Source organism: Neltuma alba, unplaced genomic scaffold (assembly GCF_004799145.2).
Source record: "Neltuma alba isolate B1F8T4 unplaced genomic scaffold, ASM479914v2 tig00002907_pilon, whole genome shotgun sequence".
Taxonomy (NCBI): domain Eukaryota; kingdom Viridiplantae; phylum Streptophyta; class Magnoliopsida; order Fabales; family Fabaceae; genus Neltuma; species Neltuma alba.
The window spans coordinates 777343-849431 of NW_021633066.1; the positions used below are offsets into that span (position 1 = coordinate 777343).

At 34.9% G+C, this 72089-nt stretch overlaps 4 protein-coding genes, 1 long non-coding RNA gene and 1 pseudogene across 5 annotated transcripts in view; 3 read left to right on the forward strand and 3 right to left on the reverse strand.

Annotated features, from left to right (window-relative positions):
• Positions 1-5482: 5482 nt before the first annotated feature.
• On the forward strand, positions 5483-7114 carry LOC114739763 (uncharacterized). The gene has a single exon (XM_028927842.1). It carries the CDS (start codon positions 5483-5485, stop codon positions 7112-7114), a length of 1632 nt encoding a protein of 543 aa, XP_028783675.1.
• Positions 7115-21509: 14395 nt separating this feature from the next.
• Positions 21510-38113, forward strand: LOC114739764 (uncharacterized). The gene is made up of 3 exons (XM_028927843.1): positions 21510-21514; positions 29477-29482; positions 37441-38113. Exons 2-3 carry the CDS (start codon positions 29478-29480, stop codon positions 38111-38113), a joined length of 678 nt encoding a protein of 225 aa, XP_028783676.1. The 5' UTR covers positions 21510-21514; position 29477.
• Positions 38114-45179: 7066 nt separating this feature from the next.
• Positions 45180-49043, reverse strand: LOC114739765 (pentatricopeptide repeat-containing protein At4g37170-like; annotated as a pseudogene).
• A 6254-nt stretch (positions 49044-55297) lies between these two features.
• The window catches only part of LOC114739771 (uncharacterized), an 18592-nt gene continuing 1800 nt past the window's right edge, over positions 55298-72089 (forward strand). The window contains exon 1 of the long non-coding RNA XR_003739637.1: positions 55298-55365. This is a non-coding gene — a long non-coding RNA (uncharacterized LOC114739771). The remainder of the gene's footprint in view (positions 55366-72089) is intronic.
• On the reverse strand, positions 62964-64133 carry LOC114739770 (glutathione S-transferase U10-like). The gene is made up of 2 exons (XM_028927846.1): positions 63813-64133; positions 62964-63355 (listed from the first exon to the last, which is right to left on the reverse strand). Exons 1-2 carry the CDS (start codon positions 64131-64133, stop codon positions 62993-62995), a joined length of 684 nt encoding a protein of 227 aa, XP_028783679.1. The 3' UTR covers positions 62964-62992.
• The window catches only part of LOC114739769 (LL-diaminopimelate aminotransferase, chloroplastic-like), an 8290-nt gene continuing 5122 nt past the window's right edge, over positions 68922-72089 (reverse strand). Inside the window, exons 9-11 of the mRNA XM_028927845.1 lie at positions 70882-71202; positions 70050-70256; positions 68922-69347 (exon numbers count right to left, since the gene is read on the reverse strand). Of these exons, the coding sequence (XP_028783678.1) occupies positions 69054-69347; positions 70050-70256; positions 70882-71202 (822 nt within the window). The 3' untranslated portion in view covers positions 68922-69053. The remainder of the gene's footprint in view (positions 69348-70049; positions 70257-70881; positions 71203-72089) is intronic.

Here is a 72089-nt window from a genome sequence, read left to right on the forward strand (position 1 = left end):
GTTTAACATTACGGAAAATTAGTATAAAAAAAATTCCTGTTTAAAAAATTAATTAGCTAAAAGAACTTAAATTTGAGTAAGTGTGACTATGATCTATGCGTATAATATATTTTCGAATGTGTGCAATATATCATCAATAATATGGAACAATTATTAATACGAAAGTCATTTGTATACAGTGGAAGATATGTCGTACCCCTAGATCATGTTTGTATGCCCTCAAATTCCTTGTATGACATCATTTTTTTTTCTTTCTACCATTTAGAGGATAAATATATCATAATCATTCCCAATATATACCACCCTATTTCTATTTATAAGTTATTTGTAATCCAAGTCCCAAACCTAAAAGTATATTAAATTGATACTTTTTTCACATTTGCCCTTATTAAAGAAAGGGTATTGAAAATATGTTTTATATTTTCTCTCACCTATTTACTTTATCTGTCTCTAAATTTATTAAGTCAACAGGAGTAAAATTGAAGAAAAAAACTTATTAATTACCCTACAAGTGACTTATGTTTAGGAACAATTTTTTTCTCTGCAAGTGATTTATAAATAGGAATAGAACAGTACATTATAGATGGACCATATGTAAATATGTGCCCATTGACAACCCCTCAAAAAGATATGCGTATGAGTAAGTTCACGATACATTTATTATTTAGTAAAAAGAACCACTTCCATGACCAAATATATATCCATGTTCGTTTTTGGTTTTGTGCCTAGGCTTTGTGTTTCCACGCTAATATATAAGACACACACAACGATTGACGTGGCATATAGTGTCGGAGTGTGATGAGTCATCTCCATTTGTGCTGTATCGAATGGGTCCGTAAAATGAAGGATGTGTGTGTGTACACATCCAGCCAATTTATGCGTGATACACGTTGTTTCAGTCTAATGGATTATATTCCTCCAGATGCGGCCTCCTCAATTTAAGGGGGGAAAAAACAAAGAGAGAAAGAAAACCAATGTTAGGGATAAACTGCCTTATCTTCACTTAGGGTTTTCGGGTTGTTAAAATAGAACTATGTAAGTGAATCTTTTCTTATTTTTTTAAGTTTTGGCTGAGTGTGATGAGCTGAGTTTTGCAGGTAAGCTGGAGTGAATAGCTACGATATTTCTAATTGGACTTTATCATAGTGGAAAAATCTCTTGATGTTTTTTAATTCTATGTTGGCAACAGAGTTGGGCTATAATAATAAGCCTAGAAGGTAATTTTAAGGCAAGTTGGGCCATGGTTTTATATTTAGGGTCAAGAAGCAAGACTTAAAGACAAATTCTGCTAGAGTCTCTTTATTTTATTTAAGTCACTAATTTTTCTATTTATTTTGTAATTTCCTTTTTTTTTTTTAACTAAGGTCATGATCAAAAAGTCATTAATATTTTTACAAGAGTCTTATGAGTTAAGAGTTCTAATAGAGTCAGTTTTTTTTTTTTGGTCAATAATAGAGTCAGTTTATTGGGTTATAATTACCCCTTCTATGTATGCTATTTTAGCAGATGAATTATGGAATTATAAGAATTTTCTATTGACAAGTATTTACTTGCTGGTTATGTATTCTTGATAGAATATTAGATGGCACAAGACAGTGATATGCTCTAGTGTTTGTTATATTTGGGTTCTTGAACCAGTGTTTCCTTTGGGTGCTGAGTTTCATACACCTAGTATTTTTTGGAACGTGTATTCATTAGGTTAATAGTTTCAAGATCACTTATCTCTTTCTTATTCTGATTATTTTATTTCTTAATTGCTTCCGTCACTCACTGCTCAATTTGTAACTTATGGGTTCTTCAGAACACGTTCCTACTGGGTTCACATCACCTTCTCTCTCTATTTATTTGTTATTAACTTTTTGAACCAATTAACTGACTGTATGGATATGATGGTGCTCTGATTCTAGTGAAGCGGTTCATTTTCTTAATTGAATTATCAATTATCACAAGGCAATTTTTAATGCATTTGATTGATTTATAGGAAAATTCAAATTAACTACACCCATATATCCTTGAATTTAATACATTAAGAAAATGGGTTCAGAGTTATAGAATTAAAGTGAAAAAGTCTTTTATTCATAATTGTTAATTTGCTCCGGGTGGAGTTAAGCAGGACGAAAAGAGAAGAGTTCCTGGAATTAAAAATTACGTTATAATGGATGAACTGATGCCGCCGTTGCATGAAAGTATAAATCCCGTAGCATCACTGTTAAGAGAAGCGTAACAATATAATATTGCTTAGTCCCAATATTATATATATATTATTGAAGATTTTATGTAATTGGGAGTCACCACAGTGATTTAATTTTAGAATTGATTTGATCATTAATAATTAAATTGGATTGAAGGAAGAGATGAGGATTATAAGCTTGAATAATTTTGCTAGAATAATTGCTGTACTATAAGTGAGTTTATCTTGTGTTTATGTGGGCCACCGCAAAGCTAATTAGAAGGACAGATTTGGGAAGAAAACTAAACATAATATCTTCGTCCCAGCGCCTTACAGTTCATCATCAATATATACATATAGACTTTTTTTTTGGGAAGCGTTTTAAGGGTTGGAACATGTTCAATTCAGCCTGTTATCAGTTGCATTATTAGAGAAAACGAAGCCAAAAATAATAAATGTGGAAACGACAACTCGAACCAGACCACATACAATTAGGCGTGGTCCTTCCATTTCTCAACGTCTCTATCGTACGTTTTGTCATGCATGCATGGGGAGTTTATCAGAATTTGATCGAAGAATTTTAAGTAGGAAAGAATTTTCTGTTGGGTTAACTGTAAAAGCAAGCTGTCTAATCAGTTTCTTTAATTTTTGCTCCTTTGGCTACCTCAATCTACTTTGTCTTTTATATTAATATTTTTTTTTGAAAATGATTTACTTAAAATCTAACATTACAAAGGTATTTTAGGGACATTCAGTTGTATTTGTTATAATTAACTGACTTTCTTAATCTATTTAATTGAGTTAGTTATGAATTTTCACATGCCATCTCTTTTTATTAGTCATGGACTGATGGTGATTATATGTCATTTTTTATTGTATTATTAATGTTGTACGCTGAGAACAAACTCTGAACCAACTCATAAGTTGGTTTAGATGGTAACATAATATTTTGGAATCATTTGAACTTATATAATTACTGAGTTCCTGGATAAATTGTGAATGAAGTGTATAAAAAAATTGGTAAAATATTAAAAAAAAATCAAATTCGCACTACCTAAATAAGATTTAGACAACTCAGATTTTATTATATTTAATTAATAACATTTTGTTTCAAATAATTATGTACAAGAAATTCCAATTAGGGAACACCCAGTTTTATCTCCTGGACTGAAAACACCAAACCCTAGTAGAGCTCTATGAGTTCTTCCCAAACCTCCTAAAAATTGCATTTGAAATAAACTTATGAAATCGGATTTCTGACGCATTTGCTATAGCGAACATCTAGCAAATGACACAGTTAACACACTGTGTTATTTGCTATAACAAACATCTAGCTAAAACAAAAATAAGAGATTCAACTTCAAAAATTCATAACTAAATCCAAGGATCTCCAAAATTTACAAATTAGGGCTCCTTGAAAAATTTGAGATGCCTATTTTTCAATGCAAAAAGGATCACTCAAAAGCAAGATGATTTGGCCCTTGAAAGCACCCAATTTTCAAAACTATTCAAGAAGATTTAGAATATAACCTCCAATCATCAATCTTAGTACTTCGAAGCCTCAACATCCCATTTCAGCTACTTAATACTTCAATTTTCTGAATAATCAAAGCTTAATTAACTCTAATTCTCATATTAAAATTTAGAGTGTTACATTTCATGTCATTGGACCAAATCATACTTCATATCATTCATCATGACGTAATTAATGGGAAGTGTGTTAAGATTCCATAGATGTTTGCTTACTAGATAGTTAACTCATGAGCTATCATTGGTGGTTAATTAGCTAGGTCGAGGGGAACAAGAACCTCAATTTCCTCTCCGTTAAAGCCACACAAAGGAGGGCAAGTTAGGAAATATCAACTACAAGTGTTGTTTTCAACCATGGAAGTTGACACCTATGATCAGCCAACATAACAAGTAATGAACGGGCAAGATTGCTTGGTCGCCCTCAACGGGTATCACGCATCAATTGGTTTTATGCTCAAGGTCTTAATTTTCTTTGTCTGTCACATTTATTATTAGTTTTTTAACTATCTTTATTGTTGTACACATAAAAAGGAATGATATATAGAAAAAATATTAATATACATTTTTTACAATAATTAATTTAACTAATTTTTAATATATTTGAATTGGTTGTCCAGTAAAAGCGTCATTTCCACGCTTGGAATTAGAAGATTTTGTTTTTATTTAGAGGTCCCCAAGAGAGGAAAAGGGTCCCCTCGATGTCCATGAAATCAACTTGATTTGCATATGTATGTAATGTGAAAACGACAGGCATTTTATCGTATACTATACGTGTGTCCGTCGAATAAGCTACTATATGTTGTCCAGTTCGATGAAGTCCACAAGGAGTGGTCCTTCAATTTCTCAATCTCTCTTATTTTGTCATGCACGCGGGGACCTTATCAAAATTTTATGAATCTAGTGCTCGGGAAATCATTTGAAAAGGGGGGGGGGGGGGAGAGAGAGAGAGAGATCTATCCAATTACTCATGAAGAATCTCCTAATTTCCTATATGTAGTGTGAAAGCGGGGATGAAAGCCTATAATTCAGCACAATTGTTGAGAAAATTATTAAGTGTACACAGTTAGATTTTAGGGAAAATCCTAATTAAATCCTGCTGAAATACTTAAATTTAAATTGAGGCCTACACTTTTAACAAATTCTTAATCAGGACATAAAACCTAAATAGGAATTGCTGAATATTGTTAAATAACTATAATGCCCCTCTTTAGTTAAAAATGAAAATTGATTATTTTATCCCTCTAAAGTGGTTCGTCATCTCTTATTATTAATATTTAGACAAAAAAATATAAATAATTTTTTAGTGTTTGAAATTTTGTAATATAACTAAAATCTTCAAAATATTTTCATAAAACATTTCAAATTATAATATAAGTAATCTTTAAATAAATATTTTTTTTAGGTTGTAAATATTTATTTTAAAATTTTAAAATATTTTAATTATAATAAAAATTTAATATTAAATCGCAATTATTTACATTTTCAGTTGGATCTAACATTGTTTAAATAAATAAAACTAACGTAAATTATAAAAACTGAAAATAAAAAAAAATTTATTTAAACTTTACTTATACTTGTAATTTAACATGTTTTATTAAAATATTTTTAATAGTGTAAGTTATATATATAAATTTCAAACATCGTAAAATTACTTATATGTTTTTTGGTCTAAAAAAAATCATAAGAGATGAGTAATTACTTAGAAGAGGTATATTAATCAATATTGATGCATAGGAGAAAATGATGGGAGTAATGGTGGACCAAAAATAAGCTAGGGAAAGAATGCGAGAGGCGGTGGTTTCGTCATCAGAGGAGGAGGACGCTTTAGCACGAAGTCGAAAGAAGGTTAGGACGGGACCAGACGTGGTGGCGAAGGGGAGACCGGTTGTTCCACGAGTTGAGGGTTGGATGGAAACAGTTGAGGTGATGGATGACGAGGTGGAGGAGGAGAAGCGGAAGACTTATAGGGATGCATGCATGAAGGAAAAGAGTTTGGAGGGTGTGGGAGCTCAGGTTATGGATGAGGAGAATGAGGATGAGTGGTGGATGAACGAGGAGGGCTGGCAATCATGGATTAAGGTGGAGCAGACATTGAAAGGACCGAATATTGTTCTACTTCCAGAGTTCAAGGCTACAATTGCTAAACGTTGGTGTCGATCCCTCATTGTCACGGTGTTAGGGAGAATGGTTCGGGAGGATGCTTTGAGGGCAAAGGCAAAGCAACTGTGGGGCAACGTCAAGGCTGTAGATATTGGTGCTGGATTCTTTCTGGTTACATGCGGTAATCAGGAAGTTTATGATCTTGCGCTAACGGGTGGTCCGTGGCTTATGTTTGATCACTATATCAGTGTCCAGCCATGGAAGGAAGACTTTGACCCCGACGACGAGGTGATAACTTCTGTAGCAGCTTGGGTCAGAATTTCGAAGCTACCTATGGATTATTATGATACTGGGATTCTTCATGTGGTGGGAAGCCAAATAGGGAAGGTACTAAAAATTGACAAAATTACCATAGGAAGAACAAAAGGGAGATTTGCCAGAATATGTGTCCATCTTGATCTTACGAAGCCACTTCAGCCATGTGTTCTATTCAATGGGAAGGAGAAAAAGGTTGAATATGAAGGGCTACACTGGATTTGTTTCAATTGCGGAAAATATGGTCATGACTCAAGTCACTGCTCGGAGGGAAGGCAGAGAAGAGAGGAGGAAGTTGTTGCCACGGTGGTGGACGAGGTAGGGAACTCAGGCAAGGAAAGCCCTCAGTACGGCGGCTGGATGGTGGCTCAAAGGCCGTGGAGGGGAAAACGGGCAGGGGGTTTGGATGGGAAGGGGAGAGTCCAACGGCATGAAGGACGCGACATCAAGAGCACTAACACGGGGTCACGATTTGCGGCGCTAGAGATGGTCCCAGTTGAGAAATATAAGGCGAAGTCACCGGTGAGTATTACTGATACAACTGTCACACCAGTTTTAAAGGAGAAAGTGAGAGGATCGAGGAAGGACTTAATTGTGCAGAAAAGTCATGAGCCATCTATGTTCAATAAGGAGATTGTTTTGGCCCCACCAAAAACAACGGTTGACCCCATGGAGGCGTATTTACGGGCTAAAGAGAAATTGGGTCTCAATAATCAAGTTACTAAAGATGAAGTGGGGCCCAGTAAGGCTTGTAATGTGATGGAGGTTGATTCAGAACCGCAAAGCAATGGGCTTCTTAGAGCTAAAACACCATCACATGGGCTTACGGAAGGGGAGCATATGGTGAAAGAGGACGATCTTTTGGATCCGGGTGCACTTGGGAATGATAGATTTTTGGTTAGATCTAATCCACTCTCAAATGTTGGGGTAGGTGTGGAGCACGGGATGCATATAGATAATCAAGGGGAGAGCATGGTGGGCCCCTCGTTGTGCCAATAAGTTCTCTATTTTTTTTAACGTTTTGTCATGATGATCAACATGTTAGTATGGAACTCCCGAGGGTCGGGAAAAAAATATTTTGCACAGTTAATTATGGAACTTTGTAGGAAGTATAAGCTACAATTTATTGCAATCTTGGAACCCAGGCAGAAAGGGGAAAAAGCAGTGACTCTCGCTCGACGGACTGGGTTTGATGAAGTGGCAATAGCAGAATTTGTGGGATTTAGTGGTGGGATTTGGTGTATGTGGAGGAAGGAGGTACAGTTTACGGTAAAGGTGAAACATGACCAGGTCTTGCATGGAGTCATGAATGAAGGAACTCGCGAGGAGTGGAGTTTGTCGATAGTGTACGGAAATTCGTTTGTCGCCAAAAGACGGAGTTTATGGGGCTATCTGGTTGATATAGCCGGTAGTGGCACTAATAAATGGTGTATTGCTGGGGACTTTAATGCAACGCTTCGGCAAGACGAGAGGGTGTCGGTAGCTAGACGACGTTCAGCTCCAGATAAGGATTTTCGTAACTGGTTTTTGAACAGTCATTTGGTTGACATTGATTTCTATGGACCCAAATTCACTTGGAGTAGGGGAGGAAGTTCTAGCAGAATTGATAGAGTTGTGGCATCAACAAGTTGGTTGGATGCTTTTAACCATGCAACTGTGACGCACCTTCCCTGGTTCCACTCAGATCATAACCCCCTTTTGATCAAAATGGAGAGAAGGAAGCAGTTCGATAACGCTAAGAAACCATTCAGATTCTTTGCCCCTTGGGTCTCTCATGATGATTTCTCTGAGTGTGTTCGAAACTCCTGGGTGACTTCACGTGGGTGGAATGAGAATGTTTGCTCATTTACAAAGAACGTGTCCCAGTGGAATAAGGAAGTTTTTGGAGACATAAATAAGAGAAAAAGTGTTTTGCTTAGAAGAATGGAGGAACTGGACAAGAAACTTTCCAAGAATGCAGCATCATGGCTTGAAATCGAGAGACAAAGAGTTTGGGATGAATTTGAGCAACTACTTGTGCAGGAGGAGGTGATGTGGTTGCAACTTTCTAGATGCTCATGGTACACAGATAGGGATCGTAACACTCGTTATTTTCATGCGATGACAAATACCAGGCGTCGGAGGAATTACATTGAAGCCATAAAGAAGGAGGACGGAGAATGGACGTATGATTTTGAGGAAATTATGCAAACAGGTACAACTTTCTTTAAAAGCTTGTATACTAAGGATGGCCACGATTGTGTGGATATCAACTTTGGTAGGACGTTCCCTAAGGTTGATGAGGAAATATTACAAAACCTTGCGAGCAATATTAGTATTTTTGAAGTGAAACAAGCTTTGTTTGCTATGGGACCTCTGAAGGCTCCGGGACCTGATGGCTTAAATCCTTTGTTTTTCCAAAGCCAGTGGAATATTGTTGGAAATATGGTCACAGATATGGTGCGTAAAATGTCAACTCAGACTTCAGAAATTAGGAGCGTGAATGGTACGAACATTATTCTAATCCCAAAAGTTGAACACCTAGAAACAATTCGGGATTTTCGTCCATTTAGTTTGTGCAATGTGATCTACAAAACCTTAACAAAGGTTATAGCTAACCGGTTTAGAGCTATTATGCCCCAAATAATTTCTCCAAACCAGTGCAGTTTTGTTTCGGGGAGACAGGGGGTGGATAATATTGTACTAGCCCAAGAAATCTTTCACTCAATGAAGAATAAAAAAGGGAAGAAAGGGTTCATGGCTATCAAAATAGATTTAGAAAAAGCATATGATCGTGTGAAATGGGCTTTTGTTTCCAAGTGTTTAATGGAGATTGGGATTCCACAAACGGTAAGAAATATTATTGAGGCCTGTTTAACTACTGCTGACATGAAGCTTCTTTGGAATGGGAGACATAAGACCAGTTTTAGTCCATCTAGAGGGCTACAACAGGGTGACCCCCTTTCCCCTTTTTTGTTTGTCTTGGTGATGGAGAAACTAGCCCATTTGATTCAAACTGAAGTGGAGAATGAGAGTTGGATGCCGTTCCGTTTACGTAAGCATGGCACACCAGTATCGCACTTATTTTTTGCTGATGATCTGTTCCTATTTGCAGAGGCTTCACTAGAACAAGCGGGGCTTATTAAAGCCTGTTTGGATGATTTTTGTGTTGCATCCAGAGAGAAGGTTAATAATCTCAAATCTTGAATTTTCTTCTCCACTAACGTAAACCATAATAGAGCTGCTGAAATTAGCGGTTTCTTGGGGTTTACACGATCGGCGGATCTGGGTAAATATTTAGGCGTCCCTATTCATCATAAAAGAGTTGCCAAATCCACGTACCAATATATTTTGGACAAAATGGACACTAGACTAAGCAGCTGGAAGTCAAAGTCCCTTTCGTTTGCAGCTCGGTCAACGCTAGTTTCTTCAGTTATGACCTCCATCCCAGCATATGCCATGCAGTCAGCTCCTCTTCCACAATCGATTTGTGGTGATATAGACAAAAGGTGCAGGAAGTTCCTATGGAGTGGTGTTACAACAGATAGAAAAGTGCATTTATTAGCATGGGACAAGGTTTGCTTAAAGAAAGAGGAGGGAGGCCTAGGCATAAGAAGTGCAAAGGAGCAGAACGATGCGTATATGATGAAACTGGGATGGGGGATGATTAAGAAGAGAGATTCTCTATGGGTTAAATTCATGAGAGAGAAGTATGGATGTGGGGGAGATGTCCTTCCCAAGTTTCTTTCCAGGAAGCCAGGGTCATGTGCTTGGCGAGGGATAAAGCGCTGTTGGGAATCTGTTTCTTCAGGTCTGAAGTGGTCATTGCGTGATGGTAAGAGTATAAAGTTTTGGCGAGATAACTGGTGTCCAGGTTTTGATCAACTATGTTCGGTTGATAAAGTGCCAATGTCTGAGAGTATGTTGGAAGTTACTGTGTCTGAGTTTTCAGACGGAAGTGGTCGTTGGGCTATGGATCGTCTATTGAGGTTTTTACCAGAGCATGTGGTGTCGACAATTATGTCTCTACCTATTGATACTGCCATGTCTGATATACCTTCATGGAAATGGTCGTCTTCTGGGGAGTTTACGACAAGGTCTGCGTACGATTGTATTCGTAAACGTGGTGACTCCTCGTTAAAGTGGTTATGGAAGAAGATTTGGAGGCTACAAGTACCCCAGAGATGCAGGTCATTCTTATGGTTAATGACTCAAGACAAAATCTTGACGAACGTTGAACGCCATCGAAGCGGAATGTCCTCTTCATTACTTTGTCCAATATGCAGCAGTACATTGGAAACTACACTACATGTAATTCGGGACTGTAATGAGGCATCGGAAGTTTGGCTGCAGATGCTACCCAGTAATTATTCTATGAGCTTCTATTCCTTTACAGATGTGAAGGGGTGGGTTCGCTGGAACTTGACTCAAAGGTTCGAGGTGCAAGGGTCGTGTTGGAACGTGGTGTTTGGGATTGTGTGTAGGTAAATCTGGCTGGTAAGAAATAAGAGGGTCTTTGAAAATGCGCTGGAGGCTCCTCGCTGTGTTATTGCAAAGGTGCAAGCTTTGGTCAGATGGGGATCCAAGCCTTTAATACCGACGAATGCAAGGATGGAGGCCATGAATTGTTGGGTGCCACCACCTTCTGGCGTGGTGAAGGTGAACGTTAACGACTTCTTTTTTTCTCTCAACCTCCTGCTTTTATCGTTGATATTGTGAGGAGGGACAGCTATCATCTGACGTGATAGGCTCATGTGGTTTTTTGACTCATAAAAAAAAAAGAGGTATATTAATCAAATTTTCTTTTTAATTGAAGAAGGGCATTCTAGTTATTTAACAACATTTAGAAATCCCTAATTAGATCTCATGGCCTAATTAGGAATTTGCTAAAAGTACAGGCCTAAATCTAAATTTAGGTATTTCGGCTGGATTTAATTGGGATTCTCCCTGGATTTTATACGGATGAGGAAAATAATGGATAATACCCTCTCAAATCGTAAAATGGGGAAGAATATCACCAAAGCTCTCTGCTTTTCTTGGCATTTATGGAATAATAGTTTTTCAGAGGTCTTAACTAATTATTCAAGCCTCTCTATCATCTTATAAGTTTCTCGCCTCAAAATTTGGGATATTACAATAAGGGCCTCATAATATTATTAATCCTTTCATAAAGAACAATATAAATAAGCCTTTATATAGGCAAACCATAAGCTAATAAATTAACCCCAGAATCTTTTCTACTTAAATCTAATCCTAGTATCTAAGATTGATTCTTTTAAGATATGATAATATATTTAAATATAATCTTAGATAATATCCTAATATCCTAATATAATTCTAGATGATTGAATGATTAATAAATGACTGATAAAAACACAATATTAATTAACAAATTCTAGCATATTTCCACACTTATTATATATATAATTTATAATTTCTTCCTCAACTTAATGTTTCTTCTATTTCTCCCACAATAATTATGGGAAATTTTCTTCAATTACTGTGTTATTGACCGGATCATTGATAGCCCAACAAACCAAACTGCAGTAGCATTGAAAAGTATGTTGGGAGAGAGAAAACTTAGTGTTAATTAAATACTTAAAGTATCATTCTATAAGTTAATAATTAATAAAGAAAATGCAGGATAATATCGACAATAAATATATATATTTATCTAAAAGGTGACACAAGAGTGTACAACTTGGGGTTTAAAGCTACCTTCGAGATTCAGTAATATAATCTTGCCGGTGCCAATGATGCAATGTGTATTATTTCAAGGAAAGACAAAAACTTCCTTCAGGTGGAAATGCTGGTTATCATGATGCATTCAATGACGTGTGTGTGTCTTTAAAAAATTATCTTATTTTATACCCAATAAAATTAATCTCCTAATATTCTAAAATTTATAGATAATTTACCCCTATTGGCTTTTAAATTAAATTTTATAAACCTTATGTTGGGGGGGGGGCGAGGGAAGGAACAAATTACTTAGAATCCCTTTAGAAAGCATGGAATCCAATTTGATTCCATCGTAATATTGGCATGAGTAAATAGTATCTATATCCCTTATAATTTTCCATGTTTTGAGTTGAAAGAAATATCTTGAATTGATTGGGTAAATGACTATAAATATTTAGTTCCATGCTCGATAAAGTGAGTATATTATGATGCTAATTCCATTATAATTTCTCATGTTTGAGCTAGGTAACTCGATGCGCGCACGCGCGCGCACGTGTGTGTGTGGGGTTCGACGCTTTGTAATCATGTCATTGCATCTATACATAAATCCAATACTCAGAAACTAGGGAAAAAAGAAGAAGAAGAAGAAGAAGAAGAAGAAAAGCCACTGTTCAAAAACAAAATAAAATATATCTTATTAAAGGGGAGTGAGTGAACAGAAATAAAAGATTGTATAATTAGTCACTAAATCTACTAATAAGTTGTTGGTTAAGATGGTAAGCAGTCTTACTCCTATAAAGAGAAGAACACAAATTCGAATCTTGGGAAATACACTTGTTAGGAATACAATCTTAACACTTCCAGCCCGACGAAGATTAGTTTAAAGCCCAAAATGACTTGGGAAGATTTACACAAAAAATAGATTAGTCACTAAATCTAATAAAGATGTTGCCAATAAAACATATTTGTAAACTATATTAGACAATGGCCTCTTGATTTTCTGTGTTTTTCTTAGCATGCTTTCTCCCTCTAACTCAACTCATTCTCACATATCAATATATTCTTCGATGCTATGCTTGCAGCAACACAGAAGCCTCCAAACAGCCTCAAAAGTCATCAATGTATGGAATGATTTTTTTTATATGAAAAGTTTGCAGAAGTTTGTGCATATACAATTTGCATTTCTTAAGCTTAACCTAAATCATACTCGAATTCCACATAAATATATGCAATTTTGTTCACATTAAACTTTTTACTAATTTTCCCTAATTGTAAGCTTTTAGCTGAAGAAAGCTTACCACGTAGCTATTCCACTTCCCATAGTACAAAAACCAACCTAGAAAGAAAAAACAGTGGCGTAAAGGTAAAAAACCTGAATTTCAGTGAGTACAACTATGATTTATGAGGACAATATGTTGTGCTTCCATGCTAATATATAAGACACACAACAATTATCGACCTTGACAAAGAACGTAACGTGGCATATAGTGTCAAGGTTTGATGAGTCATCTCCATTTGTGCTGTATCAAATTGATCCGTAAAATGAAGGATGTGTATGTTTACACATCCAGCTAATTTATGCGTGATGCAAGTTGGTTCAGTCTAGTGGATTATATTCCTCCAGATGCGGCCTCCTCAATTGAAAAAAACCAAAGAAAGAAAGAAAGAAAGAAAATCAATGTTATGGGTAAAATACCTTATCTTCAGCTAGGGTTTTCGGGTTGTTAAAATAGAGCCATCTAAGTGATTTTTTTTTTTTTTGAAGTTTTGGCTGACTGTGATGAGCTGAGTTTTGCCGGTAAGTTGGAGTGAGTAGCTATGAGATTTCTAATTGGATTTTATCATAGTGGAAGAATCTCTTGATGTTTTTTAATTCTATGTTGGGAATAGTGTTGAGCTATAATAATAAACCTACAGGGTAATTTTGAGGCAATTTGGGCCATGGTTTTATATTTAGGGTCAAGAAGCATGACTTGAAGACAAATTCAGCTAGAGTCTGTTATTTTATTTAAGTCATTAATTTTTCTATATATTTTGTAATTTTTGTTTTTTTTAATAGGGTCATGAGCTAAAAGTCACTAATTAGTGTTTAGATGTCATTAATCATTAATGGCAAAAAAAGACCCTGGAAGTTGAAAAATTGTATACAGAGATCAGTTGACAAAATTGTTATCAAAACTGATACTAATAGTGTAACGGGTCCCTATTGGTAATTTTTCTATTTTCAAGGTTTTTTTTGTGACTTTCCCTAGTTTAAAAGTCATAATATTATCCCCATATAAATTAGATTATCTTTCGTGATCTGATTCTGTCTCCCTTTAATCATATTATCTTTCATCATCTAGTTTACCCAATTTTAATATCTTTGTTAATCATTGAGCCTTATCCATTTATAAATTAGATTATTGTTAAATAATATAATATCCTTTCATAACATTAATAACTTCCTTAATTAATTTATTACCTATTAAACCCTTTCACACAAATTAGATTATCTAAATAATCTAATTAAAATATCCCCAATATTTTATAGGAAGTTGAATATATTTCCAAAATAACGTACCCCCTTTTAGTGTTAACGGCATAAATATCCTTACTTTAAGTTTAGAAGGTTTAATTAAGAAAGGTATTTTCTTAGATTAATATAAAACACGGGGAAATACAAACTTTCCAGGATTACGTTACTAGGCAAGTTACTCCTCGAGTTCATGGCAGGTTGGGCTTTCAACTTTCTTTGATAATCTATCCAGCTCTAAAAATAAAAGCTAATTGAGTATTTGTTTTAATCCTAAATATAATATCTCGATTTTTTTGTCTTTCTAATTTTTCACCCAAAACTCCTTTGTTGATTACCCACGTTAATTAATGTGTGAATTAACCAATAGAAGCTAGTTTCAAATATAAATAATTAAAAGGAACAATATTTTAAGAAAATCAAAAAAAGTCATTTACATATAACCTATTTATGCGGAAATTCTAATTCCCTTCCATGTTTTCCTCATGCCAAGTGACCTGCAAATTGAATTGCAAGCTAGATCTAACTCATTCATGCTTCTTTTCATATTTCATTGGACCAAATCATACTTCAAATCATTCATCATAGCGTAATGAATGGGAAGTGTGTTAAGACCCCACTGATGTTTGCTTACCAGATAGTTAACTCATGAGCTATCATTGGTGGTTAATAAGCTAGGTCGAGTGGAATAAGAAGCTCAATTTCCTCTGTTAAAGCCACAAAGGAGGACAAGTTGGGAAATATCAATTAGAAGTGTTGTTTTAAACCATGGAAGTAGACACCTAAGATCAGCCAACGAAATAAGTAATGAACGGCCAGGATTGCTTGGTTACCCTCAGCGGGTATTAGACATAAATTGGTTATGTTCAACGTCTTAATTCTTTTGTCTCTCACATTTATTATAGTTTTTTAAAACCATTTCCATTGATTGTACACATCAAATGGAATGATATATAAAGAAAATTAATATACTTTTTTTATAAATAATTAATTTAACTAAATTTTTAATATATTTGAATTGGTTGTCTTGTTCTTACATTTAAGACCGGAGTTAAAAAAAGTGTCATTTCCACGTGGGGAATTGGAAGATTTTGTTTTCATCTATTGGTCCCCAAGAGAGGAAAAGGATCCATACGATGTCCATGAAATCAACTTGTGAAAAAGACAGGCATTTATTATTTATCGTATCATATACATGTGTCAACAAGGAGTGGTCCTTCAATTTCTCCATCTCTTATTTATCATGCAAATGGGGAATTTGTCAAATATTATGAATCTAGTGCTCGGGAAATTTATCATTTTGTGGGGTGGGGTGGGGTGGGGTGGGGGGGGGGGGGGAGGGTGGGAGGTCTATCCAATAACTCTTGAAGAATCTCCTAATTTCCTATATATAGTGTGAAAGAGGGGATGACTGCCGATAATCAGAAAATTATTGAGAATTATTAAGTGTACACGGTGAGATTTTACACGTATGAGGAAAATAATTGATAATGTCCTCTTAAATCGTAAAATGGTGAAGAATTATCACCAAAGCTCTCTGCTTTCCTTGGACATTCCTACAATAAAGATATTTTCTGCAAAGCCTTGATCCGCCTCCAAAGCCTTCGCTGAACCGTAACTATTTAATCCAGTTTTACTTGAATGAATAAATGATGCTACCTCCCGGTCCAATGAAGATTTAATAAGAGCACATATTATTTTGATTTGGGAAGTCCCCACCCAACTATTGTTAGGATATCATCAAGTATTAGTATATAGACTTAGTTATAATGTGGGAAGCCCCATACCCTATGGAATTGAACTTAATAAGAAATATAACTGAAGCACAGTTGTTATCATTTAACTGATCTCATATAAATGTTGCACATAATTGAATAACTAAGCAGCTGCATAATTAATTAACTGATCTGTATAACTAGACAGTTACTAACTGATTATTGATCATATGCATAAGTCGATATCTACACTACTAGAAAAAAGACTTTTAACGTCGCAAAATAACGGCGGTTAAGCAGAAAAAACGACATGAAAAAAAAGGCGGTGGCATTTTTGTAAATAAAATGAAGAGGGGCTACACTTTCCACGGCGGTTTTTATTTCCCTTCCCCAGCGCTCGACTGCTTCACTTTCTTTCTTATTTCTTTAGTGCGCCGTGGTCCCCCTCTGCCCCACCACCGAAAAAATTGCCATTACCGGCCATTCCCGCCACTATCCCACCATTTAAACTCCTCCATTGAGCTTGTGGTGCCTTGCCGCCGTCCGCCGTGGTTCGAACGCCTCTCATTTCGCCTCAGTCTTGCTCAGCCGTGGTCCCCTCCGTCCCACCACCGAAAACCAGGTCATACCCCACACTATCCCACTGTTGAAACTTCTGCATTGAGCTTGTGGTGCGTCCGCCGCCGTCCGCCACCGTTCAAACGCCCTCACTTCGCGTTTGAATCTTCTCTGCTCTGTGAGTATCCTCTTCTTTCATTCTTTTCAATTTTTCTTGTTTATTGAATATTTTGGCCATGAAAATCTGTTATATATGAAATGGGTTTGTTAGTTTTACATTGTGATTGGCTTGTATTGTTCATTTTGCATTTTTTATGTGGTTGAACCGTTGATTGGTGTTGATTGGTGGGCATTGGATGTGAGAAAACCTTAATTCCTTCTTATATACTGTATTAGAAACATGTTTAAATGTTTGGAGTTGATTAGTTGTGAAGTTTTAAATTTTTTTATAATTTTTGATATTTATTTCGAATTTTTGGTAATTTTTTTGTAATAAATATAAGAATTTAGTAATAAATAATTGTTTGTTATTTTGTGTTTTTTTTCTTTTGTTATGAATTTTGATTGATAGTAAAGTGTTGTTTAAATAATCTGTAGAACAATGGATCGTAGTTGGATGAAAGCTAAGAGAATTAGCAAGGAATATGAGGATGGGGTTGAAAAGTTTCTTGAGTTTGCTCAGAGAAATGCCCCTAGTAAAAGAGATGGATTGTACTATTGTCCTTGTGTCAAATGTTTAAACAATAGTCGACGGAGTATTTCTGAGATAAAAGAGCATCTTATCTGTGATGGGATAAATTTGAGGTATACAAATTGGATATGGCATGGAGAAATTAGAAAGACTACACTGTCTGCAAATGAGAAGGTTGTGAATGAAGACTTTGGTGATAGAATTTCGGATATGTTTCGTGATATAAGGTCTGAATCCTCTACACAGTTCTCTTCCACCTTTGAAACTTTGTGTAGTGATGCAGAGACACCTTTATACCCGGGGTGCAAAGATGATTACACAAGATTGACAACCGTATTGAAACTGATGAATTTGAAGGCAAGAAATGGTTGGACCGATGCTAGTTTTACGGAATTGCTTGAATTGCTGAGTGATATTCTTCCTAAAGGAATTCACTTCCGAAACGAATGTATGAGGCAAAAAAGATTGTGTCCGATGGGTTTGGAATATGAGAAGATACATGCGTGTCCTAATGACTGCATATTATTCAGAAATGATTATGAAGGGTTGAATAAGTGCCCTAAATGTGGGACTTCAAGATACAAAATGAAGAAAGATGATGGTGATTATAATGAGATGACCAAAGGTTCTCCTTTGAAGGTTCTGTGGTATCTTCCAATAATACCACGATTTAAGCGTCTATTTGCTAATGCCACAGATGCAAAGAACTTGAGATGGCATTTCGATGAGAAAATATGTGATGAAAGCTTCGTCACCCGGCAGATTCTCCTCAATGGAAAACAATAGATCAAAAATTTCCTCAATTTGGTGGCGAGCCAAGAAACCTTCGGCTAGGGCTTTGTACGGATGGAATTAACCCATATGGTAATCTTAGTAGCACACACAGTGCTTGGCCAGTGCTCCTCGTAATTTACAACTTGCCTCCTTGGTTATGTATGAAAAGAAAGTATATCATGCTATCTTTGATGATCTCGGGGCCAAAACAACCGGGAAACGATATCGATGTGTATTTGGCACCTTTGATTGAGGATCTGAAGAAATTATGGGAGGAAGGTGTTGATGTGTTTGATGCATATAAACAAGAGACCTTCAATTTACGTGCCATGATCTTCACCACGATAAATGACTTTCCAGCATATGGAAATTTGTCAGGATACAGTGTTAAGGGGCATAAAGCATGCCCGATATGCGAAGAAGGCACCCACTATATGGCAGGAAGACAGTATACCTACCTTGGTCACAGAAGGTTTCTTAGTCGGTATCACCCTTACCGTAGATTGAAAAAGGCATTTAATGGCTCACAAGAATATGAAATGGCTCCAAGACCATTAACTGGAGAAGAAGTTTATCAGCGGGTGGAGGGAATTAATGTGGTCTTCGGTAAGAAGAAGAAGACTGCCGGTGAGAGAAATATATGGAAAAAAGATCTGTCTTTTTTGATCTTCCATATTGGCAAAGTCTTGATGTGAGGCATAGTCTAGATGTGATGCATGTGGAGAAGAATGTATGTGAGAGCCTTGTTGGTACACTTTTGCATATAAGTGGAAAGACTAAAGATGGAATCAATACAAGACGAGACTTAGTCGAAATTGGAATAAGAAATGTCCTTCACCCACAAGAAAGAGATGGTAAGAAGGCTTATTTACATCCAGCTGCGCACACATTATCAAAAGAAGAGAAAAGAAGTTTCTGTGGTTTTGTCAATAGTATTAAGGTGCCACAAGGTTATTCTTCTAATTTAAGCAAACTTGTTTCAATGCAAGATTTGAAGATAACGGGAATGAAGTCTCATGATTGTCATGTGTTGATGCAACAATTACTTCCACTTGCTATTCGAGGCATTATGAAAACCGATGTGAGAAATACTATTACAAGACTTTGTATGTTTTTTAGTGCCATTTGCAGCAAAGTCATTGATCCTGCTGAGTTGGATGAATTAGAAAATGAAGGTTATGTGATCCTCTCTCAATTGGAAATGCATTTTCCTCCATCATTTTTGATATTATGGTCCACTTGATAGCTCATCTTGTGCGAGAGATAAGACTTTGTGGCCCTGTGTGTTTAAGATGGATGTACCCTTTTGAGAGATACATGAAAATCCTAAAAGGGTACTCTAAGAATCCTTATCGGCCTGAGGCATCAATTGTTGAGATATGTAGCTGAGGAGGCAGTTGAGTTTTGTAACGCATATCTTGATAGGGTAAAGGCAGTTGGTCTTCCTCAATCTCGACATGATCAGGGGAGAAGAAGCAAGGGAACACGGGGTGTCATAGTGAGGTCTATGTCAAGAGAAGTTGTAATGCAGGCACATCTATACATTTTAAACAACACGGATGAAGTTTTGCCTTACTTAAATGCTCACAAGAATATGCTGAGGAACTTGAATCCAAGAAAGAGTGATATGCAACTAGCTAATGAACATAATAAGTCATTTGCAGAGTGGTTCAAGCGAGAAGTGTTAAAAGATGGCAATCCTTCTGAGACAATACAGAGGCTAGCTGCAGGGCCTTCTTTTGAGGTTTTGTGTTGGGGTGGATATGATATAAATGGTTATTCTTTTTACACAAAAACCCAAGACGATAAGAGTACTATGCAGAATAGTGGGGTGATGGTAGTAGCGGAAGCCATGCATTTTGCTAGTTCTAAAGACAGAAACCCAATGTTGGCGGCAATGTCCTATTATGGAATAATAGAAGAGATATGGGAGGTTAGTTATACCAAGTTTAAAGTTCCCGTCTTCAAATGTAAGTGGGTTAATAGTAATGCTGTGCAAGTGGATGAAGAATTTGGATTTGTTTCGGTCGATCTTGAGAGGTTTGGATATGGAGACGAGCCATTTATTTTGGCAAGTCAAGCAAAACAAGTGTTCTTCGTTCCCGATCTAGCAAAAAAGAAATTGTCTATCGTGCTTCAAGGTAAAAGGCAAGGAGTTGGTGGAGATGATGGTGACTTAGAGCTTAATCTTGATGAAACCCCGCCTTTCACAGCTACTCGACCTAAAGCAGTTGAATTAGATTTGGTAGATGATGACTATGCTGTTAGAGATGATCATTGTGAAGGAATTTGGGAGGATAATCGTTGTAAGCCTTAAATGAATTATTTGATTTTTTTTTTTGCTAAATATACTTAATAATATAATGTTTTATATTAACTTGATATTTCTTATTCTTACATTTATTAATTTGTTGTTCTTTAAACAGGAAATGGACGGATCCGGTCAACAGGGTTCTGGTGACGACAGCTCTTTTACTAGCCAGAGAAAGGGTAGAGGGCCAACCCATATGAGGCATTTAGCTTTACGTGATGAGACACACAGCCTATGAGGATTACAGTGGAGTTTGATGATGATCTGAAGCCTATAGGAAAGATTGGGGCTCAATTTACTAGTTATGTGGGTTATCTCGCACACAGTAAGATTAGCATTGACATTCTAACTGGAAGAAGGTGGACAAAGATTTGAAGAAAAACCTTTGGGAGGATATATTGGTATATTGTGCATTATTTTCTCTACTTGTTTCAATTATAGTTGCTTATTTACTTTATAACTCTATGCTATTATTGTATTGCAGCTGACATTTGATATTCCTGCCACTAAGCAAATGAGAGACCGTCTGTTGAAGCAACTTGATGAACGGTGGAGAGATTTTAAAGCCACGCTTATAAAACATTATATTCGTGGAAAAAGAAAGGGTGAGCATCCTAAGGGACGATATTCATTTATTAGTGAAGAGGTATGGGAGAGTTTTGTGAAGCAACGTGAAGACCCTGCATTTCAGGTTTGGTTTCTTCAAACTTAATTTTTAATCAGGTCATATTTTATTTAACTAAACTAATTTTGTCGATTTGGTTTCATTGTCATAGGCATTGAGTCAGAAGAACAAACAAATATCTAAGCAGAATGTGTACCCACATACCATGTCTCGTGCAGCGTATGGTGGGTTGGAAAGAAGTATGATGAAGGAACGACTGAAGAATGCACAGATGGCTGCTGCTTCAGATCCTACTGACTACATGCCACCTATTGAGCGTCCTCGCAAGAAAAATGAAAGGCGGCGAGGATTAAAAAGGGTCAATACATTACTCCACAATCTGCTACTGTTGCTGAGAGGATTGTAAGTAATATTTAAGAATTATGCTTCATTAATTGTTTTTTTCAATTATCTTAAATTGAATTTGTTGCTTTAATGATACAGGATACACTTGAGGAGCAATTATCTCAAGGTACATTCATCCCTCAAGGACGGATAGATATCTTGGCCACTGTTATTGGAAAGGCTGACCATCCCGGAAGAGTCAGAGGGACCCCTAAAGGGATTGGTATTAAAGAATTTTTTGGCTCTTCTTTACGAAGAAACACTAGATCATCCTCCGCTAACATGGCATCTAAAGAGAAGCTCGACCAACGACTACAGGAAGAAACAGAGAGAGTTCGAGCTGAACTAAGTCAACAACACATGGTAGAGATGCAAAAGATACGTGACGAATTCGATGCCAAGTTTCAACAGACTCTGATGATGATGGATACGAACGGATTCTAGATGCCCCGAGTATCTGAACTTTCCCAAGTAATAATTACACATCTTTTTAGATCTTCTAAAGATTCATTTGATCCATTTAAACTTATTTAATGTTTCTTAACTAATTTTATATTATGTTTCAGGGTTCACTTGTGATAAAAAGCGGAAAGGGCAGTAATAATCAGACACAGCCACTGACAGTGTTTGACCCTGACCCTAGCCCTGACCCTGTCGAAGACAATGGGATGCCGTGTTCTCTCTATGTGGATTATGAAAATTCACCTATTCATGTTGCTAGTGGTCGAGCATTCATGGGCACAACGATTCACGGCAACAAAATTCCGAGCAATCAAGCAAGGGTGACAGTGGAGAGAATTGTTCGTGGTCAGGGGGTACACCAGTGCCCAATCCTACTGATGAGGTTCGACTCTTGGCCCAAGCTAAAGGACATTTCATTTTGTGGCCAAAGAGACTTATTGCAAAGCCAATGGTGAAAAAAGCGACAGCCAAGAAGGCCACAACGAGCGCATCATCAGATCCTGTACTCTTGCCTCTTCCTGGTGATGTTACGCTTATGTATTCCAGTTTGGAGGTTCTTCATTCCATAGTGCCAAACATGGATAAGCCTGTGACTTTCAAGATGCCGTTGGGGGTTGTGGGTTCAGATATAACATACGACTTCACCATTGACAAGAGGGATCTCGTTCAGTTCCTCAACTTTGAAGAGCTTAATATAGCCTTCATGCAGCTCGCTATTTTGTAAGTTACAATATCATTTTCTTATTACATATTATACTTCATGCATGTCCTAATGTTTTTTACTTGAACAACAGGCACTTTAATCAAATTTGTCGAAACGGAGGACTTGAAGGAACATATGGCTTTATGTGTCCTCAAAGGGTGCAGAAAGAATTTAATACTGTGGAAGCAAGGTCAATCTACATTATGACCACAATGACTCAGACCAGAAAACTAATATTTTGCACCTTACGTGGAAGGGTAAGTGTATTATTATATTTGAGATATACAAGTTATATGTGTTGAGTTATAATTAACATGGTTTGCCTTTTGCAGTTATCATTAGACTCTAATTGTTTGTGCCCCTTTTGACAACAAAATTTACTGGTTCAATTCACTCTGTGGAAGTCCATCCGAAGAAACGAAAGATGTCATCGACACATTAGTTTTGATTTATATATTTATTACTTGTGAAGTTTATACAAGCATACTCTAATATTATTTTCTCTTATAATGTTGATAGGGTTTTTCATACTTTTAATGTTGTGGCGATTAAACAAAATAGATAAGCACCAACATGGATTCTTTCACAGGTATATGTAGTTTTGAACTAACTTTTAAACATTTTTGGATGAATTAAAGTTAATGTTTATAATCAATAGTGTCTAATATTCAATTTTATATCTTATTTTTTTAGTACCGTTGTCAACAAGAACATGTTGAGTGTGGATATTATGTCATCCGCTACATGAATGACATAATTGAGACAGGAACGACTGAGAAATGAGACGAGGTAAAGATGAGTTACGTTACATGACGTTCTTCAATTCATTTCACATTTTTGATTAAGTTTACTATGTTATTTTTTATTAACAGATATTTCAAAATACTGCGCCATATCTCATGGATGATATCAACTTGATAAGGGACACTTTGTCAACAACATTGGTAGAAACTATTGAAATTTAGCTTTCAAATAGATAGGTTATTTCTCAAAAAATTCATTGTTAGATGTTTTCTCTCGATTCCCTCTTATATGTACATGTTCATGATTTCCATTGTATAGAGAAGTAGTTACTTCTATTTCAGAATTATTGGACTTAGCCAATACGTGTTCTTTGGTCTTAATTAACCACTTAGTTCTATGTGATATATATTAACTAGCTAATTGATCTTGTTCTGCGTGATCTACACTGCCTACATTTATTTGGAACTATAAATTGCAGAGTGGTAAAAATGAAAATCAAGCAGAATTTAAAAAAAAAAAAAAATTTTTAACGGCGGTTATATATATAACCGCCGTTAAAAGTATATTCCACGGCGGCTTATAAAAAAACCGCCGTTGAAAGTATATTTTCCATGGCGGTTTTTGTATAAACCGCCGTGGAAAATCAATTTTCCACGGCGGTTTTGAACCGCCGTGTTTTCTTTACCTTTGAACGTCACCTTTATCAACTCCGCCTTCAAAACCGCCGTAAAAAGCCAATATTAACCGCCGTGAAAAGCCTTTTTTCTGGTAGTGCTAAGCTACCTTCCGTCTGCTCTCCTATGTCGGTACCGTGCTCCAAGTTATTTCTTGGTGTGTTGGGACACCAGTTGGATCCTATTATTACAAGTGTGTATATATATAGCGAGTTAAAACTATGGTTAACCCATAACTGACTAAATCTCTCTATAGCCCCCACTCAGGCACACTTCCCTCTCTTAATGTGGTTGGTCATCTCATACCAAAATTCCTGTATATTAATCTTCATATGTCTAAGGGTCTCTAAAGTCTCTCCTACATTCGCGTTGCCCTTAACTTCATAGTCCACTATAATTTAGTTTAGGGAATAAAATTCGGCTTAGTTACTAATCATCATTCAGATGCCCTTGGATCATAAATAGCAATATAGAACATTAGCTTGATATTTAGAGACATTTGCAAAGAATTTCAAATCAGTCCCTAAGCTTTAATTCATTCTTTATGCATTTCTTACACATGGATACTTACATCAACGGGGACACTTACATGTATTTGACTCATGTTCCTTTATCCACAAAAATTCCCACGCTCTTCTGCCTTAGCTCATAAGTCGTGAGGCCACACATATATTTAAATATGAAATTTCTGTATTTTCAAAAGTCATTTCCATCCCACAACTCTAAGTAGCACACATAAGAAACTAAATACACACACAAGTATGTACTTGTTTTCAGTTAACTAGATTAGCATTTCATCAATCCCAAGGGTTCCAATTCGAAGTTTAGCTTCAATTTTTCACTTTAACCATTATAAAACAGTTCCTAGCATTTAACGTTAGTGACAGGCAGAACAAGTCTATATCAATTGCAAGTACATAAGAATTATAAAGAAAATACATTAAAACTTCACAAACTGATAGATGGTTCAAAAATGCAGACTATAAGATAGATATCCTTACCAAATTGATGGATACTGACGAAAATTTTTTTAAGAGAAATCAGATAACTAATAACAGTAACTCTCCAACGAATCAATATAAAATAGTCACTTTAAACCCACCATAATTTCCAAAAGAAACCCTCATTTAACCTGCGATTGCAACTCTCTCTAAAATGTAAAAATAGCCAGAGTGGTCATCACCTTTGAAGGACAAAATTAATTAGATGTGAATCCAACGCTCTCCTCAAGCCACTGGCGGACATATTTCTCTTGCTCTGAAACCAACATAGTCTCTGATTAATACAATATGAATGGCATCAGTCTGGTTATTAATCGCACAAAATACTGTTTTTTTTTTTTTCAAAAAAAATATCATAGACTATATTAGAAGAGAAAAAGATGAATACAAGAAGACGAAGAGCAAGATGAACGAACATACGAAGCAGATTAAACCAAAATCCACAACTGATAACCATGGCCTCCTAATCAGACTCATGACTTCGCAGACCGAAAAAGAAGTCAAAATCATCAACAAAAAGAAATTATGCGAGCAATGTGATTCTAGTGGAATAGGCAAAATCAGAAAATTATGCGGACTTTGAAATTCAAAACTAGGAAGTTCCAAAGAAATTCCCCCCCCCCATCAGTCCGTATACAGAAATCCAAAGAAGCACAAATCAATTCATCTTCAAGCTTCATACTATTATCCACTATCTTCATTCAAAAAGGACCTCAATCACAGTAAATATTACCGTCCATCCAGAAACCACAAAAAAGAAGATGCTAAAAGTCGACACACTTGAAGAAATAAAATAAATAAATACAGGAGTGTAGCGGAACTTCCACCTAGGAGGTTCATCGAAGGCATTAGCGGACCTATTATCGGCGGAATAAGAGGAGGAGGCAGAGATCGGGGTCCAGCGGCGGAGGCGGAGCCGTTGGTGGAGTTAGAATGGGATCGGCGAGAGTTATGAGAGGAAACGGAGTATGGAGGGGGGAAACGTAACCCACTTCTTCCTTCTTCCAGTTGCGAACGGGGCCTAGTGAAGATAGTGAGTGCCGTGGCAGGAAGATATTCTGCCCAACCCAGAACCCGCCTCCATGTGTGGCGGTGAAGGGAGAGGAAGCGGAGAAGGGAGGTTTTGGCGAGGTTGACGCGAAGGCAATGGGAGGGGAAGTTGAAGTGAGAATAAGATGAGTGGATGCCAGCTAGGATTAAATTAAAAATGAGTTGGTCATTATCATTGGTCAGAACACAGATGACGCGGTGCACCCGGCGTATACAAGAATTTCTCCTGTTTTATGGGCTAGAGCATTGATAGCCCAACAAACCAAACTGGAGTAGCGTTGTAAAGTATGCTCCGAGAGAGAAAACTTAGTGTTAATTAAAGACTTGAAATATCATTATATAAGTTAATAACGAATGAAGAAAATGCAGGATAATATCAGCAAAATATATACTACCTCCGGTCCTTAATATAAAACCTTGTTTGACTTTTATTTTGGTCCTAAATATAAAACTTCAATCCACTTTGTCTCTCATATTTATGTATTTTTTTTCAAGATCGTCATTCTAACAATAATAGTTCTAGCCAATATACTTGATTAGTAAAGATATTTTAGGAAAGATAATATCTATTTATTACAAATAACTAATTTATCTTTTTTTAATCCTCTCAAATTAGTCAATTAGCTCTTATAAATTAGACCGGAGGCAGTATATACAAGCTGACACAAGAGTGTACGACTTGGGGTTTAAAACTACGTTCCAGATTCAGTAATATAAAAGATAAAAAGCTCTTTTACGCACAAAATTTCTTATATTAGATTTAGTTTTTAGTCTCATATTAGAGACATGAGGTAGTACTTACCTGACAAAATCACTTAAAAATAAACTAATCCAATCACCCTTTAAGAGTTTTAATTATTATCATCCGTCAAATAGAAATATATTAGTCCGGAGGGAAAGAGATCATGTTAGAGTGTCTCCTTTCAGACCATCAAGCTTAGTCTAAATTAGCCATATTTCCACCATGCAACCTTTATTCCTCAAAATGAAATAATGAAAAATTATTTATTATTATTATAAAAAAGGAAAATCCCATATATATCACAATTCACCTTTCTGCGTAATAAGTGGTAAATAAATTCCAAAACAAATTGATATTACTATCTCTGATCATCTGAAGAAATTCCCAGTATTACCACCATAACCAACTTGAAAACGCTCCACTTCTCTCAGTCTCACTTCTCTAGCTATATCTTCCCTGCTAGCAGACTCTGAATATCGTGCTTTTTTTCGCAATGGAATATCTTACCCTTCCAAACATATGGACGTCTACCGAAGGCATATTCGTCAAACCACATGGCTGCTAATTTCTTGGCCAAATAAAAAAAAAAAAAAAAGCACCTGGAAAATTTTTTTATTTTTTGAAAACACACCCACACATGTGGCAAGCTTCCACTTTATGGCCCTTCATGGAGGTAGCATTGCTTGTTTTTCCAAGGACGATTATATGGCGCCACTTTTGGCATTTATCACCGTCAATGCATGCCTACTACCCGCCCAAAACTTTGTCTATTAGATTAACATGAATATAAAGCTTAAATGACCGCGAACTTTCTTAGTGAAATACTCCTTCGGTCCTAAATATAAAACCCTTATACACACCAGCATAGGGTCTTATATTTAGGACCGTTGGAGTAATACCAACTACAAAGAAATTGCATATCAAGAGGATCCTAGAATGTTAGGAAAAGCACAATGAGCAATTTCTAACCTTCGACAAGGATATATTGAAATTCATGCATTTTTTTAACATAAAATCGTTTCTCTTCAACTCCAGCTATATTCTTCCTATAGATACCCGGATGAATATTAGTCACAACCGTCAAGTCGGCCAAGTTTCTTCCCTCCTTCAGAAAAAATGAAAATGATATTAAGATCACTGTCCGATGGCATCCAAGAAGACCAAAAGGCTTGTTTAAAATAATTTGTCAACAATGCAATTATTTGGTGGATAAAGCATAATAATATTGTGAGGCCTGTAATATCCAAAATTTTATGGATTTAAGTAAAGCATGATGAAGGAGAAAATTTTTAGAGATATTATAGAGATTAAGACCCTTAAAATATGGTCTAAATAATTATAAAAGTTGATTTCAGGAATTTAGGACCTATTTTCTTGGAATATTCAAGGAAAAATAGTTAGAGGATAATTTTTGAGCTGAGATTTTTAGGATAATTATTTTATGGACTAAAGAATCTAATGGAAGAAGAAAATTCATATAAAATATCCAGGTTTGATTTCTGGAATTATTTGATTATCTTAGAAAAATAGAGAAGGATCAGGTTGAAGGAAAATAAAGACCAAAGGGTATGATAGTCATTTCATGTCCCTTGTCCCTTTTGATCTGCCAAAAACACTTTTGCCCTTCTCATTTTCCTCTGCTAACGACTTGAATGAAAAGGAGAAGGAGCAAAGAGAGCTTGAAAGGGCGAGAGGAAGACGAGCCATCACGAGCTACTGGAAAAGAACCAGTGATGTTTTTCTTGCATGTAAGTGTGCTTTCTGACTAAGGTGAGTCCTTCAGTCCTTCGGTCCTTCGTCTATCCTTGTTTTCTTTGATTGGGACTATACGGGAGTGAAAAAAGCATATGAAAATCTAGCCCTAGGGAGAGAAATTCAAGAATTGCATGAAAGCTTTGATCAAAGCATAAATTGGGAGTTGTGTGAGTGTTCCTGCACTTGTATGATGCTATTTGTGCTGATTTTTCTCTGGTTCCTGATTGTCAAAACAAGGGATAGGTGATTCAGGGAGTTAGCTTCAGGCTCTTCCTTTCTTTGGGTGTAATGTTGAATGTTGATGGAATTGAAGAGAGCTTTGTGACCCACCTATATATGAAATTGCTTTTGGGTTGGTTCTATTTTAATGACAATTTTGAAGACGTTTTGAGCCCAATATCTCCATTCTTTTAAGTTGATAGCATGGGTTCCATATTCAAAAGGCGAATGAAAATTAAATAGTATGATTATGAAGATTAACTAATGCTACATGATATTTTGGAGTGAAGGCCGTGAGGTTTAATGGAAAAGGGAGTTGTTATTGTTTTGTTTTGGTTAAATGGTCTTAACTGCTGGATAGGAAATGGGCAAAATGAGTTTGAATTTTCGAATGCTACAGATTGGAAAGTGATTATTCTTTAAATCTGGAATTTTAATAGGAGGAGGAATTGTTGAGTTTGGGAACCAAAATTTGATTTGAAGTTTAATGTTTTGTGTTCTCAAATGCTGAATATTATTCTAGTTAGTGGACCAACCTTACGGTGAACGATGATTAAACTTTATTACAGTAAAATGAAAATCTTAGAGGGGCAAAAGATATGCATATATTGCGAAATGGAGGAAAGTGATAGTGGCTGTGATGTTAATGTTGGGATGTGGCAGCTGAAACTAAATCACTTGGCAATGATTTAATTATGTATAAATGGGGAAGTATTTTCGGTCAAGTAGGTCCAAGAGGAAATGTAATCTTAAACTAGGGGACATTAAAATAGGGGATAGGATGATGTTGGTGAAGCTGGAATTTTATAAAAGTATGAAAGAAATGTTGTTGGTATTACAAATTTTAAGGACCTTGAATATTCAAGGTTGCTGAATTATTTTTGAAGACTTGGAAAAAATGATCTAGATATATATATAAATATGAATCTGCCCTTGCCTATATAATTTATAGGATTTGATATTTGTTCGAATCCATTAAGAAAGGAGCCAAGAAGGAAACAAGTGGAAGGGAGTACCGAAAAGAAGAAGAAGCAAAAAGTAGTAACTCTTTTCCTTTAATGTACTTGTGCATTGATTGCCACATGCTTGGATGTACCTTTATGTTGATTGTGCATGAGAACATGTAAGTTGCCTTTGCATGATAATATTTGTCATGACAATATGTGCTGGTTTCCATTTATTTTGGAATGTAGACGTGATATATAGCAACTGGTTATATGAGTGTATGGTGTATGTGCATCATTGATTTTATTTAGATGCAAGGTGTTGTTCTCTTTGGCCTATGTAGCATGTTATTGTGATCTTGTATGATTACTTGAAGGAAATTTGTTACTACTAATATTCTCTAGAATCTCACCCCTTCTTTCATGTAATACAGCAAGAGCAAATACTCCTAAGGGTAGGGGAGTAGTGATTAGTGGAGCTTAAAGGTGTAGAAAGCTGAAGATCTTTAATATACGTATATATATATATATATATTGCTTGAAATGCATCCTTTTGGAGTGAAGATATAATGTATATCTATTTTGATATGTAAATATTTCTCCATAAGGAGGTGGCTAAGGCGGATAAACTATAACTGCTATTGAAGGAAATGATCAATATTTTGATATATATATCTATATAGTACTTATTTTGCCTAAAATTATGTGTGTCTGTATATGTATCCCGTTGTATGAGCCAATGGCCAAGATATTGAAGGTTAAACCCTACTGGCTATAGTTGACTTAATACAAGATTCAAATGGCTGGATGGAAAAAGCATGGGTTTGATGGTTGAATGTGAACCATCAGTCTTAAACAGTTTTTAATGTTTTTGTAAAAAGGTTAAATTGGATACTTGAACCACTAGATAGGTTACTTTGAAAGTGAGTTTTTGAAAAGTCTAAAACTTTTCAAAAAATCCCGTTCCTTGAACAAGATTAGACCTTGTGTTTGGGAATTATGAAAAAAAGAAAAAAAAATTGTTTTTCCCAAGATGGAAACCTGACTTTTAATGGTTCGAAATTAAATAAAATAACTCTACTGGTATACAAGGAATGAGTATTACAAGGTCTATGTGACCGACCCCATCGTCAAATAAAGCTTGTTGTTGTTGTAATTATTTAATCGAACTTTAATACTCAAGGGAAGTTGATGAATAAAAAAATCTTGATTCTGCTTCTTTAAAAATAAGAGGTAAACAGGAAATTCTAAAGTGTGTGTGATAACCTACAACACTGAAATCATCTCTATTTAAACAATTTGGACCAAAAAAAGAAAAACCTCTACTTCAACAATGAGTTACAATAAAACTGCTTACACCAGAGCTCACCTATCCATTTTAAAATTTAGCCAAAGACCAATTACAAGGTGCTGGCCCCACAGAGAACTGCTTTCTGTTTAGAGCAGTTTCTCTTGAAAGTATTAAACTGACATCCAGGCCCCTGATCTTAAGAGGAAACAGAACAAAAATGACACGGAAGGAAATGGGAACTAGAGGGTAATCACTTTGAACTGTAGTCTGAGATCATCAAAACTATCAAAAACCGCAGCAGCTTGGTCATTACCACTCTCATCATCTTCACCTTAACAAAAGGAACTGTTCAGTAGCCACAATTTCCTGCCTCAATTTCTCTTCAACAATGCAATACAGAAGGTTTAATGTAAGTTGTCTTCAATCCATTATTATAAGAATACTTTTAGTGTGAATGACAAACTCAATTATTTTTATATATTTTGATATCTTTTATATGGGTTTTGTCAACTTAATCAGTCTTTTTAGCCTTAATTGATTATTAATTGATTTAATATATTTTATTTTGAATAAATATTTTATAGGGGCAAAATTGTCATATTTTGGTTTAATTGTGACTATTTGGTTTTTGAGGACAATTAATGCTAGCTTATTCTTGAATTTTGTTTGCAGGTTTTTGGAAGATTTAAAAATAATAATAATAATGAAAATGAAAATTAAAAAAAAAAGAAAAAATATAATAATAAAATAATTTTTAAAAAAAGGGAGCAAAACGTTGCGTTTTGCTCCCCCCACTAATAACCTATTATTATCATCTAAAGAGGGCGGAAGACGCAACATGGAGGAAGCACTATTCATCAACTTCAAGTGGCGCCGTTGCCGAGGAGCCAAGAAATTGGTTCCCTAGTAATTAAGTGTCAAGTAGCCTTGATTGGGGTTCATTTGTTGAGCCTTTTTAGTTTTTATTTTTGTTAGTTTTTGCATTTTCTTTAGTAGTTTGCATTTGTTTCTTTTGATTTTTCATAGCATTTCTTTCCTTTGCATAGAAAATTTCTCAAAAACACAACTAAATATCTTGATTTTTCATTCATTGCATTTTTCATTCTCATACACATACACTTGCATTGCATTGCATTCATCTGTTTTCTTTTGCTTAATTGCTTCTGGTTGATTGATTGTTTATGCCAAGAAAGGGTAGGTCTAAAACCCTAGTTCCTTCCAATCTTGAGCTTCAAAGTTCTTTAAGGGAAGTTAGACAAGACCAAAGGGTAGAAAGGACTAGTAAGGTTGAACTAGACAATTTAACTGATCTAGATTTGGTGGTTGAACTAGGTGACATAATTGAAACAGTTAATAATCCTAATGGTAACAACAATGGTGGTAATGACAGAGGGGGCAATGGACATAATGGGGAACATGATAGAGTAGGAGAGAATAATGGAGGTAACCCTAGAAGAAGAACCATTAGGGAAACCACTACTTCTGATGCAAATTATGATCCTTTTAATGTTGCATGCCCTAATGTTGATGTCAATTTTGAGATTAAAGGTCCACTGCTTAATTCTTTGCCTAAATTCTATGGTTTGACAGGTGAGGACCCGTAGAATCATCTGAAATCTCCCTCTATGGTATGTGCTAGCATGAAGCCGGTTGGAGCTAATCTGGATGAGGTTCTTTGGAAGGTATTCCACTTGTCTCTGGAGGGCAAAGTGCGAGAATGGTACATGAGCTTGCCTAAGCATATGGCAGATGCCTACCATAATTGGAACAACCTCAGAAAAGCATTCTTGGAGAAGTATTTCCCTGCTTCCTGGACTTCCACATTGAGAAAAGAGATCTACTCTGCGAAGCAAGACTATGATGAGTCACTTTATGACTATTGGAACCGTTTTCAGGACTTGCTTTCTAGATGTCCACACCATCAGATTCCAGATGAGCAGTTAGTCCAATACTTTTATGATGAACTTAAGACCCAAGATAAGGGGATGTTGGATGCTGCTTCTGGGGGTTCTCTCATTGATTTAACTGTTGAGGAGGCATGGGAACTTATCAAGAAAATGGCATTGAACCATCAACAGTATAGCATCAGGGAGTCTAAAAATATCAATGCAATGCATGCTAATCCTTCTTCAGTCCACATTCCTCAATTGGACACATTCACTTCTCAAATTGCTGCGTTGACTGCACAGTTGAATAAGCTTGCATCTCATACTCCCCCTACTGACACTTGGAATCCTAATTCCATGGAGATGACTGCACCTAGTTGTGAGCATTGTAACTCTGTTATGCATATCTCTACTGCTTGCCCTCATAGATATGAGGAAGTTTCCGCCATGTATCAAGGAAGGGCCAATCAATCTAAGCAATGGAACCCATACTCAAACACATATAATGAAGGATGGAAAGCTCATCCAAATTTCCGATGGGGAGGAGGTGACAATAGGCAAGTTCAAGAGGGGTTTCAAGGGAATATGGTTCCTCAAGGGCAATCTTACTATGGAGGGTTACAAGGAGAATCTTCTAGAGCCATGTCTACCCCACAGCAATCACAATCTAAGGATGATGAGCAGTTCTCTCGAATACTCAGGGGCATTGAGGCAATGACTGAGCACATATCTAAGTCTGAAGCTAAATCTAAAGCTAGATTTGCAACCCTAGAGAATAGGATGGAGCAATGGGAAACTAGAATCTCTAATTTGACTTCTTATGTCACTAAGTTGTCAAATGGTGTGAGTGAACAGCAAGCTAAGGCTAGTGGTTCAATGCCTTCCAACACGGTGATAAATCCTAAATCTTTGAATGCAATTACATTGAGAAACGGTAAGGAAATTGGTGCTAAGACAGTGCAATTCAAAGATGATGAAGAGGGTGAAGAACCGGTTGACGAAGAGATAGAAGTTGAGTCTCCTCCTTCTAAAACCACTCAAGACATTCCCAAGGCCACTCAAGAGACCTCTATTCAATCCAAAGAGCCAATAGAGAAAGGATCACCTCCCAAAGGTGATGAGGTAAACATTTCTGACTTGCCTTTTCCTCATTCATATCTCATGAGTAAGAAAGTTGTTGAAAAGAAAGATAATGATGAGCTTTTTGAAATGTTTAGCAAACTTGAGGTTAATGTGCCATTACTTGATTTGATTAAAAAGATGCCTAAGTGTGCTAAGTTTCTGAAAGATCTATGTACAAACAAGAGGAAGTATAAGCATAGTGAGAGAATCCAACTGGGGTCTAGTGTTAGTGCTATCTTCAAGCCACAGCTACCTATTAAGTGTAAAGACCCGGGTTCCTACACTATTCCCTGTACCATAGGCAAAACAAACATTTCACATGCCTTACTAGACTTAGGTGCAGCCATAAATGTTATGCCTACCTCTATCTATGAGAGTTTGGGTATTTATGCCTTGAAAGACACCAGTGTTGTGCTAGGTCTAGCTGATAGGACTGTGAGACATCCTAAGGGCTTTCTTGAGGACGTTCTTGTACAAGTGAAGGGTCTTGTGTTCCCAGCTAATTTTTATGTGTTAGATATGACTGATGAGATTAAAGCTGATAGCACTTTGATTCTAGGAAGACCTTTTCTTAGAACAGCCCAAACCATAATTAATGTGAAAGACGGGGTCATTACCATGGGCTTTGGGGACCAACAGATTACCTTCAATATTTCTGATGTTATGAGTCAAGGTTATGCATATTGCTCTTACTTGGGTGTTAATTTGATTGATTGTGCTGTTAATGATGTTGATGATTTGCATGAATCTGAGATGCATGAACATGACTGGTATGGTGAGATTGTTAAGCATGATGATGCATTTACTTGTTTATCTACCCCTCATTCTTCTTCTTTTTGCTCATGTTATGGTGACGTGGTGTGTGTTAACTGTTTAGAAGTTGATCACCTCCTTTCCATCTCTCATGATTTTGATGCATCATCTTGTCTTAACTGTGATTCTGCCTTGAACATTACACTTGATGATAGCCTTAAGAAAGGCAAGTTTGTTGATTCTGCAGGTACTGATGATAAAGGAGTTGTTACACAAGCTACACCGGTAGCTTCTCCTTTGAGTGGTGCTGGAACATTAGAAGAGGCTAGCAGCAAGCTTGCTACTGACTTAGTCACTTCTAATCCCACTCTTTCTTGTGATTTACTTGATGTTTCTATTGATAAAATTGATACTAATCCTTCTTTTTATAGGTCATCCAAGAATGGCACTGAGTTGGGAAGTGGAAGACATACACATCATGATGAGCTTATATCTCCTTCCCCAAGCCATATGGACATGCCGCTTGCATTGAATGCACTTGACATAAAAGATTTGGTTCCTTCTATTGTGCAACCTCCTGATTTAGAATTGAAACCCCTCCCCCCTAATTTGAAATATGTCTTTCTTGCTGTTGATTCTAAATTGCCTATTATTATTTCCAGTTCTTTGAGTAGTTCTGAAGAAGAAAGATTGATTTCTGTATTGAAGAGTCATAAAGGGGCTATAGGATGGTCTTTAGGGGATATTTCAGGGATTAATCCCTCGGTTTGCACACACAGGATCCTTTTGAATGAAAGGTCCAAGCCAATTAGGCAACCATAGAGAAGATTGAATCCTCTCATTCTGGATGTGGTTAAGAAGGAAGTCTCAAAGTTGTTGAGTGCCGGGATCATCTATCCCATATCAGACAGTGAGTGGGTAAGTCTGGTACAAGTAGTGCCAAAGAAGAGCGGTATCACAGTAGTGACAAATGAAAATGATGAACTGATTCCAACTAGGGTTCAAAATGCTTGGAGAGTGTGTATAGATTATAGGAAGTTGAATGATGCTACGAGAAAGGACCACTTTCCATTACCTTTTATAGATCAGATGTTGGAAAGAATTTCAGGAAAGTCTCACTATTGTTTTCTTGACGGTTTTTCTGGCTATTTTCAAGTGCCTATCGCTCCTGAAGATCAGGACAAGACTACCTTTACATGCCCTTTTGGTACCTTTGCTTATCGAAGGATGCCATTTGGGTTGTGTAACGCTCCAGGTACCTTTCAAAGGTGCATGATGGCGATATTTAGTGATCTTCTAGAGCAAAACATGGAAGTTTTTATGGATGACTTCACTGTTTATGGTGAGAGTTTTGATGAGTGCTTGAATAGTCTAGAGCAGGCTCTTGAGAGGAGTATCGATAAGAAATTGGTTTTAAACTTTGAAAAGTGTTAGTTCATGGTTGATAAAGGGATAGTCTTAGGTCACCTCATCTCTCAAAAGGGGATTGAGGTTGATAGGGCCAAAATTGAAGTTATTTCATCCCTTGCTTATCCTACTTGTTTAAAGGATTTGAGGTCTTTCTTAGGGCATACAGGTTTCTATCGGCGCTTTATTAAGGATTTTAGTAAAGTTGCTCTGCCTCTTTCTACCTTATTGAAAAAGGATACTGAATTTAAATTTGATGATAAGTGTAGACATGCTTTTGACACTTTAAAATCTATGCTTGTTTCACCTCCTATTCTCACTGCACCTAACTAGAATTTACATTTTGAGTTGTCTTGTGATGCTTCTAACTTTGCAGTAGGTGCCATGCTTGGACAGAAGGAGGAGAAACAGTCTAGACTCATAGCATATGCCTCCAAGATGCTTGATTCCGCTCAAGTGAATTATACCACTACGAAGAAGGAACTGTTTGCTATTATTTTTGCTTTGGATAAGTTTAGACAGTATCTTATAAACTATCAAGTGGTTGTCTTTACAGATCATACAGCGGTTCGATACCTATTTAAGAAGCCTCAGTCTAAACCTAGACTGCTGAGATGGGCTTTGCTACTACAGGAGTTTGATATCGAGATTAGAGATAGAGCCGAAGCGGAGAATCATGTAGCTGACCACCTTAGTCGGTTACCTGAAGGCACACAGGGAGTTGACTCTTCATATCTTGTTATTGACTCATTTCCTGATTCTACACTTTTTGCCTTGGCTGTTCATGAGCCTTGGTACTCTAATATAGTTAATTATCTTGTCACTGACCTTGTACCTCCTTCTATGTCTAAATTTCAGATAGATAAGCTGAAGAGGGAGGCAAGATACTATATCTGGGATGCTCCAATCCTGTAGAAGCAATGCAGTGACCATATCATCAGACGCTGTGTTCCACATTCTTTATCTTGTGGGGGCATTTTAGTGCTAATAGGATTGCTAGGAAGGTTTTATAGAGTGTGGTTTTTATTGGCTTTCTCTATTTAAGGACGTTTATTCTTTCTGCAAGTCTTGTGATAAGTGTCAGAGGTTTGGGAGTTTGAGAAGGAAGCATGAGATGGCTCTATGACCTATGCATTTTTGTGAAATCTTTGATGTGTGGGGCATGGACTTTATGGGTCCCTTCCCTTCGTCTTTTGGGTTTTCATACATATTACTTGCAGTAGATTATGTGTCTCGATGGGTAGAGGCAGTGCCAACTAGGAAAGATGATGCTTCTACTGTTGTCAAGTTTTTACGTTCTCATATCTTTTGCAGGTATGGCATTCCAAGAGCAATCATCAGTGACCAAGGAACACACTTCTACAACAGGACCATCAAGTCTCTATTGGCTAAACATGGAGTCAATCACAAGCTGGCCACTCCTTATCACCCTCAGACGAATGGGTTAGCTGAAGTCTCTAACCAGGAAGTGAAACGAATACTTGAGAAGATTGTGAAACCATCCCGTAAGGATTGGAGTGAAAGGCTTGAGGAAGCTCTTTGGGCTTACAGGACTGCCTACAAGACCCCTATAGGCATGTCCCCCTTCTGGTTGCTCTATGGCAAGGCTTGCCATCTACCTATGGAGATCAAGCACAAAGCTTATTGGGCAATCAAGGCATGTGATGCAGATCTTGAATCTTCACTAGTCAATCGGAAGATGCAACTCCAAGAACTTGAAGAAATGAGACTTGAATCCTATGACAATGCCAGAATCTACAAAGACAAGCTAAAAATGATTCATGACAAACAGATTCTGAGGAAGCAGTTTTATGAAGTTGACAAGGTTCTGAAGTTTAAAGCCCGGTTGAAGTTGATGCCCGGGAAGTTAGTCACCAAGTGGGAAGGTCCGTTTAGAGTTACTAAAGTATATCCCTTTGGCACGGTAGAGCTCGTAGATGAGGAGACCGGTATAACTTCACAAGTCAACGGCCATCTGCTAAAGCACTACCATGAGGATCAAAAACCCCCTTGATCACCCGGTTGTTCCCTTCCACCCTACTCTTTTACTTTCTGTTGTATTGCTGGTGATATCTGTTTGCTGAGATAGTTAGGAGTAAGTGTGGGGGAGGGAACTTTTCCAGTAGTTGTAGTTGTAGCTGTTTATTTCTGTTTAGTAGTTGTGTGTCTTGTTTCCTCTTGATTCAGCTATCTCTTCTGATCACTTGGTTTATACTTGTCTATTTTCATTTCACATTATCTTATCCTACCTCTCCCTTCTCTCTTCCTCGTGATAGTGATGTGTTGTGCTTCGATTTCAAATCGGACTTCACAACTTCCACTTCTCCCGAGAGTTTAGGTTAAGATAATGTTGTTTTTCTTACATTGAGGACAATGTATTGATCAAGTGCGGGGGAGGGATTATTGTTGAGTTGTTGAGCTGTTTTGAAAAAAAAAAATTGCCTTTGGATTTGCTCATGTTTCCTAAGTATTGCTGCTATAATTGCTCTCTTCTTTGCCTTATTGGTTGATTTCTGAATTGCATCGCATGATTTGAGAGTGATTCTTGCTTGGGAATTTTGCTGCTAGTTTCTATGTCCTCCTATTTTCATTCGCCTTAGTGTTCTGCACTGTTGTATGGGTGAGTTGCTGTTTCTCTCTGTTGTTGAATTTTGACTTTTGTAATCCTTGGGCATCTCTTTTAAAATCCTTTTGCACAATGCTTGTGAATATTGCACGGCTAAGTTTGATTGCATTTGAATTGAGTGATTTCTGTTCTTAGTTGATTAGCATAGTAGAATGCCTTTAGTGCAATGTTATTAACCTTGTTTCATAGCTTGATCCTTAAGGAGGAAACATCTTGGAGAAAGCCTTGATGGAAGGATTATTGAGCTATATATTTTCTCATCTTGTGTGATTTTCATCTAGTTTTGGTTAACCACTAGAACTTGTCTAGATTCTTTTTCAAAGCTGCATTAATACCTAGGTTTGTGAAGATGATAGGGGCATTCATTTCTAAACCTTTACCCAAACATAAACCACTTCATTTAACCTTTGTTCACCCCTTTGAGCCTTCACTTTCATTCCATTCATTTTTTTTAAGCAAGTGTTTTGCATGAGTTACATTTGGTTTTTCATTTTGAAAAGTACATCATTAATGTCTATATCTTTGCCTTCTTGGGTTTGGATGCCAAAGAAAAAGAAAAAAAAAAGCAAAAAAAAAAAGAGAGATAGAAAAAGGCAAGAAAGAGAAGAAAATGTTTAGAAAAAGCCAAAAAAAGAAAGTTACTAAAAAAAAGAGAAAATAAGTTGCAACAAAAGAATAAATTTGAAATAAGGCATTCCATGGTGGTTTGAAGAGCAAGGATTTCTGTCTCAAAAGGTTAAAATCTGCACATTGGTGTTGTTTCATGATTGTACTTTAACTCACTTTGAGTTGATACTTTATTACTCATGCATTTCACTTGTTAGTCCATTTATTCATTTGGCCTTGTTTTTCGACATTACAACCCTTCAAGTCCCCTTGATCATGAACCTAAGGTATGTTAGTGGTGGAGATATTAGAATTTCTACAAGCTTATGGTAGGTGCTAATCTAGGTGGATTGAGTGAAATTTTTCCCATTTGAGAGATGAGTGAAACACTTGTACCATATATGAGCTCTATTATGTTTCTCTTCTTTTATCTTGTTATGTTTCTTGTGCTAATTTCTTTGCACTGAAGTATTCTATGATGTTGATTGATTAGGAATAAAGGTTGCTTGAGTTAATTACACATTCATGCTTAGTTAGTTTTATGTTTGCTTGCATTGAGTGTCTCTATTGGATTATTCTTTAATGATGTTTTGCCCAAGAGTGCAAAAGGCTAAGTGTGGGGGAGTTGACAAACTCAATTATTTTTATATATTTTGATATCTTTTATGTGGGTTTTGTCAATTTAATCAGTCTTTTTAGCCTTAATTGATTTAATATATTTTATTTTGAATTAATATTTTATAGGGGCAAAATTGTCATATTTTGGTTTAATTGTGAGTAATTGGTTTTTGAGGATAATTAATGCTACCTTATTCTTGAATTTTGTTTGCAAGTTTTTGGAAGATTTTAAAAAAATAATAATAAAATTAAAATTAAAAAAAAATAATAAAAAAATAATTTAAAAAAGGGAGCAAAACGTTGCGTTTTGCTCCCCCCACTAATAACCTATTATTCATCAAAGAGGGCGGAAGATCTAAGAGGGCGGAAGATGCAACACGGAGGAAGCACTATTCATCATCTTCATTGGCGGCGTGAAACAAAGAGGCGAGCTGGGCGGCTGGGAAAAACAGGGAGGACACACACACACACAAGCGAACTGACGGCGCGAGAGGAGCTGGACGGAGACGAGAAAACACGAGCAGAAGAGAGGAGTGAGAGCATAATCACAACCTCCAGCACTCTCTCCGTTCGCTGCTCACCTTCTCTGCGTCTTCTCACTGGTGGCAGAGAGAAGACGGCATGGCGGAACCAGTGACGGCCGTGCGAACTGTAACACCCTGAATTTTATGATTTAGGATGAGTAGAAAAGAGAAAAATTTATTAAAATTATTTATTTGCCAAATAAAGGGGGGAAAATTATGAAATGATGATTTTTAGGGTTTAGAGACATTTTGGAAAAGGTATTTCCCCAAAAATGGCTTAAATAATTTTAATAGATAATTTTAAGAGAAGAATGGTTTATTTTCTCTGGAAATTATGGAAAAATACTTAGAGATTTATATTTAATCTGAGAATTTTAGGATAACCAGTTGTGATGGATAAGAAAAATCCATTCAGGATATTTTGGTTTAATTTCTGGATATATCTTATATTTCAAAAAAATAGGAGAAGGGATAGGATTGGAAGAATAAATATTTAGAAGGGCAAAATGGTCCAGCAATCATATAATATACGTGCTGCCTCCTCCTCAATACGGCTGAATCGTTTCTCCGTTGCACAGCTGGTCTTCCACGCGTCTAAATTCACTCCTCCATGTAACAGCTGGTTACCATGCATCTAACTCACTTCATTCGGTGTCCAGAAGAAAAAAGAGAAGGAGAACGAGAGAGAGAGCACGAGAGAGAGACAGACAGAGCTGAGAGACCGAGAGTAACTTGAGGAAGTTGAAGCCGACAAAGAGGTGATCGGAGGAAGAGATTTTCACAGGCAACCGTGATTCTTGGTCAAGGTAAGTCTCTGAAATCGTTTTCCCACTTTAAGTTCTTCACTGGTCGATGTTTCTGGGGGGATTTAAGTCAGTGAGAGCTGTGAAAGAATTTAAATCATGAGAAGGGTCGAAGAGAAGCGCTTGATGATGATAACTGAATGTGTTTTCGACTTGCATGTATGGTTTCTTGTTCTGGTTCTGGGTTTAATGAATCAAGGAAATGGCATCTGATTTCTGCTAGTGTTGAGGGTCGGATTGCATGGGTTGAAGGAGAAATATGTACGCATATATTAATCGGCTTGCATGTAGGTTCCTTGCTCTGTTTTGTTGCTGGTCGAACAGGGGTTAAAAGCTTTGGGAAGTCTGGTTTTTCCATTTCTAAACAGGGGGAGAACCTTTTGTTTAAGGTTGGTTACGGTTTGGAGGAAGGGACCGAGGAAGATGCAAAACGTATATATATATATATATACTTATGTGTGTTATTGTCTTGGGGGGGTTGTAACGTGCTGGAGTATAATATATATATATATATGCTCCGTGTTGGCCGACTACTGTGTGTGTGCGTGTGTGTATATAGTTTCGGTATAAGTATGTATGTATATGTGTGTAGATACATACATGTGCTGTTGCTCTGTTTTTGAAGTTTACCGAATGGAGATTGTTATGCCTGCAAGTTTTGGTTTCGGGTTTAGTGGAAAAGAAAGGTTGATGACATATAAATATATATACAGTTATGATTTCGGTTCACCTATATATATATATAGGATCATATGAATATACGTTATATTGCTGTTTGAATGGGGGGTATCCATCGGGTCTTTTGGATTTGAAGGAAAGACGCTCTATATGTGGGTTTGGATAAGGCTTACTTCTTTATCCTAAGTCAACCCTATTGTTAGAAAATTTTTAGTAAGGATTATGGATTGAGGTTTTGTGTGCAGCGGCAGAATGAAGTAAAATATATTTATCTATGTCTTCGTGTGTTAGTAATTTTGAATCTGAAAATAGATGAGCTAGAGAGTGTAAGTTTGGAAACAATGTTACTGTTTAATGATATATACATGTACATATATATATATATATATAGAGAGAGAGAAAGAGTTAGATTGGAAATGAGTTAAGATAAGGAAATTTTAAATGGGTAAATTAGTAGTTATAGTGTTTGAAAATTATTTCAAAGGTATACATTAGGAAGAAGTTAGAGAATTATCAAATGAAGTAAGAAATGATTAATAGAGACTTAGCTTATGCTTGATAGCTAGAAGATTAAATATTGGTTTTAGATATCCTAAAGCTACTCAAGGAACAAGAAGGAAATTTGTGTTCTTAAGGTTTGCAAATGGTGAAGAGGAATTGTAATTGACTAAAGAATGTTTATAGAATCAAGTTATTGTTGTTGAAAGGATTCAGAGGATTTGTGAGACATAACTTTGTCCTTAAAATATAATAGATAAGAATTGTATGGATTTGGAAATTACAGTATGAAGTTAATTAAGCCAAGCCAATTTTAGAAGCAAGTTAGAAGTACAAAAATAATAATTTATACTCTAGCATAGGCGCCTAAGTGTTAGGTGTTTGGCATGGGAAGTGCTATAAAGTATATATTTGTGTATGTGTACACACTTTCGATTAGTAAGCTTGTAAGGCAAGGGGATAAGAGTAATTAAAGGCTAATAGAGATTGAAAAGGATTGGGATTTAAAGAGAGATTTCTAATTTATGAATTTTAGTTGGATCAAGCATTAACCTGCCCTTACTAAAATAATAGGTTTTGATATCTGCAAAAGCCCACCGAAGAAGCTAAGAGAAAGGAAACAAGTAAGGTTTGATTTTGAAGCAGAAGGTTCAGGTAGTAGTTCTTTCCTCCCTTACACTTGTGTATGATTGCTGCATGTCTGTTTGTGCCATATTGCTATTCAAAAAGCATGAGAACATGTAATTCTTAATTCCTTGCATGGATTATTTAGCCGTGATCACGTGTAGCTGATAGACATGGGGCAGTGATTGCCAATTATTTGCGCATTATTTATTCAGCTTGTCTATCTGTCATTGCGCATAAATGCTTAATTGCATTAGCTTGCAAGGTTATGTTCCATATGGCTTGTTTTGCATGCTTTATGTGATCTGCACATTTGTTTGATGGAAATTACTACTACAGGGATTCTTTAGAATCTCACCCTCCCATTCATGATGAACAGCGAAGGCTAGTAACTCGAAGGATAAGGAGGATGTTTAAGAAGAAGGTGAGCTGATTGAAGAGCAGAGATACCTGTTATAATTCTGTAAATTGTATAGTAAAATATTTGGGCAAGTAACTTTACTTGCTTTATGGAAATATTATTTTGTATCCTCTAGAACAAGGAGGTGAGCATTGCCAGGTGCACGTAAATGCTATCTACCAAGAGCGTTGCTTTATTTTAATATAATATTATAAGATTGTATAGTACGAAATTATTTTAGGTGATAATAGATTAAGTTGAAAGCAGGGTTGATATGGGATCACTCATCAGTTATCTGAAGGTTTGAAATATTTGATCAATGGATTCCAATGTTAAAGGAAAAAAAAATCCCTGTCTTTTCCCAGGTCGGAAACCTGACATTAATGATTTCACTGTCGTTAAAATGATCCTATTAGTATATAAAAGTGAGGTGTTGCACGAACAGAGTGAAGGATTCAGCTTGAGTATATCAGCGTCTTCTTCTTCTCGGTCTGACGACTTCATCACGTCTCTTTCATGGAAGCCTGTAACAGAGCTCTAATTATGGCATTTTTTATGGCAAACCGAGGCCAGTGTTTCATAATCTTCCAATTCAACAATAATGGCAGGAGCTTGGATCATCAAAGGGGAGTTTTAGTTGCTTTAATTTCTTACTCAATAATTGTTTAACAATTCCTAGGTCTTAGGATAGTTTTTCTGATTGTTGGGATAATTGTATTGCTTAATCTGATTATATTTGGAGATTATTGTGACTGAATTATTGCTTAGTATTTGACATTAGGCTGTTTATAGTTTTGATTTCAATTATAATGTTGTGGTTATGACATTTGTATTGATTTTGGAGTTAATATATTGTGATTTTCTAAGGTGGCTTAGAATCTTGGATCATATTGTCTCTTACTAGCTTTAATTCTATTATTTTGGATTTAAGAATTTTAATTAAGCATTGGTTTTTAGCATCCTTAATTCTATTTTACTATTCTGGTTGCAGTTAGTAAATTAGGATTTTGAGAAAATATTTTGTGGCAATTCGAGGTGGCTCGATTGTTGGATTAAAAGCTTGATTATAATTCTTAATTCATTGTTTTAACTCCCGTATCTTTTGGAGTGAGGATTGCCTGCGTTGTTTAATTGGAGGATTGATTATTATCATTGTTACTTGTGTGTCTCATTTTCATTTCTTTAATCTTCATGCATTTTAATCACTTTTATATAAAAACAAAAAAAAGTATTTTAATTTCAATTTGATTCGTAGTATTTAATTAACAGTTTTTCAAAATCAAAAATCCTTTTTTATAGTTTAGGTTACTTGCATTTATTTACTAGGATTTAATTTCATTTTCGGCTCCTCAAAGTGAATACGACCCGGATTATGCACTATATTGCATTAATTCGGTTAATTTTTGGAGTAACCCCAAAGCGACAAATTAAGGGCAAGTTAACTTCAATGAACTTCTCTAAAGATAAGATACCTTTGGATGACCTCTCAGTGTCCCAATCCTATAACGGCATGCATCTTGATCATTATAGGACGCCACATGACAACTGTGGATGAGTGTGGCATCTAACTCCTTTGTTTGACAGCAACCCCTCTTAATGATTGGGAACAAAGGCTGCTGATGCAGCCGTCGCAGGCAAAGATTTTGGCAAGGAGGATGTCAATCCACCCTCAAGTCAAACGGTAAGTCTGTATAGCTGAAGTGCTACCAATAGTCTTTGCATGAGCAGTTCCCATCTTCAAAACAATGAAACCAATTTGAATCCCTCACAATTATCTGTCTTTGAACAATCTTAGAGATATATTTGATAGTAGTGTGACAGTCCACACAAGTTCGCAAGTTCTTAAAAACCTTGATTGGTGTTCCTGTTTGAGTTAAAATGACTCCAAAAGCAGCAGCGAGCTTCTTACAGTGACAAGAAAGGTTTTGCTCTTTCTGCTCCTCCTCCACATCATGTAGCACAAAGTTTGTGTCTGGGACATATCCCTCTTTCATTTTCTTAAGGAGTTCCCCCAAGAACTCATGTATATCATTTGATCTTGGGTGAGATGTGTCACCAACGAGGAACACATGCACTTGCCTTTTGATCTCAATCCAGCTCTTACCTGCCTGCTTCACTATCCCACTAACATCCATAGCCTTTCTCACCTTGGCTACCTCGCCCCACATACCAGCAGTAGCGTAAATGTTGGCCAGAGTGATATAGGTAGCCGGCCTCTGTGGTTCTATTTCAACAATGCTTTCGCTGCTCGTTCAGCCAATTCACTGTTCCTATGTACATCCTCCAAGTAAAGATGCCCAAAGGAATTTATTTGGCTTTATGGGCATTTTATCAATGATATTCTCTGCTTCCTTGAATCGGCTGGATCTTGCCAACAAATCTACATCACATGCATAATGATCTGCAGTGTGCATCAGTCCATGCTTCTCTTTTATGGAATGGAAATATTCTAGCCCTTTATCCACTAATCCTACATGTGCACAAGCTGAAAGAACCCTAACGAAAGTAACTTGATTAGGCTTAAGACCAGATTTGAGCAATAAATTAGGGAAATGAAGAGCCTTTTCAAGTTGACCATTCTGAGCATACCCAACAATTAATTAATGAAGTCCAAGATGCCACATCTGGACAAGGCGTCTGATTGAAAACCTTGCATTTGCTGTATTCCCACACTTTGAGTATAAATGAACAAGAGCACTTACAGTATAAGAGTAGGGGTCATACCTTTTATTTTAGTCATGATTATCTGGGAGTGATTCTGATTATGATCTGAGTTGCGAACTGGGAGGCTGCCACACTTTAAATAGAGCCACTCCTTTTGGACAACGCTAGAAGGAAGAGAGCAACGCGAATTGGGAAGCGACTGAAATGCATAAACTGATAGGTGCACCTAGACTGTAAGCATGCCCTTTTTTTTTTTCTTTTCTTTTTCACCACAGTTGTGGAATAACCTAGCTCCTATACCATGTTAGGATTTGAAGGACTAAGAGTTGAAGGAAATAAGTGTAACACACTACTCTATACATCTAGATGGAAGTAGACTTATTAATCATGGTTGAAGGTTTACGCCAAAAAGGTGAAATTTTTAAAACTTCTTAAATTAACTTTGCTTCTAACATATACCTCCATTTTCCTGAAAGTTCTGTGCTACAAAATAAGAACCCGATAGCAATTTATATTTATCAGAGCTGTACAAATATTACTTCTGAAAACTCTATTTTTTTTTGTTCCGGCTCTAGTAAATCATAACGAGTAAATACTAGTTCATTCATATCATAATATATTATCAATATATATAATATGCTAAACCCTAGCTACATTAGAACTACCCCTAAGAACTCCTCCTTATGGAGGTACATATAGTCATATCGGTGAAATTTACATAACTTCACAAGAAGAAAAATATAAACATCACATATCACAAAACAAAAAGGGAAACATAACACATAATATATTCAAGATTAATTAATTAACTAAGCACTAAGTTCTTCTCTCCTTTCATATTAGCTATGCTGCCACCAACTTCTCTTTCCCCTAGGATGAACTGGGCCTTATGATTAAATAGAAGAGAGGGGTGAAGATTCAAAGAATTCCAGTAGCTGTAACATCTCAAATTTTATTTGGGTTTATGAGTAGTTATTTATAGGAAGTTTAGTTTAAATCTTTGATCATGCAAATAAAAGATATATATAAAATAATAAATTCAAGAAAATGAGATTTAAAAGAGAATCAAATAAAATAAAACAAAATTGTAAATAAGTGCATAGGTATTTAAAAATAAAAGTAGAATAAAAATAGCGATGGATGATGATGATCATAATAATAATATGAAATAGATTTGAAATTCAAATTTCAAATCTGTTATATGAAGTTTAATAAAAATATATATACCTATATTTATATATAAACAAAAAGAATTGAGTTTAACATTAAAAAAATTATATTGATTGATTATGGTAGATTTCATATAAATCGGTTATATGTTTAGGTTTAATGGGATTTCAAATAATAACAATAAGATAAATCAATTAATTAATTGAATAAAGATATGTTTAGGTAGATAACAATAATTCTTTATCCTTTTGTCGCCACTTAGTTTCTTTTAGCTTTTGCACTATCGTGAATTTGTGACTTTTCAGAAAGCATTACTCCTTCTTCTACTCTAAACATTCCATCTTTATAAATCAAAATACATTCAAGGTAAACTTTTCCACTCTGGTTTCTTTTCTTTTTTTTTATTACCTTTCTCATAATACCTCTTTACTTCATTCTTTTCGTCCTTTTCCCTTTAGTTCACTGTAGGTCTTCTTATCATCATCTCCAAGACATACATATATTTATTAAGGTGTGTATCTACTTTTCTTTTCTCTTTCATCTCTCTCCCTCTCACATTTGACAACTACTATTCATGAATATACACGCATATACATTAATAAGAAAAGGGAAGAGATTGATTTGACACCATTGACTACTTTGTTACTACTTAATGTTTTTTTCTTCATTTAGCCGTCTTTCTTCCCTCGCTCTCTTCCTTGCTTCAGATTCTGCCTCTTCGTACCACTATGCATATGTGTGTGTGTGTGCGCGCGCCCTTGATAGAAATATGAATAAGTATATATGCCTCTATATATACATATATATATCATCATACTTTATTTCGTTTTTGGTGTTCCTCCCCTCTAATAATAGGCGCGTATACTTACATATATATATATATAGGCATGTGTGTGTGTGTGTAAGACTTTCGGTGATATATATATATGTGGAAATTTACGAATGGTTAGTGTTGAAAGATGAGATAAAGGCTAAATATATATATATATATATTCTTCAACTTTACATAAAGCAAGGATTTCATTTAAGTTGTTGTGAAATGTTAAAATTTTAATAGTACTTATGAAAATTTAATTAGAAGAAATTAATAATATGTGTTGTGGGCTCTAGGATAACTTTGAAGTTTTAGAGTAACTTTCACGTAATTAAAATAAGTATGAGATATAATTTTTAGTCTCAAATTGTAAATTAATATTTTATTATGTTGACTTTGTAGACTCTCTTCGAGAGTCTTCTTTATTGGAATTTTTGTTGTGATTGTTGAAGAGCTAGAAGAAACCAGGCAACTTGGGATTTGTCCATGTAGGTGCAATCTTTATCTATCATGATTAAATTTGTATTGACTCTATTGACCTAATTGATATAAATAAATAAATAAGACTGAAAAGGTGAAGGGATATGATAGTATTATCTTCTATGGTATTTAAATTCTCTTTCAAGCATGAATACATTTTGGTTGTTTAGTGAAAATTTATGGTGATTTGTTTTCTTTCAAGCATGCTTGCATATGATAGATTTGTTACATATTCATGACATGCATAGCCAGTTGGACTTGGGAGTTTATAATATGGATATATGTGATAAACTGTAACCATGTGGTTTGTCTCCACTTAGCACAAAGTGGCTGGCCTTTTTAGGGCTCCATTCCTTAATACTTACCTAAGCAGGTTTGTAGAGGGGGAACGTGGGACAATGACACCTCTTGGTTTTTGTTCTTTAAGGAGGGGAGCCATAGTCTAGGCTTGGACTCTGTATTTTTGGCCAGATACATCCTAAGTACTAGAGTAGCTTTGGTCAGTCCAATATGTGGGCCAGACCGTGTATAAGCCTATGGTTTCAGTCAACGGAATAAGGTTGGATGGAACAATAAAGGAGAAAGCATCCATTGCATATGAAGATGGTATATTATTAAATTAGTTATATCTTTTGCTAATAATTATTTAAGCTGTTGCAATATTTATTTGCCTAGCTAATATGAAAATATTTGGGTAATGGTTGTATCTGTATAGTTGAACTCTGGGTTACTAAGACGTTAGTGCTCATCCCAATTATGTAACACTTTTCCATGTGACAAATCTTATAGGGATCAAGGGAAGGCTCTAAATGAGTGAACCTTAAAGGCTCCAATGTACTCTTGAGTACATTATGCTATATTATACTTAAGTGCCATGGCACTAGGGATTGAGTCTTAAAAAAAATTCAGTTTTTATTAATTTCTTATTTGAGGCTACTTTTTACATTAGTACTTTTAAGTATAATTTGTATTGAAGTGAGACCCCTATGACAAAGAGTATTGAGATCCTGCATACTTTAGGATGAAGTTCCTGAGCGTTTGTGTGGTTTGGTTGATTAAAAGATAAGTTTACTGGTTAGTCGAATAAGGTGTTACAGTAGCAATAATCATATTTCTTATATTATACATGGTATAGAACTGAGCATGCAAAACAAGCCACGGAGAACAACATTTTACAAAACAACTAAACTGAACTGAATAACTAACTAAAGCACATTTGCTATCATTTAACTGAATCTCATATAACTGTTGTGCATAATTGACTAACTGAACAGTTGCATAACTCATTAACTAATTTGTATAACTAAGCAATTACTAACTGATTATTAATCATATGCATAACTGGATATCTAAGCATATGCCTAACTGTGTAATTTGAATAACTAAGTAACTGTACAGGTGCATAGCTGAATAATCGTGCAGCTACTAAATGATTAACTGAATAATGACTGTGCATGTGTGGCGTATCAAGTTGGTCCCCAAAAGGAGGATTGTGGGTAGGCTTAGAGCCAAACATAATTTAAATTCGAAAATATTTTAAATATTAACACTAAAATTGTGTGCGTGCGCACATAGAGCCAATTTGTGCATGAAGCAATCCTAGGTGTTGGATCTTTGATGGAGCCATCTCAATCACCACGTGGGAAACAGTTTTTGCGCGTGTGAGTGTTTGATGAATGGTTCTCCAAGACAGAAAAAGCAAAAGATGGGGGACCCCGCGAGGTCCTTGAAATTGTCTTTATAGTGCCTCAATCAGCAGATCACAAATGTCCTCAAACTGAAAACCCAACGCAGTGGTCCTAAATTTTCAAATGAGTGGATCAACGAGATAAAGTAATAATGACAAAAAGGATGGAAAGAAATGTATAGGAAAATTAATTAATTGTAAAATTGATTAAAAAATGCATTTAATGTTTAAACAACTTCAAAATAGATCTTATAAACAAGAAGGGAGGGAGTACAATGCTTACGCTCATAGATATTTTTGCACATCTGAAAAGCATGTAGTGTTGGACGCATTTTGGCTAAAATTTATACGTATTTTTACATCTTTACCCTTTTTTGTTTTTTCTGGGTTAGGGGTATTTTGGTACTTTCATCATGTTCATGGGTTCTACTGCAAAAATTAAAGGGCGTTATGTAAATTTAACAGTTATGTCGTTTTTGCTTTAATTTTACAAGTCTGTGGGTATTTGGGACCTTTGTATAATTTTTAGCAAAATTACCTTAAAAAGACATTTAAATAACTCAAATTCTTATTTGGGTCAGTGAATTTCTCAAAGCCATAATTAGGTCACATGACCTAAAGAGGGATTTTGAAATTTTATGAAATGACTCTAATATCCATTTATTAGCAACCTACAGAGAAGAGGATTTTCTATCATTCTCGCATTGCATAGGAACTCTAAATGAGAGACACTTGGCATTTACCATTGCAAAGTTGGAAAATTGATCAAGGAGGCAATAATGAGTTAGTTTTTATATTAAATCTTCCTTTGTTAGTCTTGATAGTTTGATCTTGCTATAAAATTGTTAATTTAGAATTGAAACATGTTAAATGCCAAATGGGACCTGTTAATTTTCAAGGTTGTATTATGATAAAGTTTTATTTAAAGACTTATTAAACATGTGGTATGGGAACAAAAAGGTGTTTATTTAGAAATCGAAACATCTTTACCTGTGAAATGGAACATATTAATTTTTAAGATTATATTATGATCAAACTTTATTCAAAGACTTACTGTAAGTATGTTATGGAACAAAAAGTTGTGAATTTAAAATTGAAATATGTTAGTTGTGAAATAGAACATGTTAATTTTTAATGTTGTATTGTGATCAAGTGTTATTCAAAGACTTATGCAAATATGTTATGGAGACAGAAAGTTATTAATTTAGAATTAAAACGTATTAACTATGAAATAAAATCTGTTAATTTAGAATTCTTCTTTCTTGATAAAGGGCATTAAAGTCATTTTATAAAATTTTAAAATCCTTCTTTGGGTCATGTGACATGATTTGGAGTTTGACAAATTTAATAACCTAAATAAGAATTTAGATTATGTAAATGTCTTTTTAAGAGATTCTTCCTAATTTTTAAATTATGCAATTTTGACTAAATATAACTTAGTTAGCCAAACATAGGCTTTTTTATTCCAATAAATTCTTCTTGAATATACCTTAAAACCTTTTTCCCTACTTTTCTTGAATTTATGAAATTTTTCTGAACTTTCAGGCATTTTATAATTATCCATTTTTAGTATGAAACTTTTCAAAATTATGCTTTCATCCCAACTTGCAACTCTATAAAAAGGAAAGTAATGGCTCTTACAACCGACAGGTAAGTGCCATCTGCTTTAATAGCGGTATGGCGGTAGAATAGTAGTATTATTATTAGTTTATTATATTTATTTAACAAAGTAGTTAAGGGCAAGTGAATTTATCGTCGCCGTAAATGGACGAATGGGGATTATGGTGATATCTAGAATCGATGGGTTAGCGAAGAGAGGCTTTATTAGTGTTAAAGTTAGGGATTGGAAACAACTATGCCAAATTAGGGGAAAAGGGTTAAATTGAGAGTTTGAATCACTAAATAAATATTTTGAAAATACTTTTAAAAAGTTTTAAATTTTTCAGAAAATCTCATTCCTTATACAGAATCGAACCCTATGTATGGGATGAGTTTACATAAAAATTTATACAAGAGTATTATATTTCTTGGATCAAACTTGAATTAGTAGTTTGAAGTTATTCTAGAATCACTATAAGTAAACCCATTCTTCATAGTTTTTATAAGGAGGGCCATCTTGTCATCATCCTGAAGCACTAATTGGGAATTGTTTTGATTGTTCCCAAATTGTTATAACTACCTAGAGTGGGGAGATCGATGCCTCTTTTGACTATTGTTTCCCTTTCCATAATGTTATTATGCATGCATGCAAAATTTTTCTTACTTATTTTTTCATTTTCTTCTTTTTCCTATGCTTACTGGATATAAATTTATTCAAATTGTACTTTATATATATAGATTAAAATTTTTTTTAAAAAAACTAAAGAATACATTTTGTGAGCCACAGTGAGGTAAATTTATAAATTAAAGAGCCAAATATACTTTCTTTTCCCCTTTTCAAATTATATACTTTTTGATCTCAAAATTGTTATCACATTTTTAAATAAAATGCATATTATATTTTGATAAAAAGTAATAAAAAAATACATTGAAAGTTGTCAAATTGTGGGAAACAGCCAGATGTCAAGTTTTTATATTGACGATTATTAACCTTTCAAATTTCAAAAACAATTACAAATAAAGTTCAAAATGTTTTGCAATTGATATATACTACCTCCGGTCCTTAATATAAGACCTCGTTTAATTTTATTTTAGTTCTAAAATATAAGATTTTAATTCATTTTGTTTCTTATAGTCTGTTACTACTGCCAAGTTCTAATCTTCGTCTCCATTTAAAATATCATATTTTAATATAAACATGTATTATTTTAGAAAAAATCGTAAAAAAACGATTTTGGAAATGAAAAAATTGTCAATAAGAAACTGTTACAATATTAATATTGGTTTTGACAAATAATATATGAGCAAATAAGAATAATTTTTGTGAACAAGTATCGATATGCAACTTTTTAATTTTCAAAGCTTTTTTTTATACTTGTTTTTATTATTTACCCACTAAGAGACTAGAACTAATAATTTAAAATCAAAGAGAATAAAAAAAATGAAAGTAAACTATAAAAATTAAATATTATATAACTCTTATAAAAAAAAAAAAATCAGCATATGGAGGTCTCAGTTAATCATCTGGGAAGACTCAGGAGGAATAAAGCTATAATAGCAACCTGTAGCACCTCCGTGATTTATGAGTTATGTTGTTTCCTTTATACCAGAATCTGAACAATTGGGAAACCAAAAAAATTGCAACAACCTCCCAAAAACTAGAGGACAAAACAAAAACACCCACATATGCTGAAAAGAACATGGAGGAAAGGTTAAAACTCACTACCTTCACAAGCTCAAGAAGATGGCCAAAGAAAAAGAGAAACCATTAGAAGATCGTGAATAGAAGGAGGAGGAGGCAATCACAGAGCTATGGTTCAAGCAATCACTTTTAACTTGGCCGTCAAAAAGAGACAACCATCAAATACATACAGATTTATTTTCAAATAAGAAATATTTAATAAAATTTGACGGTTTTATGTTTAGATCTCAAGCTTATTAAAAAAATTATTTAATGGGTAAAAACCGTCAAATGATTGCTTTCCTATCCTCTGCCTCACTTGTTCCGCCGTTAAGTGAAGATTATTGTGATGAACTACACTGCCTCTAGTCTAATATAAGAGTTAGTAAGATATTTAATTTGTATTTTAAATATAAGATCTCAATTCATATTTTTTTTATATTTATTCTTTTTTGTTTCAAATAGTCCTCAGGGTGATTAATATATTAAATGGTTTTTATTATAACATACAGATTCATAAGGGTACTTTGGGAAAAAAACAACACTCATTTATTATAAATAACTAACTAAACTAATTTTTTTTTAATATTTACAAATTAGTTATTTAACTCTTATGTTAAGGAGTGAGGTAGTATTATCTTTATTTCTTCGTCCACCCCCCCCCGGTATTTTGCCATTCTTTGTCTAGGATTTCCTAGCTAGTACTGGTTTCCGAGTGTCGTGTTTCGTTTTTTCCAATATGAAGGTTTCATAAATTTTTATTTAAACCAAATTGGGGGTTAAATCATTTAGAAATTTTAGAATATTAGGAGATTCTATTTGGTGCAAGAGATGGCCATTAGGATAACTCTAGTGTGTCAGCATACACGCACCACACACACATGCATTTTGCCTATTACGCTGCAATTTTTTTCCCTACTAAATTGTGTGATAATATTTTATAATTGATATTAAGCTTTCTGAGAAACTTACTTTCTAGGCAGTCCAGTTTGGTATGTTGGCAACACTCAGGAAATAAGCCAGTAATTAGTTAAAAAGAAGCCGCTTAATTACTTCGTATAGCACAAAATCACTTAAAATAAGATAATCTGCCAAGACGTAACAGAGCAAACGACATCATCATTTATGCAGAACACATAATCACAGGTAACATTACAAAAGCTGATTTATTTAGAGAGCAATATTAGGGAGAGCTCATTAACCTGTATCTGCTACATTAACATATTAAACACCAACATCTGCATCATTAATCACTCAACGGACTACCTTCCGGATATGAGGCACAAAGGCCGATGGCGGAGGAGGGGATGGGGTGGGGGATGGCGTTGGTGGCGGCGGCGTTACTGGTTCGAACACAACGTTGAACTTTTCATAGACCCCATCAGGACAAAACACCATACGGTAAAAGTCTTTATTATGTTCGTAAGGTGTGATCATAAGAGGATAATCATCTTTTCCTCCAAATTTGAAGTTAATATAATACTCATGGGCCGAATCATCAGATTTGGCAATTTCGAACCAACCTGGCATGGTTACAATATCATCGGTTGGACCAATCACCACCGGGTACTGTTTGCCGCCAGGGATCGAAACATTCCAGTTGCCTGGTTCAGCACAGTGAGAAACCTCAGCAAATTCGAAATCTGTTTTTTCTTCCAACTTGATAGTGTCATCATCCGCATGTAAAATCGAACTCTTATTATCAGAGCCGATGATCACCGTGGTGGCACAGGTATCATGCCCAACTTGATCGACTTCAATTCCACGGGATTTGTTGTTGGCATCCAGAATGTGGTATTGCTCACCAGGCACCACAGCGTTGCCATAGGTGTCGACCACAACTTCTGCAGCTAGGGTTAGGTGTTGAGTGGAGAAGGCAAAGAGAAGAAGAAGAAACAGAGAAGAGAATGCAGTCTTCATTGTTGTAATAAAGAATGCAATATGATAGGAAAGTGATGAGAGGGTGTGTTATGGAAGAGAGTGAAATATGACAGAAAAGTGAGAGGGTGTGCTGTGGAAATGGTAGCTTGCATGGCTTCTATTTATAGAGTTTAGAAGGCAAAGGTGAGGGACTAGTTTGGTTGCTTGTTACTTTGACGAGCACTCTAAGTTCATCAAATCATAGACCGTCCAAATCTGAGTTGAACTGTCTAGATTTAATTTTTAAAAAAATAATTATTTTAATAGATATAGAATCTAAAATAAAGACAATCTTTTTCACTGTTTTTAAAATAATTGATTAAAATTTTAAATTTAGACTATTCAAATCAAACCTAAACGATTCAAATTTGATGAGCGTCCAAACTGGTTACCATCTCACTGCTTATAGGCCACCACAACAATTTTCTAAGTTACAAGGGAAATTAGCAAGTTCTCAATAAATGACTAGGATAAAGGAGAGTTTTTAAATGGGCTAAAAGTAAAGATCGGTTGTACAACTGATCTTTAAAAAAAAAAAAAAAGGACCGGTTTCTTAATAACTAATCTGGAAAACAAAATAAAAAATATTTTCAGAATAATAAAGTTGCGTGAATTCTTTTTTAAAAAAATACGAATTTTATAAAATTGTAACAATCCAACCCAAAAAAATAGCACTTACAAATAATCCAGACTTGAAAATCGCAACAAAAAGTCCAACAATAAGGAATAGCAATAACAAATGTAATAAAATATATTTTTCTCAGGTTGAATCGACAACAAACAAACGCAAATATCGAGTTATATATAAGCCAGAGAAATTTAAAGATTGAGCCGTACTTCGAACTGAAATATCATATGGCGTTTATGCTATCAAACGCTCAGTCTAAAAATTTATTAAATATTATTTTTAAAATTAGTTATACTATTTTTTAGACTAATTGTATAAGTATCCAATCTAAAAAAGTATATTTTACACCTTATGTCTAAGGAACCAATCTAAAAAGTTCGCCAATATTTAAAATATGTACTAGTGAATGATTTTGTAACAAGGACTGGACTAATTCAAGAATTTGGATCTTATAAAAGGGACCAGAGAAACCATAGATCAGAGCAAGGTAAAAAATAATTAATAAGATGTACTTAAGGAATTAATAATAATAATAATAATCCAAGATACCGGTAGTTGTTGAATAATTTTAATTTAGTTTTATGTATTTTTTTATTTTTATTGAACTTAATTCATACATTCATGATGTTAATTGTTATAATCTTGCAATCTACAGAGTTGCCTAGTTCAACTACTTTGCTTTTTAGTTGGCAAAAAAAAAAAAAAATAGTAGTACTTTGCTTTTTAATACTTCTTGAAAATTAACTTTTCAGAATAATGTGCTAATTTTTAATCTTTATGACATAAACATCTTTACTTTAGGTTTAATTATGAAATGTGCTTTCTTAAATTAACACAAAACACTTAAAGCCAAAAAAATAATACAAAACACTTAAGAAGTACAGGTTAATTTTGATTCTATATAATTTTCTTAAATTATTTGAGTTCCGTGAGAAATTAGCCTTACCTCGAAAGTCATAATCCATCAAGTTCTAAATATAGAAGTTAATTAGAGGATTTATTTTGATTTTAGAGAAAATTAATTTGGCAGTACAGTCCTTATAGTTTTTTTATTTTTATTTCTTCCTTATTAATGGCTCCGTTAGTGGTACAGGTCCTCCTCCCCATCTCTCCCCTTCCTTCCTTAAAGTAACCCCTCCACAATCCTCCACCTCTCTCCTCTACCTCTTCCCCACCACTCACCACTGCTCCTTCACAATCCGAGCTGCTTGTGACAAGTTTGACAGGAAGAAACCCCATGTCGACCCATAGCCTTCGAAAGCAAAGCTATGATTGATGCAAAATTTTGATCGGTGAATGTAAGAGGAGAATGTTTACAGTCTTTATTTGATTTACTTTATATGGTGAGAGCAATACTACCTCTTGTCTTTAATATAAGATCTAACTAACTAATTTAAGTAGATTAAAAAAATTAGTTAAGTTAATTATTTATAATAAATAAGTGTTGTCTTTTCTAAAATACTTCTACTAATTATATGTATTAGCCAGAACTATTATTTGATGAACAATTTAATATATGCACCTATTACAAGGGTTACCTTAAAAATAAGTGGATACGAGAGACAAAGTGAATTGGAATCTTATATTTATGACCAAATTAAATCTCAAACTAGTTCTTATATTAAAGATCGAAGGTAATAACTTATTTAGAAAGGTGGAGGATTGTGATGAAGGAAGATCTACACATCACCCATGCTCAACATTACCCAACGATGTGTGGATATTTTATAAACAAAAGGAGGATTGTGATGAAGGAAGATCTACACATCACCCATGCTCAACATTACCCAACGATGTGTGGATATTTTATAAACAACAGGACCTGCACCATTAACGGAGCAAACAACAAAGATGAAATTTTAAAATAAAAAAAAAACTATGAGGACTTAATTCAAAACCTGGAAAACTATAAAAACTGCCAGATTAATTTCTTTTGATTTAATATATAAAACCTTAATCTCCCTTTATACGATATATATCTATTATACTACCTCTAGTCCTAAATATAAGAACTAGTTAACTAATTTGAGTAGATTAAGGAAATAAGTTAAGCTAGCTATTTATAATAATGATGGAGAAAATTTTGATTAAGGACCACATAGACAATTTATTTCAAACAGCCCCAAAACATTCTGAAATGTTACTGTAGAACCAAAGGAGCAAATTAAAATTAATTTAGGAAAGGAAAAGACATTTTTACCCCCCAAAACTCTGTGACCCTAAAGCGCTTCCTCCTCTCTCTAGAAACATTCGATAGCTCCAACTCCTCTCTCTCTCTCTCTCTCACTCTATGAAAAATCCGATGTTGCGTTGAGAAAGACCATTTGCAGTCGTCGTTGTTCTGGTAAGGAGAGCCGTCGCCGTCATTACTATTCTATAATTTGCAAATTCACAATAAAAATGAGTTTTCACAACACCAAATCACCATTTTTCTGGAGAAGTGGAATTTGCAAATTTATAATACAATTCATGATAGGAACTGAAAGGCTTGCTCTCAACACTCAACAATGTAAATTTAAAATCAACCCACTGTATAATTTATCTCAAATCTGAGTAGTAAAAAAATTTCTCGTTGATTTGGAACTTCACGACAGCCTAAACCAAACCCATAAAATCTACAATAGAAGAAATGGAGAAGCATTTGCGGTATTTATGTTATTAATGGGTGTATTCGTGTTGCAAATATTCTAATCCTACTTTTGAGCTATCACTCCCCAAGTTATGAACTGTTTTGTTCAACTTTATAAATGAAATAAATCTACTTGCAAATGGACATATTTATATTGTCAATAGGCATATTCGTATTGCAAATCTCCTAAATTTACTTGTAAACTGTTGGTCTCATATTTGCGAATTGTTCTGTTTAACTTTATGAATAAAATAAATCCACTTGTAAATAGACGTATTTATATTGTTAATAGGCATATTTGTGTTGTAAATGTCCTAATTCTACTTGTGAACCATCGCTCTCAGACTTGTGAATTGTTCTGTTCAACTTTATAAATAAAATAAATCTACTTGCAAATAGACGTATTTATGTTGTTAATAGGTGTAATCATGTCGCAAATTTTCTAATTCCACTTATGAACTATCGCTCCCAGACTTGTGAATTGTTGTGTTCATGAATTCAATAAATCCACTTGCAAATAGACGCATTTCTATTGTTAATGGGTGTATTCGTGTTGCAAAGTGCCTAATTCCACTTGTAAATAGCCCCTCCTGGATTTATGAATTATCATGTTCATCTTCTTCAATTCAACTAGTTCACTTGCAAATGGATGTGTTCTTGTCATTGATATACGCATCTTTTTTGAAAATTTTCTAATTTCAGTTGTCAATATGACAGCCACATTTGTAAAACATGAAGTTGTTAACTAATGTATCCTTGTTGCCAATTCCCTAATTTCATTTGTCAATAGTATATCATATATTTATAAACTAGTGTGGATAAGCAAAAGATTAAAATTAATTGACATGAAACATACTCATAATATATATTCTCTGAAACTGAAATTGTACAAATTCCCTATACACAAATTTGAACACATTCTAAAGTAGTTTAAATTACATCTTAGATAGAAATCTTGGATAGGAATGATTTACAACGCCTAACTTCATTTTTTTTCTGTAAGTAATGAGCCACCACAACAACTCAGACTTTAGTACAGTGTATTATTCCTATGACACAAGGATAAGAACTATCAATACATTTACAAAGGTGCAATAATGAAAACTCAGAATAATTGATAAACTCATAAACATTTAATTCCACTGCCACTACTCATATATAATATATTGCTACACATTATTCAAGCATTAGTTTCAATCAATTTTTAATAATTAAACACAATACATGTTTGCAACAGGAATTTGCAAATTTACAACAAAAATACGGGTTTTCACAATACCAAATCACCATTTTTCTGGAGAAGTGAAAGGCTTACTCTCAACATTCAATGGTGTGAATCTAAAATCAACATACTGTATAATTTATCTCAAATATGAGTAGTAAAAAAATTTCTCGCTGATTTAGAACTTCACGACAACCCAAACCAAACCCATAAAATCTACAATAGAAGAAATGGAGAAGGATTTGCAGTATCATATACAGAAATTTTTGAATGGAAAGACAGTAAAAGAGGTCATGTACAGAGAGAGAGAGAGAGAGAGAGACTATGACGACAGCGAAGGCTCTTGTTACTAAAATAGTACCGACTGCAAAGGCACTCCATACTAGAATAGTAGTGACGGTAAAGGGTCTCCTTACTGAAATGACAACAGTAGCAAATAATCTCTCTCAACGCAACAGCAAATTTTTCAGATAGTGAGAGAGAGAGAGAGAGAGAGAGAGAAGAGCTCAAGCTATCAAATGTTTCCAAAGAGAAGGGGAAGAGTTCCAGGGTCAGAGTTTTTAGGGGTAAAAATGTCTTTTCTTTTTCTCAGTTAATTTCAGTTTGCTTCTTTGGTCCTGCAGTGACATTCTAGAATGTTTTTAGGGATATTTGAAATAAATTGCCTATTGTGGTCCTTAATTGAAATTTTCCCATAAATATGAGTTATATTTTCTAAAATATTCTTGTTAGTCAAGTGTATTGGCTAAAACTACCATTATTAGGACTAACTTGGGAAAGAATGTATAAATATGAGGACAAAGTGGATTGAAATTTTATATTTAGGACTAAAATAAAAGTCAAACGATGTCTTATATTAAAAATCGGAGGTAGTATTTTTTACCCAAAACTACGCCTATTTATTACACATATTAATTAATGTATGAAATCAATAAAAACTGCGTATCCAATATAAATAATTAAAAAGATTTTAGAGCCACCAAAACACATTTTTTCACATAAATATTATTTGGTCACTTTGAATATTATTTTACTAACTATAAACCTTAAGTCATGGTTAAAAAAAACTATAAACTTTGAGTAATTTTATCATTAATTTAAAAAATAACATAATCGGGATTCAGGGCCTTTAACATTAAAATAATTGAAGAGCCAAATGACAGAAAATTTAAATAATCACCGGATCGAACATGACACAAAACGAAAATTAATCGATCGAAAATAGATCCTTCACTTAGATTAAACATTATTACCTTTTTTGTGGATAAATGTTTAACATGTTCAAATTGAACGAATATAATACTCCACTATTATATATGGTTAAAAATAGACAACATATAATTTAGCATTGACAGTTGACACGCATCCTCAACGCGCATCACGCACAAATTAATTAAGAGGTTGTTAAACGGGACGTCTTTAATTACATATGGTCGATCATAATTTATATGAAGACAAATTGGGAAATATTATGGTATGTTTAAAATTCTTCAAATATTGATAAATTCTTCATGCATGCAACACAAAATGATAGAGACGTAGAGAAATTGAAGGACAACTCTTTGTGGTCTTCATCGAATCGGACAGAATATAGTCATGTGGTAAAGACATCTGTGAGTTGCTGGTGTATATAAAAAAACTAATGAACAATGCATCTGATTGTCGTTTCCGTACAAATGAAAGAAAATTTAAATATTCCCCAGAAAAATGACACAAATTAACGATTAATCTACGGAATATAATAACCCTTAACGCAGATTAAACTTGATCTTTCTTGGAGTTCATGTTTAACGTGAATGTATAAATAGTATGTTTAATTTAATTCAGATAAGAATAGAATTAAAAACTAAATCTCTTGGCTGTAGTGAGAACGACTGACTCTAGGACGAGTCAGCTTTTAACATTAGATCTAATTTTCTTTGTGACGAGTCATGTCGTCACTGAAAGAGACTTTTCAAAAATTAAGTGACGAAGAAATTGAAAGAGACTTTTAATTGAACTAGGACAGCAGAGAACGAGTTAAAATAGTGATAATTGCTTTCAAATTGAACCAAAATTCAAACTAATATGTTGTTTATATGATTTAGACTTTTGAAAAATTAAATAAGTAACTTTCTATGGTTGCTTGAGCTTTTTATTAGTATGTATTGAAGGGTCTGTATATATATTTTTTTGGCCAAAGAAGTGTCTGTATATATGTTTGTGGGTTTTGTAGGATCTTTGGAGCCTCTTGGTTGAAACAAAAGAATGTGGAAATGGTCTTGAGGATCTAGAAGGCAAAGGAAAATCAAGCCTTGAAGAGCTGAGCATGCAGCACAGAGTATTTATTTAAGAACCTTTTAAACTAAAAATATGAGTGGTTGATAAAGAGTATTTAAGTCAAAATATTTAAAATTCAACTAACATATAAAGTTATCTTTTGTTTCAGAAAGATATGTATATCTTTTGGAAAAGAAAAAGAGTAATTTAGTAAAACTAAAACAATCGTATAAATTACTCATTAATCCAGCTGCTAAAAGAATAGGATAATTTAATTATTTGAGTCTAAAGAATTCTCAATACCCGCCAATATGGTTCAAGTGTTTTATTATATTAATAGGAAATAGATTTACCCGGGGGAAAAGCTAATAGATGAATAAATCACCACGAGACCATACTCACATAGTCTTAAAATTAAAGAGTGAAATAGTAGAAATTGTAATTTTAAAATTTAAAGTGGTTAAAAATCTATCTTTCTAGTTAGGATCGCTGGAGGCAATAGAATCAAACTGAATGCGTTTAAAAAAAAAAAAAAAAGCAGATATCTTATCTGACGAGCAAACCAACTTTTTATTTTATTATAAGGAGCAATCCTCATAATATTACAAATAGCAGCTACTAATACTACTTTTGCTATATTAACCTATACTGTATATAATACACAACAATAGCCGATAATTTATTCGATTGAAACGCAAGTAGAGTACCCTTTCCTTTAGATTATTAATTTATTATAGTAATTTTGTGATCAAAACAAGAAGATTCAATTGAGAGTGCCGAATTTCTCAATCAACTTGGCCACCAGCTTGTCAAGAGGAGGCTGTAACTCCTTTATCAAAGGATGTCCGTTCAGGGCATTCTCCCATGAGAGGAACTCGAAGTTCTTTTGGGGACAAATCATCTCCATTTTTGTGGCCTCCTTGATGGCCTTGTAGTTAGTAGAGTTTGCTCCCACCACAATGTCCAGCAGCCCCAAAGTCTTAATGCCCTTGGAGTAAAGGAATTCCTCAGCAAAATCTTTCTCGATCCCTTCAATAAAAATGGCAACTAACTCATTCACCTTCTCAATTGCTTTCTCTCTTTCTTTCGCTTTTGATCGTAGGATGGTGTAGATAGCTGGAATGATCTGAAAACAAAAATCATTTTATTAGAATCTTTAAACACACAAGCTTTTGATGTCTTGGAGCATCAATTCATCAAAGGGATAAGGTTTTTAAATATCTCGGACGTATACACAAAGAAGCACCCAGTACCTTTTTTTTTTTTTACTCTTATATATCCTGAAATTTTTATTTCGTAACATTTCTGTCCCAACCCATTATCTACCATTAAGTATGACCGTTAAAGACACATGTCAAACCACATAATTCAATAGTCAAACTTAGCGGATAACAACTAGTATATTTTTGCTATAAAAATAAACTTCCGGGACATATAAGAGCCAAAAAAATCCTACAGGTGCTGGATGCTCCTTCATGGATATTTTCAGGGTATTTAAAACCTTGTCCCATTCATCAAACTCTGTCAAAAGAATATTACGTATAGAAGAAGATTTTAGCATAGGTTGTGGAAGTGACACTCACTTTTTGATCATGGTAGTTGACCCAAAAGCGGATTTTGGCCCTTTGATAAGGATCATGAGGCAAGAGTCTAGAAGTGTGACCCCAAGTTTCGTCGATGTACTCCAGAATCACAAGCGAGTCAGCTATTGCCTTATCATTGTGTAACAGCACAGGAACTTTTTTCACAGGATTGTTCGTCAGCAGTAGATCACTTTTGTTCGATAAGTCTTCCTCCATATATTTGTAGGGTATGCCTTTAAGTTTGAGGGCCAGTTCAACCCTTCTACAGTAGGCACATGCCCATGTTCCCAACAGCACAACTTGGTTATCTTTCTCTCCCATTGCTTGTTTCTGTTTTTTTTCTGTGTGATCCATCAATTTGCACCAATGTTAGGGTTTTATAGAAGTTATTTCCCCGCTCAGCCAATGTGCATTTCTTGAGGAAGAAGCAGCAAAATGCATTTTTGCTTTCTTGGACAGAAAGATTGGTCCATTTTGAATAGTAACCAAACAAAAAAAAAAAGGGACTTTACAGACAAGATTTCAATGTACCCAAGGACCAAGTCTTTTTCTTCTAGTGAGAAAATTTTAGGAAAGGGGTAGCCATGGACCAAGTCTTATGCAACATAAAGGTTGCATTTTGTGGATGGAAATTTTGATTTCTTATTTATATTGGAACCCACCGAGAAGGTAATTCGGCATTCAAAATGTAGAATATTTTATTTATGTATTTGAACCAACATTAAATTACTGAGGTTTCTTTTTCTATTTTAACCATTTTTTTAGGTGTGCAAATTTGGGACCGCTATGAGAAATCCTTTAAAATTTGTGACTCATTTTGTTTTTCGATTGCAAATTTCTGGTTTTTTTTAATTTCTTTTCATATTGGAAGTGAAAATAAATACAGGACTGGCTCAAATTTTGGGGAAGAATAATGAATAATTGAACAAGTCAACACCTTTACCAAACACGTAATACCAAACAAGCATTAGACCACTCACTTAAGCAGAACAGGATGAATAATGAGTTTAAAGTTGCGCATAATAGCCAAATAATATCTGTAAGTCCAATATTTGCTAAAGTGTGGGCCTAATTAATTTTGCTTTTTGGATTAACAAGCTCATCAATTATGTTTACAACAGTAAGGGCTAGCACTTAATCCAGGGGAAGAATATCCAGGTATCTATATATATCTAGATATAATATAGAAAAGATTAATGTGCAAATCCCCACAATTTATTATTTTTACCTTATTTTTAATTAAGTTTTTGAAGTTTTCTTTATTGGTCCTTATAGTTTTCTCAATCATCGACACTGGTTGTTATGCTTGTAAAAAGTTCTAACTTGTCATATTATTCATGAGTATAATACAACACATCTTTTAGATTCTAAATAATGCGAGGACCTACACAAGTCATGTTTATTCGGTTGTTTACAATGAAGTTGCATATAATTACCAAAAAATCCTAATGACAATAGAGTAGTCTGCATTGCTTGGAATAAGGAATGACAACTTATTCTTATTAGGACTTACTGATAATTATTTTTTTCTTTGGGGTCTCATTGTAACTTTCCCAAGAAATAAAATGAAGAGTTAATATAATTTTTTATTCTTAAAATTTTAGCCCATTTTGGTTTTGGTTCTTCAAATTTCAAAAGCCGTGGTTTTAGTCCCTGGAATTTAGTCTGTCTTAAAATGATGCAACGGTGTTAAAATCTGTTGAAATGTGATAATTAATTATGTTAAAAGTGGTGATATGAACTCACCAGATAACACTTAAGTGGATCTTATATGCTGGATCTTATATGAATAACAAAGTGCAACTCAGTCAAAAGCTTCTAAAACTGAATAGTGAGGAAGAAAAAATAGGAGGCCAAAGATCTGAGTTTTGAGAATCTGTTCTTTTTTTCCCCCTTCTATTATCAACACAAGATATAACTAGATACCATCTGGTGAGTCTACATCACCACTTTGACATTATTTATGATACTTTAGTAGAATTTAACATTGTTATATTTTCAGAGACTAACATTTTAAGACAAACTAAATTTTTGAAACTAAAAACCATGAGTTTGAAATTTGAGAGACTAGAATCAAAATAGACCTAAATTTTAAGGATCAAAGATTATATCGACTCTAAATGAAATGGGAGAATTGAAAGAGCATAGTTGGTTGCTTTGTCTGTTGTGCTCTGAGTAGAAAAGATAGCAACGGTTGGTGTCAAGTAACAGTTTATTGGTGATGTGCCAGACTACTTATCGGGCAAAGAAAAGAAAAATCAAACCAGACTGGACCAGTCAGTTCAATTAGAAACCGGTCATACGGCCTATGTTCAGTCTAGTTTGAGTCCTAAACCAGTTAAGGATTAAACCTTATTGTGAAAGAGAAGTGAAAAATCGTGATAAAAGATGAAGTGGAGAAGTGTTTAAGAATAAAGATTATTTTGGGAGAGTGAAGGCTCAAGATTTGCTGTTGAAGTTGTGAGAAAAAGAGACCGTAAAAAATAGAGACAGCACCGGCAAGAACTTCAAATTGAAGCTAAGAGCATGAAAAGATGGAGTTAACGTGTTTCCTAGCTCTGACATAACGTGTTTCGGTACTTCTTTTTTTTTTTCCCCCTGGTTATTCAAAGCTTGCTTAGTGCGATGACTTTGTGGAAATAAAAAATTATTTATATTATTATATTCTATGAGTAGCGCAGCACTCTATCTATAAGTTGCTTATATTATACGTAAATATACTAGAAGAGGAGAAAAGGACTCATATTATTATTTTTAAAAATTATTTTTGTTAAAAAAATATTTCAGCTGTATAAGGATGGATATTCCCAACATTGTATGTTGTTATTGTTAGAATTAAACCATTGTTGATTGTTGTATTTATTTTATATTTTTATATTAGTAATAATTAATGTAGTTGTATTTTGTTAATTAAATTATATTATTTTAATATGACCGGTCTTATCCTGAGTTAATCCCAATCTAACCTACTAATTCCTGAACTAATAACTTCACCAATTTAGTGTTCGATCTGATTTTTTGAACCTTGATTGGATTGTCTTATAAGAGCAACGGAGTTATATTTTGGGCCTTCATATTTGGGTAAATTTAGAGTCCAATTGTTTAAATTGGTTCAAGTGGGCTCCGTAGATGAATAAGACACTAGATTTATGGGCTTGGCCTTGATGACTTCGTCAGTGCCAACGGCAAGCCTCCCCACCTTTGGTACCCAAACTGAACTCAAAGCCATTAATGGCCGATAAAGAGGTTGACTCTGGCTGAGATGCAACTGAGAAGAGAACAAGAACCTTGCTATACCTGTGACGACAAATTATTTGCTAATCGTAGATGACCAAATCATCGATTGATGATTTTACAAAGCAAGATAGAAGGAGAATGTCAACTTCAAGGATTTCCCGTCATTTCAATAGGTTTTCTTTCAGCTGTGCGCACTTTTTTGATACACACACATATATATATTTTGAATACTCATATAAACAAACATGCATGGAGGCTAACAATCCCCTTCCGTCAAAATGAATAAATAAAAGGAAGAGTTTAATTAATGAGTTAAATTCAAATTTTTCTCCAAAAATTTTCTTATACTAAATTACCTGCAGTGTTCTTTCAAGTCTCAAAATAAATATTTAATTTAATTAATTTCTTAATCTTTAATTAAGCAAACCCCCCAAACCCCCAATTTTCATTGCAAATTCTACGTTGTTATGTAAGAGTGAAATTATCTTTGATGTGACCTAGAGTCCGTTTGGATTGGTAATAGAAAAGGCATCTTATTTCTAATCTGACTTTTAGAAAAATAAGATTGGATAAAAGTTAAATTGGATAAGGTGAATTGTGTTTGAATTAGAGTTTTAAAAAGTTAGTTTGTAAAAGTGAAATTAGTAAAAAATTGTTTGGATTATAATTGAATAAAAATAAGTTTGTTTAAGTAAAACAAATGAGACCCACATTTTGTCATTCTTTCTCTACTTTTCCAACTCTATAAGCTGCAGTTTTTAGCTTTTGGCTCAAGTATGTGATTTTGGCATTAGCTCTTAATTTTTTAAGCTCTTCCAAACACACTCAAACATATTAAAAGCCAAAAGTCACTTAAAAGCTACTTAAAAGTCACCCAAACATAGCCCCACACAGGCACTTAATTCAAGTTCTACAATAAACCATACTCTCCCTAACATCAATCTAGTACACCCAACAATCTCGTTTCTGTCAACGTATCCCTTCCTTTAGCAACTTGATACATTGTTGTTGCAGTGTCATGAGCCAAAAGAAAGGATTAAAATAGGTTAAACAGGAGCTTATCAAAATCGAACACAAATTTTTGGACATTATGTGCCTGTTTGGATTTTACCCGATATTTCAAACAACCTTTTTACCAATCTCACTTTTATAAATTCCAATCCAAATACAATTCAACTTATCTAATTTAACTTTTACCCAACTTTACTTTTCTAAAAATCAAATTAACAATAAACTATTTTTTCAATCACTAATCCAAACGGACTCTACATTCATATGACATAACCTTAAACAAAAGATCATGTTATGGCCAAGCTTGGAAGTAAATTCCACCAGAAACTTGCACATTGCAGTAACTAACCTTCACTCAAATGTAAGTTTGCAAACTTCAGTTTATGCAATAGTTTCGCAAGCTCTAAAGCAAATACACACTTAAAGTCCTGCATTGTTTTCATCATTGCTCGTGCATGAAACAGTTGCGACATTCAATATTTGTCTCATTCTTCATGGATGAGGAACTATATTGTTTCAATTTGTATTCTTCGCGTTACATTCATTTTACACTCGAAAATCTCAAGACAGTTTAAAGAACCAGCCGTTTCGGCCAGGAAATTCCAAAGAACTTGATAGGAAAATACTAGGAAATTCCAAAGAACTTGATAGGAAAATACTCTCTTGATAAATGCCACCTCAAAATTTTGGACTCAGATCGCTTACCTCTGTGGCCAGGCAAACAAAACCTACTTAGTCTCTACATAAAATCATCAGCCAAAGTCTAATTGCAGGATTAGGACATCCTCAATAGAAACAGATCTAAAAGTTCAATGACATCAATATAAATATGTTCTACTAAAGAGGCTCCATGTTCACTACCTAAGATGAAAAAACAGAGATAAATTATTAAGCAATATTCAAAATGTTACAACAACCCTCCTAGGCCTAAGGCAAAATAGATCAGTTTCAGTTCAATACAGCATAAAATTTATTATGTAGCATACTCTAAATTCAATTGTAAAGTTGCTTGAACCTTCTGCAAGCCTCCAATATATTTTCCCTGTGACCAAAGGCACTAACCCTGACAAAACCTTCCCCGCCAGGTCCGAAACCACTGCCAGGTGTTGTAACCACATGAGTCTTCTCAAGAATCTCAGCAAATACATCCCATGAACTTCGCCCAGGGAAATGAACCCACACATATGGGGCATTTTTACCTCCATATACTTTAAATCCGAGGGTTTCAAATGTCTCTGTTATTATGTTTGTGTTTTCTTTGTAGAATCCAATAACATCTTGCATAGCCTGCATTCCATTTCAGCAAGTCCATCAAGCTGCTCATCTCATATGTTTTGAATTTTCACAAAATTTCGTCAAATCACATATCATTCTGCCCCAAATAACATACTCACTTCAGTACTAAATGTAGGAGAGATAACTATTTCACAAATATTGAAGAAATTAGTTAATTATTTGTAACAAATGTTTGTTTGGTTTCCCTAAAATATCCCCTTTAATCATTACTCCCATTAATGGAAAATCCCTTTAATATGGATAGTTTCTGGAAAAAATTATAAACTTGGAGTCAAAGTTGATTAAGGTCTTATACTTAGGACAAAAGCAAACATTTCATTTCAACTAATTCCTACGTTTAGGACTAAAGAGAGTATTATCGAAGGCAAAGAAATGGGAAACTCAAGGCTCAACTTTGCAACCCACTGTCACATCCTCATCTAATAAAAGCAAGTCATAGCAGTTCATCATGAACTACAATCAGAGAAGTTGAAAAGGTGGGGTGAATGCATGCAATATGGGATGATACCAAAATCAGAGAAGTGGAAAAGGCATCAAGTGGATAAAAAGACAGTTACATGCAATAATTAAACTTTTTTTTTTTCTTTTAGAGCATAGCCCATTGAACTTGGTCAAACAAAGGTAGCATATGGTATGAACCTAGCTTGCTTGTGAAATGAATTCAAAGACTTCGGCAATAAAACAATAACTAACCTTAAGGCCTTCTGGTGAGAGGCAAGCCAAACCACCTGCTTGAGAGATATTAGATGCACCATTAAAGCTAGTACATACAATACGGTTGAAATCCCTGGCAACTGGAAAGCCATCTGAAAACAATAACTGCTTTGGAATCACTGTCCATCCCAACCGAACTCCAGTGAAACCAGCATACTTGCTAAATGATGCTGTCTCAATTGCGACCTAAGATTGTTGTGAGGATACAAACATGTTATCAAGCAGAAATGCAAAAGGTATTACTTGATGGTCAGAATCAGTTTCCTAAATGAATTCAATTGGCTGCTGCTTATTAAACTTGTACAACTTTAGTGTAGCCCTATGAAGCAGTGACATGAAAAATCTGAGGCATACACATACTGGACATGCCAAACATTCATGGGAATGAATATTTGAATCCTGCTCTATTGTGCCATAATGCAGGAACTCATCAGCTGAGTGCAATCAGAATACATGACAAGGCACTTATAGCTGAATAAATAAATCAAAGAAAAATTATGTCACCAAGAAAAAAATTTATATTTTTGCCAAAAAAATCTAGTGCTACGGCCTACAGCGGAACAGTAACACGTAGAACATATGAAGTGGCACATAACATTGAACAAGAGAAGAATCTACCAGATGCATCATTCAATGGTAAACAAATTATAATTTACCATCATTCAAATCGCCCACATATTATGATCATATTAATGGTTAACTAAATGCAAGTCATTAAGATTCATAGTCAAAGGAGCCAAGAGTTGACAAAATGCTAATCGTGAAAAATCAGTTCTGATAGAGGGTGGGTGAGAAGAGAAATCTGGCATACTTCTTTGGCTCCAGGAATTTCAAAGATGGAGCGCGGTTTGTCATCTGAAATGTACATTGCATATGCAGAATCATAGACAATTATAGACCCATTGTCCTTGGCAAACTGAACTAATTGAGTTAGTTGCTCCCTTGTTGCTGCGGCACCAGTAGGATTGTTGGGTGAACAGAAAAATATTATGTCTGCTCGTGAAGCTAATGATAAATCAGGAAAGAAACCATTTTCTGGAGTACATCTCATGTATTCAATGTTTCCATACTTTTCAGCATCCTTCAGATATTGGCCAGTCTGACCCATAATAACACTGGAGTCCACATAAGCCTGCATAAAAAATTACCACGACATTTATACAGATAGGAACCAGGGAACCTGAGCAGAATAAATATTTGTTCACTCCATCTTCGCATATTCTTTTTTCAATGTTTTATTCAGCTCACCATCTCTTGTAAGAATATTGTGGGCAGATATATAGCCCAAATCAGCCTATTTTCCCTTCTTTCATTATTTATCTTTTTTTTTTATATAAGTATTTATCTGTTATTATTTTCACATTTCTTGTTTCTTTTTTTATTCAGTCTCCCTTGATGCTTGGGGTTAAGCTAGTTAAATGTGCAAATCTGCCCGTATTTGCACTCTTTTGGCCAACGGAAAAAAATAGAGAACCATGGTTCAGGTATGCACAAATATAATCTTGAAAGTCTTCCAAAAAGAAAATTCACAATGAGGATGATCAACCACTCAACCAATGAGAATGAATGTAGATAGTTTGTCGCACAGAAAGAAAAATCTGACAATGTACACTAAGAGTGCCTTTATTGACGGACAATCAGATGTTCAACCATGGAGAAATAGCAAATATTCCTCAGAAACCATGAGGGAAGAGCAGTGTGCAGTATATTAAGACAGCATTCATACAAGTTTCACTGCTGACAATTATTGGAATAGTATAAAACGTGTATTCTTGGCAAGAAATCAATCTGCAAGAGCAGTAAAATCTTAAACACTGCCAAAGACAGTGTGTTTGGGAATTGAGAGTAAAAAGGAAGGCAAGGAAATGAATCCAAAGAAAATGAAAGAAGGATAAAGGAAGTGAAAGTGGTAGTTAAATGACAGTTTCACTCCCCCGACTTCAGAGAAGCTTCACTCCTCCAATATCCTCCAAATTCAATTAACTTATAATAGAAGCATGGAGCTTTGAAAGATTTTGG

Coding starts and splice junctions, on each gene's coding strand:
- LOC114739763 (XM_028927842.1), top strand. CDS start 5,483: ATGCGAGAGGCGGTGGTTTCGTCATCAGAGGAGGAGGACGCTTTAGCA.
- LOC114739770 (XM_028927846.1), bottom strand. CDS start 64,133: ATGGGAGAGAAAGATAACCAAGTTGTGCTGTTGGGAACATGGGCATGT. Junction 63,356..63,812: donor TCAACTACCATGATCAAAAA/GTGAGTGTCACT, acceptor TTTTGTTTTCAG/ATCATTCCAGCTATCTACAC.